The 72,089-nt window shown below is 45.9% G+C and overlaps 1 protein-coding gene across 1 annotated transcript; it reads left to right on the top strand.

Annotated features, from left to right (window-relative positions):
* The first annotated feature begins 50,078 nt into the window (after window positions 1-50,078).
* LOC100283709 (growth inhibition and differentiation-related protein 88) lies at window positions 50,079-52,909 on the top strand. The gene is made up of 6 exons (NM_001156608.2): window positions 50,079-50,539; window positions 51,041-51,147; window positions 51,247-51,519; window positions 51,601-51,768; window positions 52,186-52,275; window positions 52,425-52,909. Exons 1-6 carry the CDS (start codon window positions 50,274-50,276, stop codon window positions 52,610-52,612), a joined length of 1,092 nt encoding a protein of 363 aa, NP_001150080.1. The 5' UTR covers window positions 50,079-50,273; the 3' UTR covers window positions 52,613-52,909.
* Window positions 52,910-72,089: the final 19,180 nt, after the last annotated feature.

Raw genomic sequence — 72,089 nt, 5'->3', positions numbered from 1 at the left:
AAGTTTTGATTTTCAGGTTTCGCCTATCCACCCCCCTCTAGGCGACTTTCAATTGGTATCAGAGCTAGGCACTTCATATTGAGTCTAACAACTCGAAGTGATGGCTCGTAGAAGATCCCAAAAGAAAAAGAAAACAACTCCGAAGGAGAACAAGGAGGTAACTCTTGAGATATTGTTTTCCGATTGTTCTAATTATGATTCATGGTCCACTAGAGTGATAAATGCCTTTAGAATCGTAGATCCACAATTAGAACAAATTTTAGACAAGAGTATTATTCCTCCTAACTATGTTAGGGAAAATGCCTCCGAAGAAGATTTAAGATGTATTCGCTTAAACTATCTAGCTTATGACATCTTAAGTAAATCCCTTAGCAAAGAAGATTATCATGCCTTCATAATAAAATATGATAAACCTATTTGTGATGTGCATGATATTTGGACTAGAATTAAAACTAAATTTGATAAGTCCAAACATGATAGTTCATTTTGTCCTTCTACTTCCTTTAGTATTTGTGATACTAACCATTGCAAGGAAGAAGAAGAAAATGATCGATGGAGACCAAACGATGAATCCACCTCTCCAAAAGGTTTGTCTTCCCATTTCGATTCCCACATGTGTTGTGTGGCTAATGAAAATGATAGCGGAAGCACAAATAAGGATGAGGAGGAAGAAAGAAGCTTCATGCAACTCTACGCTCGCCTAAGCCAAGAGGATAAGGCGGTCATGCTCAAACTTCTAGAAAGAGTGAGAGAGCAAAGCGAAGCTCGTCAAAGGATAGAAGATGTTCTCTCCATGAAAATGCTACACTTTGACGAGTTGACTAAAGAACATGAGGAGCTAAAGTGCTCTCATGTTGATTTGGTCCAAAGGTATGAAACTATTTCAATTGAGCAAGATAACGCTTTACATTGTATTGCTCAAGTAGTAAATAGGAATACCTTGCTTAATGACCAAGTAGAAAAGCTAAAAGTTGAAAATCTAGCTTTTCAAGAAAAATATGATATGCTCCTATGCTCTCATGAAAATGTTATGGATGATCATATCATATTAGATATTGCTCATGAGGTTGTGATAGAAAACTTAAAATCCCAACAACCTCACTTTTGCACATGTATTCAAATTGAAACTATATTACCATGTGCTAATGCTTGTTGTCCGTCGACAAGCAAATCTTCCTTTGAGCTAGAATCTGCAGGAGCAAACGATGATACATATCAAAAGCTCAAAGAAGAAAATGAGAGGCTAAAAATGAGCTTGACACAACTAAAAGGGAAATGCATTGCTCAACCTTCTCAAGATAACCGTGATCACATGGTGAAGAAGCTTGAGACGGGAACAACCGTGGCATGCACTAAATCCCTTGAAGAACATGTCAAGGACTTGAGGATTGCCAAGAGGAGGATGCAAAAGAAGAAAATAAATACCTCCTCCAAAAGCCTCAACCATGCCTCCATAAAAGGTAACATCCAAGGTAATAATCAAGTCACACTTCTTACAAATAGAAATAAGAGGTGTAGTGAATTCTTTGAAAAGGGGCACTTGACTAGATCATGTCCCTATATTAAAAATGGCTTGATTATTAACAAGGATGATAAACTTTGTTTTAGATGTTCAAAGAAGGGACACTTTATTAAATCCTGTCCCCATTTGAAACAAAAAGGCATAGGGCTAGAAAAGAAAATATTTACTAACCATGTAGCAAGCAAGAAACAAGGAAGGAAGAAATCTTCAAGGCTTGAAGATCACCTTTGCTACATATGCCGAAAGAAGGGACATCAATGCAAGGATTGTCCCATTGGTAACAATCTCACTCCTAACTTGTCAATTAATTCTCATGTAACTAGGCAACCCATAATTGCAACTTGTGCTAGAAAGGTAAAGAGTTTACCTAGTGCTAACACAAAGGACTCTTGGGTTCCTAGGCCCTTGTTAACTAACCATGATGGACCCATCAAGCGATGGGTACCAAAATATGCTTGACAAGATTTGCAGGAGAAGGAGATGGTATGAAGCCTTGGGGTGCTTGAAAGAGTCAATTCAATTCTTATCAACTCAAGCTATCAATCTACATGATCCACATATCCAAGATTGACCCAAGGTTATTTCAAATTATTATATCTTAAACTCATATCATCTCGAGGGAAGATGTTGATGTTGTAGGAAATAAAGAATTATCCTATGCCGATAAGTCAAGACCTACGACATGGAGGAGAGCCAAGGGATGGTAACATTTATGCTTTTAAGTATCTTAAAATATCATTTCTTATGTGTCTTGTGTAGTCACATAGAAAAAGAAAGCACTTCAAATGTTTTAAATTATGTCACCATTCTTTGAAGAAATTCCTCCCATATGGTAGATTGTACATTCATCATTTCTATACTATGGCAATCTACATGTTTTAAATTATTAAGCAACTCATGGCATGTTTTACACTTATTATCTTATTATTGCCATGATTCTAGATATAGAGAGATATTCCAAGTTCCTAAAAAGAATAGGGTGTCATGTGAGGAATTCAAGTCCCTACGTCACCTACAAAAGGAAGATTCTCTCTATAACTAGAATAGTGAGACTAATGTGTTTATCTAAGTAACCCATGCAGTCTCACTAGTAGAGAATATGTTTCTCATTGGAGATGCGTAATTTAACATAAAAGGAAAAGTCAATCCAATGATTTATGTTGTTTTGCTTCTTGCCTATATTGGATATGATTCTTCTACATCTATCGCTCTCCATGTTATGAATTAGATTTATTCCCATAATCTTAAAAGATCTAACTATGCTTGTTCCATATTATAAAACTAAGCATACTTCTAGGAATAATCTAGTTTATATTATAAAGTTTCCATGCTTTAGTAATCCACTTTTCATTCCTTATCAAAAATGATTACAAAGGGGAAACTAGTGCTTGTGTTGCTATTAACATTTCTCTTAAGCTCACTTATGAAAATCTACAAAAGAGTGGGTGCAAGTTTAAAGCCACAAGCCAAAAAGGGTTGATCTTCACCCAAAGGAAGAAAGGTAAAAGCAAAGGTATGGGAACTCATCTTCTTAATCAAATATAGTTCCCATCAATGGTTGTTTACTCTAATTTATCATATTCTACCTATAAGAAGAATAGATTCTTTATTGGACCAAAGTCGGATAAATGTGCATTCAATCTCATTCTAATAAAATGCACTTGTCCATTAAAATCTATTTCATGCCTTTGCTATATTTGTTCTCATATTGATTTGCTTCTAAATAATAATAATTAAATTTTCTATGATTGATCAAAATGTTTAAAAAAATGCATATTCCTCCTTCCTAAAGAAGTGCGCTAACATTAAGGAATTTACTTCAAGTATATGTGAATTATGGATGATGAATTGTGTTTATTTCCTATCTAAGAAGTCATCCTTCATCATATACTCCCTTGTGCTATTAACATCTTTTCTTGAGTATTTTCAATAAGTTTGGAAGGAAAAAGAAACAACTACAAAGGGAGAACACTCACATGAAAGAGAAAGACATCAAGTGCAACAACACCTACTTGGACAATGAGATTTTCAAAACATCAATGGTGTGGTTGTGAGTATTCTAAATCTTTTTTATTGTGAGAATATCAGGCATAAATTGTGTATTGCAAATCTTTTAAGCCTTGATCAAGATAAATAGTGATTCTCCCTATTTGCCTTTAAAAATTAAGTGCACTCACCTATTTCTTTCATTCTTGATGCATATCTTTAAGGGGAGCCTATTTCTATATCTTGATTATATTGAGACTAGCACGTTATCTTAGTAATCTCATATAGTCTCATGTATGAGAACAAGTTTCTCATAAGGCATGCTACTACATTTCAATCCAACTTGGTAAAATAATGTCATCTTTATCAAGGATTGTAGGTTTCAATGTTAAAGTAGCATATTTATTGGATTCTCCTATTTTTGAGCTTGATTGAAAATCTAATGCCTATGTTGTTCTTTTGATCGCATCTGTTGTTTGATCATTGAATAACTTCAATTATCACTTATGCTTCTTAGTGCCTCATGTAATTTCAATTTGATTTCAATTAGAACTTTCAATTGATTTCAATTGGAACTTCCAATCGACATCTATCTTGATATGCACTAAGTTAAAAGGAGAATTCATGATATATTTATGCAATTTGTGATCTACTTGATATCTAAAACAATGACTTAGAAAAGGATCACTAGTTGTAGAACTCTCTCTTGTGCAAAATATTTTCATACATTGTCATTGAGCATAGGTCTTAAGCAAACAAGATTAAGGACAAAGCACAATGAAGAGAGCATCTACAAGTAAAGGTACAAAAAGGGTAAAACTAATCTCTATCATTTACATATGTACCTAAATCTTCCTCTTATATACATTCTTTCATATCTTGTATAAAAGGAAGAGAGAGCATGTTCTTGCATTATCCCTGCTTCATACCTAGTTTAACCTCTCAAAATTCCATTCTTGCATTAATGCATCTTTGGTAAAACTAGGTGAAGTAATTTTATTATCAAAGAGCTTCAAGCTTAACCTTGTAACGAGGATAAGCTGCCTTTGTTCCAAAGGTGGATGATCCTTAAGCCTCTTTCATAAAGTGCATAAACTGTCATGAGCATCACACTTATACTATGACACAATGCACTTCACATTTTGTATGCTATAGATATGTTCTCATTAACCTAATTATGTGCAAATGGCATTTAAGGCCAAAATATGTATTCCTCACCATGCACATATTTAGGGGGAACAATCTATATCATATAGAACTATGATTATGCTTAATTGATATATCTTTTGATCATATCTCTTTATGTCTACGACTAATGTGCTTTCAAGTGATATCTATGCTAAGTCGTAGATTGAAAGGGAAATGGAGTCTTCGGCGAAGACAAGGCTTCCACTCAACTCTATCGGTATTATCTACCCTTCGCCATCACTCCACACTATCTCTCCACATTGGTATAATCTTTCACTCATATATTATTTGCCAAAGGGGGAGACAACTTATAGTAAAAGGGCTTATATTTCACTCTAAGTATCCATTTTTGGCGATTCATGCCAAAGGGGGAGAAAGTATTAGCCCAAAGCAAAAGGACCGCACCACCACCTAATTTTAAAACTAATGATTTTCAAATTGGTATCTTATTGTGTTCAAAAGGGGGAGAAAGTAGTATTTTCAAAATTGATATCTTAAAACCCTCTTGAGCACTAAGAGGAGAATTTCATTAAGGGAGAGTTTTGTTTAAGTCAAAGGAAAAGCATTTGAAACAGGGGGAGAAAATTTCAAATCTTGAAAATGCTTCTCAAAATCTTATTCATTTACCTCTGACTATTTGCAAAAATACTTTCAAAAGAATTTCCAAAAGATTTTGCAAAAACAAAACTTGTGGTGCAAGCGTGGTCCAAAATGTAAATATAAAGAAAGCAATTCATGCATATCTTATGAAATGTAAATTGGTCTAATTCCAAGTAACCTTTGCACTTACATTATGCAAACTAGTTCAATTCTGCACTTATATATTTGCTTTGGTTTGTGTTGGCATCAATCACCAAAAAGGGGAAGATTGAAAGGGAAATAGGGTCAAACCTTTTCCTAAATGATTTTGGTGGTTGAATTGCCCAACACAAATTATTGGACTAACTAGTTCGCTCTAGATTATATGTTCTATAGGTGCCAAAGGTTCATCTACAACTATTCTAAATCGACTGTCCGGAATACCGTAGATTATTCCGGACAGGAGAAGCTTTTTGAAAAAACAGACTAAGCGCGGACCGTCCGGGCCCTTGCAGCGGACCGTCCGCGACACTGCTTTGACTTCGATCAGGAACTATAAATCAGGGACAGTCCGACTAAACCGCGGACCGTCCAGCTACAACGCGCGGACCGTCCGGCTATAATTCACGGACAGTCTGCATGTGAAGACCTGGTTCAGCCCGAAGGTGACAAGTTGAGCAAAAGGAATTATATAGCTAGCGCGGACAGTCCGGGACAAAGGGTGGACCGTCCGCATGGTGTCACCAAGGCAGATAGCCGTTGATCTAACTGTTGATCTGTCAGAAGTATCCGTTGAAGATGTCAGAATCGACCGTTGGAGGGTCGCGGACCGTCCGGGCCCTAGCCGCGGACCATCCGCCAGTGCAATTTCTGGCAGATGCGCCCCAACGGCTACATGGGTGGTTGAGGGCTATAAATACCACCCCAACCGGCCACTTAAAGGTGGGGGAGCCCAAGCAACATTCCAAGTCATCTAAGTTGACATACTCAAGCCCTCCCAACCACATATATTCATTGATCCATCCTATACACAAGATTTAGACCACTACAACCAACACAAGTGCCACAAAAGAGAAAGCAAGCAAGAGAGAGCTACTCATTTGAGTTTAGCACTAGTGCCTTGTGAGATTACTTGAGAGATAGTGTGTACTACATCTTTGTGTTCATTTGCGCGTGGAGTATTGACTCCCATTGAACTTCCTCCAAAGTTTTGGAGGCTTGTAAAAGCTAGCAAGAGACACCAAAGAGTGTGGTGGTCCTTGCGGGATCGAGAGTGATCCTTGAGAAGAAGAAGAGCTCGCCGATCCTTAGGTGATCGGTGGAGAGAGGGAAAGGGTTGAAAAAGACCCGTCCTTAGTGGACTCCTCAACGGGGACTAGGCCTTCGAGGGCCGAACCTCGGTAAAACAAATCACCCGTGTCTCGTGTGCTTATTGCTTGTGATTTGTTTGTCCTTTCCCTTTTCTAAGTTTCTCTTGCACTACTCTTTGCTAATTCTATTTGGTGTTGCTTTAAGTTAAATTCTCATTTAGTAAAGCAACACATTGCAAGAGAGAACTTGTGTTATTGCTCTTCTTGCCTAAGCCCTCTTGCTTTATTCTCATAGACTTATTAGTAGTATTGATTTATCAATTCCGCATTATTTGAAAGCAATACTCTTTACAAGCAAGGACTTAGTTTTTATACTCCGATAATTATATATCTTGTTCTAACCACTATTCAAGGGATCTAGTTGGGGGATAAAGTTTTGATTTTCAGGTTTCGCCTATCCACCCCCTCTAGGCGACTTTCAGTATGCAACAACTAGTCTCAATTGATGAACTGATTCTCCCTATATCTCTCTGGAAAAAGGAAAGTCAGATGTTATTGTGCACTTGCCTTGACGTGTGGATGTGATGGCGTTCCTTTTGTTGATAGGTCTGATTGTTTCCTTTGCAAGGCTGCCACAGATCAGCAGCACAATCTCCAATTAGCACTTTCCAAAAACCATAAATTTCTTTCTTTCTTCGATTCTAATTTTTTTCTCTTCTTTTTTCTTTTTTCTTCTCGTTTCTTTCTTTCTTCTTTTTGTGCTCACAAGGATTGTCACGATTGTGCAACAACACTTGTCTAATGCGAAACAAGAAGGAAAACACTGCCGCCCAAAACAAGGCACTAGATTTTGTATGAAGAACTATGGTGTGGGCGGGGGAGAGGTGACTGGAAGGAAATCAGCAACACGACACTAATGAAACACAAACTGAACAAAACAAAATACTGAAAGAGAATGAACAACACAAGTGGTTTGGGTAGGGAATTGTTTGGTGTGGTACTAGTGCATGTTGAACTAAAATTGTTATCTTCTCTAAATACTTTGGGTTATATTGAGTATAGATGTCCAATAAGCACGAGGCCCGTGAGCCCGGCACGAAGTCCGTTGTTTGGGCCCGATCCGAGCCCGGCACGGCCCGACACGAATAAGCGGGTCGGGCTCGGACAAGAAACTAGGCACGGTGGGCTAGCCCGGCATGGCCCGTTTACCTCTAAGTCTGTTAAGCCCGCTTTTTTACACTAAAACGTGCTTACCGGCCCGCATAGCCCGTTTTTCGGCCCGTTTTTTTGTGCTAAACGGGCCGGCCCGGCCCGTTTAGGCCCGCTGCGGGCCGGGCTCGGACAGGAAATTGAGCCCGCGTGCCTAGAAGGCCCGGCCCGGTTTTCTAACCGTGCCTGGCGGGCCGGGCTTCACCGGGCCCGGGCCGGGCCGGGCCGGGCGGCCCATTTGGACATCTCTAATATTGAGTTTGATGTTCTATGTAATCTTAATAATTTAGAGGAGAAACTTTCTTTTAGTGCTGATTTTCCATGGTTATTTATATGGTCAAGGCCCAATCAATGATAGAGTCCCAAGCTTAAGGGGAGTTGAAGTCCAATTTGTTCGCAAGTCCGGTTCGAACTGTAGGAGTGGGCCTCACAAAAACGGACGCCCAAGCCACATACGAACTCTATTTTGGACATTCTAGATATCATTGGAAAGCTAAGGATATCACGTCAAAATATTCTCTAAGTTGACATGAATCGTCGTAATAGGATGACGTCCAGAATCTGCCAGAAATCAATGACCTCTGTTTTTGGGCCCAAAGGCATTGTACACCCTAGGGTTGCTCGACCACCTTAGCCAACTTCCTTGTACATATATTCAGTAGTATCTATGAGATTAGATGGGTTTATCTTAGATTATTCTATTATATACAGTTTTGTCACCTCGCTGATTTGTGAAACCCTAACTTGAGTGCTTAATCAATTCTATTTGCAATTTCAGATTGCATCTACTGTGTTCTTGCTTGTGTTCTTCGATTCACATGTAGTGATTAGCCTTCTTTGTGAGGTCAACTGGATTGTGACACAGTTGATAACCAGAGGAGAAGTAGTGATAAGGTTGCAAGGTTTAGGTCTTTGTGATTTGAAACCAAATCAATGTGTCGAATCTCCAACAAATTGATAGTTATTGTGAACCTGACGAAAGATCAGGAACCACCGTCCCATCCCTAGATACCACTTCCCTTTGACCCAATCGTGAGACCTTTGCTACACGCACGGTGCTAGCACACCAGTGCACGTTGTTTCTCCCCATACGTGTGGACTACATGGACATGTGGCTATGACTGCTACACTAATGTCCTGGAGGAGGAGATGATCATGCTCAACTACTTCCTCTCCACCGACGTGTGCCTACGTTGCATCGCTACTCCAACTCTTCTTCCACTTCACTGCACATCTAGTGGTAACGATCTATGATCTCCTACTTTCATGTTTAGGGTTTAGGGTAGAAGTGTCTAGCTCATTCCCTTACAGTGGTATCAAATGGGAGGAACCAGACCTTGTTAGACATGGTTAGGTCAATGATGAGCCAAACTGATCTTCCACTATCTTTTTGGAGTTATTCTCTTGAAATAGCTATGCTTATACTAAATAGTGTTCCAACTAAGACTATTGAAAAGACTCCATATGAGATGTGGGCTATAAAACATCCCAGATTGTCTTTCCTCAAAGTTTGGGATGTGAGGCTTATGTCAAACGTTTGATGTCAGACAAACTTACTCCAAAATCAGACAATTTTTTATGGGGTATCCAAGGGAGACCAAAGGATATTATTTTTGCAATAAAACCAAGGAAAAGTGTATGTCGCTCACAATGGTATCTTCTTAAAGAAAGAGTTTCTCTCTAAAGGAGTTATTGGGAGCAAAGTGCAACTTCAAAAAATTCGATAAACACCTAAAATATTTCAGCGCCCACTGAACTTATACAAGATGTTGTGCACTCTATTGATGAAGCACCAGTCCAACATAAGTCTACAAGGGAACATCGAGCAACTCAATAGTTGATAATCCTAGCCATAGAGCATCATGACATATTATTGTTGGACAATGATGAGCCCTCAACCTACACAGAAGCAATGATGGAACCTGACTCAGATAAATGGCTTGGAACCATGAAACCAAAATACAATCCATGCATGACAATCAAGTTTGGAACTTGATTGATCCAATCGATGGTGTGAGAACTATCAATTGCAAGTAGATTTTTAAAGAATATATAGCAGATATACACAAGATACATCAATAGCTAAGACACTGGAAGAGGAATAGCAATTAACCACAACCCAGTTAAGAACTCGGACTAGGTAACTTAGACTCAATTAATAGATTCAGACTCGGTTTCAAGAGAGTTTGACCCACTTGTCAGAATTAGATAGACATGTATAAATAGATAAGGAAGGGTGTCGCTTCCCCCAACAATATAAGCTTTTAGTTGGCATCCTCACATTTTAAGAGAACCTGCATGTAACTTTGGATAGAGATCACATATTGAAAGGGAAATGTGCCCTTGGGCAATTTCTATTATGTTTTGGTGATTAAGTGCGCAACACATTTAAATAAGTTCTTATGTGCTAAATGAAGAGAGAAATGCAAATCAAAGAGAAGGTATGTTTCTAGACTTAGTACATAGTTTTTAAGTACTAATATGTTTTGTCTAAGTGCTAGAAACAGTGAGAAGAAAAGAAGAAAAGAATTGCAAATGACATGGCTTGGTGCAGCCGAAGTCCAGCTCGGTCTGGTACACCGGACTGTCCGGTGGTGCACCGGACAGTGTTCGGTGGTCCACCAGATAGTGTCCGGTGCGCCAGGCTGGCTTCCGGTGAACAGGCCACTCTCGGGAAAATCGGTGGTGTACGGTTATAATTCATCGGACTGTCCGGTGGTGCACCGGACTGTCCGGTGAGCCAATGGTCGCCAGCGCAACGGTCGGTCGCGCAATCCGCGGGCGACGCGTGGCCCACGCCAACGATCGGAAGGGGGCACCGGACAGTGTCCGGTGCGCCATCTAGCCCGGAGATGCAACAGTTGAGATCGGCACCGGACCATCTACAATGACTGTCCGATGCGCCACCCGACAGAAGGCAAGGATAGCCTTCCTTGTTGGCCTGCAACGGCTCCTAGCTGCCTTGGAGCTATAAAAGGGACCCCTAGGCGCATGGAGGAGTAACCCAAGCTTACAAGAAACATTCTAAGACTCCAACTTCGCGCATTTGATTCTTTGAGATAGTGACTTGAGATCCATTTGAGTTGTGAACTCTGTGGGTTGTGTTTTGAGCTCAAGTTGTGACTTGTGTGCGTGATTGTGCTGTGATTTGAGTCTTGTGTGTGTTGCTCTCCCCTCCCTTACTTCTGTGCTTCTTTTGTGATCATCATTGTAAGGGCGAGAGGCTCCAAGTTGTGGAGATTCCTTGCAAACGAGAGAAAGACTAAGAAAGGAAAAACCGTGGTATTCAAGTTGATCATTGGATCACTTGAAAGGGGTTGAGTGCAACCCTCGTCCATTGGGACGCCACAACGTGGAAGTAGGCAAGTGTTGCTTGGCCGAACCACGGGATAAAAATCACGTGTCTCTTGTGTGCTTTCTCTTTGATTGTCTGTGTTCACAAGAGCTCGTTTCAAGCTACTTAGCCGTTCTAACTTTAATAACTAAGTTTTGTGGCTATTAGTGTTGAATTTTACAGGATCACCTATTCACCCCCCTCTAGGTGCTCTCAATTGGTATTGGAGTCGTTCTCTTCACGTAAGGGAATAATCACCCGAAGAGATGGATCCTAAGGGAAAGGGGATGGTGGTCAACAACAAGAAGGAGTCCTTCATCAATGAGCCTAGAGACGACAAGCCTACCGACTCAGGCTCAAGTCACAAGAAGAGGGATGGGAAGAAGAAGAGGCGCATCAAGAAAATCGTCTACCACGACAGCGATGCCTCTTCATCTTCACCAAGAGACGACGATGACGACGACTCTTCATCGAAAAAGAAAACGGTTAATCAAAATTATTCATTTGATTATTCTCGTATTCCATTCAATTCTAATGCTCATTTACTATCAATTCCACTTGGGAAATCTCCACACTTTGATGGAGAAGACTACTCATTTTGGAGTCACAAAATGCGTAGTCACCTATTTTCTCTCCATCCTAGTATTTGGGAGATTGTTGAAAACGGAATGCATTTTGATAATACTGACAATCCCCTTTTCATAAATGAGCAAATTCATAAGAATGCACAAGCTACCACTGTTTTGCTAGCATCTTTGTGCAGGGATGAATACAACAAGGTGAGCGGCTTGGACAACGCCAAGCAAATTTGGGATACCCTCAAGATATCACATGAGGGAAACAACGCCACCGTGATCACCAAAATGGAGTTGGTGGAAGGCGAGCTGGGAAGGTTCGCGATGATCAGGGGAGAGGAGCCAACACAAACATACAACAGGCTCAAGACTCTGGTCAACAAAATTAGAAGCTATGGAAGCACAAGATGGACGACCACGACGTCGTTCGATTAATGCTAAGGTCATTTACGGTAATTGACCCCCATCTTGTCAACCTTATTCGTGAGAATCCCAGGTACACCAAGATGACGCCCGAGGAGATTCTTGGGAAGTTTGTAAGCGAGCGCATGATGGTGAAGGAGGCTCGATATGTGGATGATGCTCTAAACGGTCCACTACCCGTCCACGAGCCTCAAACCATTGCCCTCAAAGCAACCTGCAACAGGGAGACACTACCAAGCAAGGTGGCACAAGTGGATGCCGCAGGCCTCAACAAAGATGAGATGGCGCTTATCATCAAGCGCTTCAAGACCGCATTGAAAGGACGCAAGGAGTACCCCCAACAAGAACAAAGCAAGGGGAAAGCGCTCCTGCTTCAAATGCGGTAAGACTGGTCATTTCATAGCACAAAGCCCCGATAATGATGATGACCAGGAACAAGAAAAGCATGGGAAGAGGGAGAAGAAGAAGGTTTACAAGAAGGCGAAGGGCGAGGCGCACCTTGGCAAAGAATGGGATTCAGACTGCTCTTCATCCGACTCCGACGATGAAGGACTGGCAGCCTCGGCCTTCAACAAGTCTTCGCTCTTCCCCAACGAACGCCACACTTGCCTCATGGCCAAGGAGAAGAAGGTGAGCGTTCAAGATACCTCTAAGTATACTACTTCTAGTGATGATGAAGTAGATTACTCTAGCTTATTCAAAAGTTTAGATAGAGATAAGGTAGAAAAGATTAATGAACTAATTGATGCTTTAAATGAAAAGGATAGACTTTTAGAAAAGCAAGAGGATATTTTGTATGAAGAGCATGATAGATTTGTTAGTGTGCAAAAATCTCTTGCTTTAGAAACTAAGAGAAATGAGATGTTATCTTCTGAATTATCTAATTGCCATAAATCTATCTCTAGTTTAAAGATTTTGAATGATGGTTTAAATGCTAAGCTAGAGGTAGCTAATAAATCTAGTTCATGTGTAGAACATGTTGTAATTTGCAATAGATGCAAGGATTTTGATATTGATGCTTGTGATAAACATCTTGCATCCATTACTAAATTAAATGATGAGGTAGCAAGTCTTAATGCTCAACTTAAGACTTGCAAGGTTGATTTTGATAAGCTAAAATTTGCTAGGGATGCCTACACTATTGTTAGACACCCCTCTATTAAGGATGGACTTGGTTTTCAAAAGGAAACCAAGAACTTAACAAGCCAAAAGGCTCCCGTTCTCAACAAGGAGAAAGGGAAGGCTCCTATGGCTAGTAGTTCTCAAAAATGTCATGCTTACATTTATGATAGAAACTTTTCTAGAAATGCTCATTATAATAGGAGTTATGATGCGTTTAATTCACATGCTATGTTGCTTCTAGCTCTACTTTTGTGCATGGTAGAAGTAAGCCTAGGAGAAATCATGTTGTGCATCATGTGCGTAGGAGAGTATGTAATGAACCTTCCACTATTTACCATGCTTGCAATACTTCTTTTGCAATTTTTTGTAAGAATGAAAAAGTAGTTGCTAGGAAGTTGGGATCCAAATGCAAGGGAGATAAGACTTGTATTTGGGTTCCAAAGGCTATTGTGACTAACCTTGTAGGACCCAGCAAGAGTTGGGTACCTAAAACCCAAGTGTAAATTACCTTGCAGGTTTATGCATCCTGGGGCTCAAGCTGGATTATCGACAGCGGATGCACAAACCACATGACGGGGGAGAAGAAGATGTTCACGTCCTACGTCAAGAACAAGGATTCCCAGGACTCGATCATCTTTGGAGATGGGAACCAAGGCAAGGTTAAAGGATTGGGAAAGATAGCCATTACATCCGAGCATTCTATCTCCAATGTGTTCTTAGTTGAATCGCTCGGGTACAACTTATTGTCTGTAAGTCAATTATGTAATATGGGTTATAATTGTCTATTTACAAATATAGATGTTTCTGTCTTTAGAAGCAGTGATGGTTCAATAGTGTTTAAGGGTGTATTAGACATCAAACTCTACTTAGTTGATTTTTTGAAAGAGGAGGCCGATCTAGATGCATGCTTAATAGCTAAGACTAACCGTCTAGCACATGTTGGGATGAAGAACCTTCATAAACTTCTAAAGGGAGAACATGTGTTAGGACTAACCAATGTCTGCTTCGAGAAAGATAGACCTTGTGCAGCTTGTCAGGCAGGGAAACAGGTGGGAAGCACTCATCACAGCAAGAATGTGATGACAACATCAAGACCACTGGAGCTTCTTCACATGGATCTTTTTGGACCCGTCGCCTACCTCAGCATCGGGGGAAGTAAGTATGGTTTAGTAATTGTTTATGATTTTTCCCGCTTCACTTGGGTATTCTTTTTGCAGGATAAATCAGAAACCCAAGGGACCCTAAAGTGCTTTCTAAGGAGGGCTCAAAACGAATTTGAGCTCAAGGTGAAAAAGATAAGGAGCGACAACGGGTCTGAGTTCAAGAACTTACAAGTTGAGGAGTATCTTGAGGAGGAAGGTGTCAAGCATGAGTTCTCCGCTCCCTACACACCACAACAAAATGGTGTGGTAGAGAGGAAGAACAGGACGCTTATCGATATGCGAGGACGATGCTTGGAGAGTTTAAGACGCCCGAGCAGTTTTGGTCGGAAGATGTGAACACAGCTTGCCACGCCATAAACCGGCTCTATCTGCATCGTCTCCTCAAGAAGACCTCCTACAAACTCCTTACCGGTAACAAACCTAATGTCTCTTACTTTCGTGTATTTGGGAGCAAATGCTACATTTTGGTGAAGAAAGGTAGACATTCCAAATTTGCTCCCAAAGCTGTAGAAGGGTTTTTACTAGGGTATGACTCAAATACAAAGGCGTATAGAGTCTTCAACAAATCATCGGGTTTGGTTGAAGTCTCTAGCGATGTTGTATTTGATGAGACTAATGGCTCTCCAAGAGAGCAAGTTGATCTTGATGACATAGATGAAGATGATGTTCCAACGGCCGCAATACGCACTATGGTGATTGGAGATGTGCGACCACAAGAACAACAAGAGCAAGATCAACCTTCTTCATCAACGATGGTGCATCCCCCAACTCAAGATGATGAACAGGTCCCTCAAGAAGAGGCACGTGATCAATGGGGAGTTCAAGAAGAACAAGTTATGGAGGAAGAAGCACCACTGGCCCCTCCAACTCAAGTCCGAGCGACGATTCAAAGGAATCACCCCGTTGACCAGATTCTGGGTGACATAAGCAAGGGAGTAACTACTCGCTCAAGATTAGCTAACTTTTATGAGCATTACTCGTTTGTGTCTTCTATTGAGCCTTTCAGGGTAGAAGAGGCCTTGCAAGATCCGGACTAGGTGTTGGCCATACAGGAAGAGCTCAACAACTTCAAGAGAAATGAAGTTTGGAGCCTGGTGCCACGTCTAAAGAAAAATGTAGTGGGAACCAAGTGGGTGTTCCGCAACAAACAAGACGAGCACGGGGTGGTGACAAGAAACAAGGCTCGACTTATGGCAAAGGGTTATGCCCAAGTCGCAGGTTTGGATTTCGAGGAGACTTTTGCTCCTATGGCTAGGCTAGAGTCTATTAGAATATTATTAGCCTATGCCGCTCACCACTCTTTCAGGTTGTTTCAAATGGATGTGAAGAGCGCTTTCCTCAACGGGCCAATAAAGGAGGAGGTGTACGTGGAACAACCCCCTGGCTTTGAGGATGACAGGTACCCCGACCATGTGTTTAAGCTCTCTAAGGCGCTCTATGGACTTAAGCAAGCCCCAAGAGCATGGTATGAATGCCTTAGAGATTTCTTAATTGCTAATGCTTTCAAGGTTGGGAAAGCCGATCCTACTCTTTTCACTAAGACTTGTGATGGTGATCTTTTTGTGTGCCAAATTTATGTCGATGACATAATATTTGGTTCTACTAACCAAAAGTCTTGTGAGGAGTTTAGCAGGGTGATGACTCAAAAGTTTGAGATGTCAATGATGGGCAAACTACTTCCTTGGGTTCCAAGTGAAGCAACTCAAGGACGGCACCTTCATCTCCCAAACGAAGTACACTCAAGATCTTCTCAAGCGGTTTGGGATGAAGGAAGCCAAGCCCACGAAGACACCTATGGGAACCGACGGACATGTCGACCTCAACAAAGGAGGTAAGTCCATTGATCAAAAGGCATACCGGTCTATGATAGGGTCATTACTTTATTTATGTGCTAGTAGACCAGATATTATGCTTAGCGTATGCATGTGTGCTAGATTTCAATCCGACCCAAGGGAATGTCACCTTGTGGCCGTTAAGCGGATTCTTAGATATTTAGTTTCTACGCCTTGCTTCAGGATCTGGTATCCAAAGGGGTCTACCTTTTACTTGATTGGATACTCAGACTCCGATGATGCTGGATGCAAGGTTGATAGGAAGAGTACATCAGGGACGTGCCAATTCCTAGGAAGGTCCCTGGTGTCTTGGAGTTCAAAGAAACAAACCTCCGTTGCCCTATCCACCGCTGAGGCCGAGTACGTTGCCGCAGGACAGTGTTGTGCGCAACTACTTTGGATGAGGCAAACCCTTCGGGACTTTGGCTACATTCTGAGCAAAGTCCTACTCCTATGTGACAATGAGAGTGCAATCCGCATGGCATATAATCCTGTTGAACACAGCCGCACTAAGCACATAGACATCCGACATCACTTTCTGAGAGACCACCAGCAAAAGGGAGATATCGAGGTGTTCCATATTAGCACCGAGAACCAACTAGCCGATATCTTTACCAAGCCATTAGATGAGAAAACCTTTTGCAGGCTGCGTAGTGAGCTAAATGTCTTAGATTCGCGTAACTTGGATTGATCTATAGCATACATGTGTTTTATGCCTTTGATCATGTTACTTTATGCATTTATGAAATTTGTTGCTTATTTATGGTGCTCAAGTTGTGCAAGGGATCCCCAGAGCTCACAAGTCCATGTGTGAATGATGCACATATTTAGGGGGAGAAGTGCTACAACTTGACCCTTTGAGACTAACCCTTGTATTTGAGTTACTTGATGAAGTCTCAAATGTGCATTGAAAGGGAAAAGGTGAACTTGGACCATGCAAAGACTTCCACTGCACTCCGGTATTAGTGTACTCACCTTCAAGTTCATTCTTATGCTCTTATTGCCTTTTTGCTCTTAATTGACATTTTTGGTGAGGCAATGGGGTTAAAAGGGCAAAAAATGATCCTGTTTTGGTGCATTGATGCCAAAGGGGGAGAAATTAAGGCCAAAGCAAATGGATCAACTACCACTTGAGAATTTTGAAAATAGTAGAGTTAGAATTTTTGATTTGTCCAAAATACTCTTATTGCAAAATTTGGTCTCTTATGGGGGAGAATTTATGATTATGGGAAAAAGGGGGAGTGTCGGGGACCATAATTAGGGGTACCCCAAAGACTCCTAATCTCAGCTGGTAACCCCCATCAGCACAAAGCTGCAAAGGCCTGATGGGTGTGATTAAGTCAAGGCTCGGTCCACTCAAGGGACACGATCTCGCCTCGCCCGAGCCCAGCCTCGGGCAAGGGCAGCCGACCCCGGAGGATTCACGTCTCGCCCGAGGGCCCCCTCAAGCGACGGACACACCTTCGGCTCGCCCGAGGCCCAGTCTTCGCTGAGAAGCAACCTTGACCAGATCGCCACGCCAATCGACTGTATCGCAAGGGCATTGAATGCAAAGGTGGCCTGACACCTTATCCTAACGCACGCCCTTCAGTCGACTGAGCCGAAGTGACCGCAGTCACTTCGCCGCTCCACTGACCAGCTTGACAAGAAGACAGCGCCGCCTGTGTCACTCCGACTGCTGTGCCATTCGACAGAATGAGGCTAACAGCGGCCAAGTCTGGCCTCGGGCGCCATAGGAAGCTCCGCCTCGCCCGACCCTAGGGCTCGGACTCGGGCTCGACCCCGGAAGACGACGAACACCGCCTCGCCCGACCCCAGGGCTCGGGCTCGGCCCCGGAAGACGACGAACTTCGCCTCGCCCGACCCTAGGGCTCGAACTCGGGCTCGGCCTCGGAAGACGACGAACTTTGCCTCGCCCGACCCAGGGCTCGGACTCGGCCTCGGCCCCGGAAGACGACGAACTCCACCTCGCCCGACCCGGGGCTCGGACTCGACCTCGACCACGGAAGACAGACTCGACCTCGACCTCGGAGGAGCCTCCGCCTCGCCCGACCCAGGGCTCGGACCGACCACGTCACAGGGGGAGCCATCATTACCCTACCCCTAGCTAGCTCAGGCTACGGGGAACAAGACCGGCGTCCCATCTGGCTCGCCCCGGTAAACAAGTAATGATGGCGCCCCGCGTGCTCCGTGACGACGGCGGCTCTCAGCCCCTTACGGAAGCAAGGAGACGTCAGCAAGGACTCGACAGCCCCGACAGCTGTCCTTCCGCAAGGCTCCAGCACTCCTCCGACGGCCACGACATCACATGAATAGGGTGCCAAAACCTCTCCGGCTGCCACGACGGCATGTACTTAAGGCACTAGCTCCTCTCTGCTAGACACGTTAGCACACTGCTACACCTCCCATTGTACACCTAGGCCCTCTCCTTACGCCTATAAAAGGAAGGGCCAGGGCACTCGTACAGAAGGTTGGCCGCGCGGGGGAACGGGACGGCGCGCATAAGCCTCTTGCTCTCTCCCACGCGGACGCTTGTAACCCCCTACTGCAAGCGCACCCGACCTGGGCGCGGGACAAACACGAAGGCCGCAAGTTTCCCCTTTACGCCTGTCTCCCTCTGGTTTTCCCCCCTTCGCGCTCCGTCTCGCGCCGACCCATCTGGGCTGGGGCACGCGGCGACAATTCACTCGTCGGTCTAGGGACCCCCCGGGGTCGAAACGCCGATAGTTGGCGCGCCAGGTAGGGGCCTGCTGCGTGTTGACGAACAGCTTCCCGTCAAGCTCTAGATGGGTAGTCTCCAGCAACCTTTTCATCCCAGGACGGTGCTCCGTTTTGGGAGTCTTGAGTTCATGTCCCTCGACGGCGGCTACGACATGATACTCCTTCCCCCGCCGCACGACAGCGACAATGGCGGCCGACAACCCGCCCGCCGGCGGCAGAATCAACGATGTCTTCCCCACGTGGCGGAAGAACAACACTCAGGTTTGTCCCGTCACCTCCCCCGCCGACGGAGGAGGAGGCGGGGCAACCAAGGCCAAGCAGGAGGCGACACCTCGTCGGCTGTCGAGCGAGTCGACGGCACCGGCGCCCCAACGGGGGACACGTCGGGCATCGACCTCGCGTCTGAGATGAAGACGAGCGCCGTTTCCCCGCAACACGCCAACTTCAAGCAGACGGACGACGCCAGCACGCTCGCAAAGGACTTGCTGGACGTCACCCTCGTACCTGAGACGACGGTGCAGTCTGCCCCTGACGCGACTTCGTCACCGCCTGTCGACCAAGAGGTACCGATCGATTCCCATCTTGTGCCTTTTGGATTCAGCCTCGACCCACCAAGCGACTTCGCTTTGGTGGACGCTTTCATAGAGGCGTGTCCAAACCCTCCGGGGTACGGTATGCGGTCACCCTGGGACCGGCTGACAGCCGTCTCGACCTACGAGCCCTTGGGTTCCGAGGAAGACGACGAGCCCGACTTTTGTTGGGATTTCTCCGGACTTGGCAACCCCGGTGCCATGCGGGACTTCATGACCGCATGCGACTACTGCCTTTCCAACTGTTCCGACGGTAGCCGCAGCCTCGGCGACGAGGACTGCGGCCCAAGTCGTGAATGTTTCCACGTCGATCTAGGGGGTCCCGGCGAAGGTAACCATCTTGGTATACCGGAAAACGGTGATCCCCCTAGGCCTGCGCCTCACGTTGACATCCTTCGGGAGCTAGCTGTGGTCCCAGTCCCTGCGGGGGGTCAGGACTCACAGCTCGAGCAAATCCGCGAGATGCAGGCCAGGCTCGACGAGGGAGCAGGAACACTTGAGCCGTTCCGCCGGGACATCGGGCAGGAATGGGCAGGCCAAGCTCCGGCCGGAGAAGCGCGTCATCTACCCCAGGGCATCCAACACCGCATCACCGACGATGTCAGGGCAAGGCCGCCACCGGCTTCCAGTGGGGTCGGCCAGAACCTGGCTGCCACGGCAATACTTCTCCGCGCGATGCCGGAGCCATCAACCACCGAGGGGCGGCGTATCCAGGGAGAGCTCAAGAATCTCCTGGAGGATGCCGCGGTCCGACGGGCCGAAAGCTCTACCTCCCGAAGGCAGGGATACCCCTCGGAGCATCGCGCCGCGACTTCCCGATTCATGCGGGAAGCTTTGGTCCACACCGGGCGCACGCGCAACACAACGCCTGTGGCCCCGGGTTGCCTCGGCAACTAGCACCATCACCGCAACCGTCGAACCCACCTCGACGAGAGGGTGCGCCGAGGCTACCACCCCAGACGTGGGGGACGCTACGACAGCGGGGAGGATCGGAGTCCCTCGCCCGAACCACCCGGTTCGCAGGCTTTAAGCCGGGCCATACGACGGGCGCCGTTCCCGACCCGGTTCCGAACCCCGACTACTATCATAAAGTACTCGGGGGAGACAAGGCCGGAACTGTGGCTCGCGGACTACCGGCTGGCCTACCACCTGGGTGGAACGGACGATGACAACCTCATCATCCGCAACGTCCCCCTGTTCCTCTCCGACACCGCTCGAGCCTGGCTGGAGCACCTACCTCCGGGGCAGATCTCCAACTGGGACGACCTGGTCCAAGCCTTCGCCGACAACTTCCAGGGCACGTACATGCACCCTGGGAACTCCTGGGATCTCCGAAGCTGCCGCCAGCAGCCGGGAGAGTATCTCCGGGACTACATCCGGCGATTCTCGAAGCAGCGCACCGAGCTGCCAACGTCACCGACTCGGATGTCATTGGCGCGTTCCTCACCGGCACCACCTGCCACGACCTGGTGAGCAAGCTGGGTCGCAAGACCCCCACCAAGGCGAGCGAGCTGATGGACATCGCCACCAAGTTCGCCTCTGGCCAGGAGGCGGTTGAGGCCATCTTCCGGAAGGACAAGCAGCCCCAGGGCCGCCAGCCGGAAGATGTCCCCGAGGCGTCCACTCAGCGCGGCACCAAGAAGAAGGGCAAGAAGAAGTCGCAAGCGAAACGCGATGCCACCGACGCGGACCTTGTCGCCGCCGCTGAGTACAAGAACCCTCGGAAACCTCCCGGAGGCGCCAATCTCTTCGACAAGATGCTCAAGGAGCCATGCCCCTATCATCAGGGGCCCGTCAAGCACACCCTTGAGGAGTGCGCCATGCTTCGGCGCCACTTTCACAAGGCCGGGCCACCTGCAGAAGGTGGCAGGGCCCACAACAATGATAAGAAGGAAGATCACAAGGCAGGAGAGTTCCCCGAGGTCCACGACTGCTTCATGATCTACGGTGGGCAAGTGGCGAACGCCTCGGCTCAGCACCGCAAGCAAGAGCGTCGAGAGGTCTACTCGGTAAAGGTGGCGGCGCCAGTCTACCTAGACTGGTCCGACAAGCCCATCACCTTCGACCAGGGCGACCACCCCGACCACGTGTCGAGCCCGGGGAAATATCTGCTCGTTGTCGACCCCGTCATCGGCAACGTCAGGCTCACCAAGGTCCTCATGGACGGAGGCAGCAGCCTCAACATCATCTACGCCGAGACCCTCGGGCTCCTGCGGATCGATCTGTCCTCGGTCTGGGCGGGCGCGGCGCCTTTCCACGGGATCATCCCCGGGAAACGCGTCCAGCCCCTCGGACAACTCGATCTACCTGTCTGCTTTGGGACTCCCTCCAACTTCCGAAGGGAAATCCTCACGTTCGAGGTGGTCGGGTTCCGAGGAACCTACCACGCAGTGCAGGGGAGGCCATGCTACGCCAAGTTCATGGTCGTCCCCAACTACACCTACCTCAAGCTCAAGATGCCGGGCCCCAACGGGGTCATCACCGTCGAATCCATGTACCGACACGCGTACGAATGCGACGTGGAGTGCGTGGAGTACGCCGAGGCCCTCATCGCCGACCTGGAGAGCCTCTCCAAAGAGGCGCCAGACGTGAAGCGCCATGCCGGCAACTTCGAGCTAGCAGAGACGGTTAAGTCCATCCCTCTCGATCCCAGCAACGACGCCTCCAAGCAGATCCGGATCGGCTCCGAGCTCGACCCCAAATAGGAAGTAGTGCTCGTCGACTTTCTCCGCGCAAACGCCGACATTTTCGCGTGGAGTCCCTCAGACATGCCCGGCATACCGAGGGAGGTCGCCGAGCACTCACTGGATATCCGAGCTGGGGCCCGACCCGTGAAGCAGCCTCTGCGCCGATTCGACGAAGAAAAGCGCAGAGCCATAGGCGAGGAGATCCACAAGCTGATGGCTGCAGGGTTCATCAAAGAGGTATTCCATCCCGAATGGCTTGCCAACCCTGTGCTTGTGAGAAAGAAAGGAGGGAAATGGCGGATGTGTGTAGACTACACTGGTCTAAACAAAGCATGTCCAAAAGTTCCCTACCCTCTGCCTCGCATCGATCAAATTGTGGATTCCACTGCTGGGTGCGAAACCCTGTCTTTCCTCGATGCCTACTCAGGGTATCACCAAATCAGGATGAAAGAGTCCGACCAGCTCGCGACTTCTTTCATCACACCTTTCGGCATGTACTGCTATGTTACCATGCCGTTTGGTTTGAGGAATGCGGGTGCGACATACCAAAGATGCATGAACCACGTGTTCGGCGAACACATCGGTCGAACGGTCGAGGCTTACATCGATGACATCGTAGTCAAGACGAGGAAAGCCTCCGACCTCCTTTCCGACCTTGAAACGACATTCCGGTGTCTCAAGGCGAAAGGCGTAAAACTCAATCCCGAGAAGTGCGTCTTCGGAGTCCCCCGAGGCATGCTCTTGGGGTTCATTGTCTCCGAGCGGGGCATCAAGGCCAACCCGGAGAAAATCGCGGCCATCACCAACATGGGGCCCATCAAGGACTTGAAAGGCGTACAGAGGGTCATGGGATGCCTTGCGGCTCTGAGCCGCTTCATCTCGCGCCTCGGCGAAAGAGGCCTACCTCTGTACCACCTCTTGAGGAAGGCCGAGTGCTTCAATTGGACCCCCGAGGCCGAGGAAGCCCTCGGGAACCTGAAGGCGCTCCTCACGAACGCGCCCATCTTGGTGCCCCCCGCTGCCGGAGAAGCCCTCTTGATCTACGTCGCCGCTATCATTCAGGTGGTCAGCGCCGCGATCGTGGTTGAGAGGCGAGAAGAGGGGCATGCATTGCCCGTCCAGAGGCCAGTCTACTTCATCAGTGAGGTACTGTCCGAGACCAAGATCCGCTACCCACAAGTTCAGAAGCTGCTGTACGCGGTGATCCTGATGCGGCGGAAGTTGCGACACTACTTCGAGTCTCATCCGGTGACTGTGGTGTCGTCCTTCCCCCTGGGGGAGATCATCCAGTGCCGAGAGGCCTCGGGTAGGATCGCAAAGTGGGCGGTGGAAATCATGGACGAGACAATCTCGTTCGACCCTCGGAAGGCCATCAAGTCCCAAGTCTTGGCGGACTTGGTGGCTGAATGGGTCGACACCCAGCTCCCAACGGCTCCGATCCAACCAGAACCCTGGACCATGTTTTTCGACAGGTCGCTAATGAAGACAGGGGCAGGCGTAGGCCTGCTCTTCATCTCGCCCCTCGAGAAGCACCTACGCTATGTGCTACGCCTCCACTTCCCGGCGTCCAACAATGTGGCCGAGTACGAGGCTCTGGTCAACGGGTTGCACATCGCCATCGAGCTAGGGGTCCGACGCCTCGACGCTCGCGGTGACTCGCAACTCGTCATTGACCAAGTCATGAAGAACTCCCACTGCCGTGACCCGAAGAAGGAAGCCTACTGCGATGAGGTTCGGCGCCTAGAAGACAAGTTCTATGGGCTCAAGCTCAACCACGTCGCCCGACGATACAACGAGACTGCGGACGAGCTGGCTAAGATAGCCTCGGGGCAAACAACGGTTCCCCCGGACGTCTTCTCCCGAGACCTACATCAACCCTCAGTCAAGACCGACGACACACCCGAGCCCGAGAAGGCCTCGGCCCAGCCCGAGGCACCCTCAGCCCCTGAGGGTGACGCACTGCGCGTCGAGGGAGAGCGGAGCGGGGTCGTGCCTAATCGAAACTGGCAGACCCTGTACCTGCAATATCTCCACCGAGGGGAGCTACCCCTCGACCGAGCCGAAGCTCGGTGGTTGGCGCGGCGCGCCAAGTTGTTCGTCTTGCTGGGGGACGGGAAGGAGCTCTACCACCGCAGCCCCTCAGGCATCCTCCAGCGATGCATATCCATCGCCGAAGGCCAGGAGCTCTTACAAGAAATACACTCGGGGGCTTGCGGTCACCACGCAGCGCCCCGAGCCCTTGTTGGAAACGCCTTCCGACAAGGTTTCTACTGGCCGACCGCGGTGGCCGACGCCACTAGAATTGTCCGCACCTGCCAAGGGTGTCAATTCTATGCAAGGCAGACACACTTGCCCGCTCAGGCTCTGCAAACGATGCCCATCACCTGACCGTTTGCTATGTGGGGTCTGGACCTCGTCGGTCCCTTGCAGAAGGCACCCGGGGGCTACACGCACCTGCTGGTCGCCATCGACAAATTCTCCAAGTGGATCGAGGTCTGACCCCTAAACAGCATCAGGTCCGAATAGGCGGTGGCGTTCTTCACCAACATCATTCATCGCTTTGGGGTGCCGAACTCCATCATCACTGACAACGGCACCCAGTTCACCGGCAGAAAGTTCCTAGACTTCTGCGAGGATCATCACATCCGGGTGGACTGGGCCGCCGTGGCTCACCCCATGACGAATGGGCAAGTAGAACGTGCCAACGGCATGATTCTGCAAGGACTCAAGCCGCGGATCTACAATGACCTCAACAAGTTCGGCAAGCGATGGATGAAGGAGCTCCCCTCGGTGGTCTGGAGTCTGAGGACAATGCCAAGCCGAGCCACGGGCTTCACACCGTTCTTTCTAGTCTATGGGGCCGAGGCCATCTTGCCCACAGACTTAGAATACGGTTCCCCGAGGGCGAGGGCCTACGACGACCAAAGCAATCGAACAAACCGAGAAGACTCACTGGACCAGCTGTAAGAGGCTCGGGACGTGGCCTTACTACACTCGGCGCGGTATCAGCAGTCCCTGCGACGCTACCACGCCCGAGGGGTTCGGTCCCAAGACCTCCAGGCGGGCGACTTGGTGCTTCGGCTGCGACAAGACGTCCGAGGGCGGCACAAGCTCACGCCTCCCTGAGAAGGGCCGTTCGTCATCGCCAAGGTTCTGAAGCCCGGAACGTACAAGCTAGCCAACAGTCAAGGCGAGGTCTACAACAACGCTTGGAACATCCGACAGCTACGTCGCTTCTACCCTTAAGATGTTTTCAAGTTGTTCGTACATCTCGTCCACGCACAAAGTCTTACCATCAAGGAAGGGTCAGCCTTGCCTCGGCAAAGCCCGACCCTCCCTCGGGGGCTAGAAGGGGGGAACCCCCTCTGCATCAAAATTTTCCTCAGAAAAGATCTTTTCTGCCAGAACGTCTTTCGTGCTTCTCGACTACTTCGAAAGTGGGATCCTGAAAACGACGGAGTACACGTAAGCAGCCAAGGCTGACCGAGCCGAGGGACTCCTACGCCTCCGGGATACGGATACCTCACTCATCACCTTCTGCGATAAGTAACTCACGCTCGGATAAGCGATTCCGCGGATCGAACAAGTCTTCACGCTCAAAGACTCTTCTGCCGAAACGATTTTTCAGGCCTTCTCGACTATATCGATAGCAGAATCCTACGGATGAGTAAGAGTACACGTAAGCGGCAAGGCCGACCGAGCCGAGGGACTCCTACGCCTCCGGGATACGGATACCTCACTCATCACCTTCCGTGAAAAGTAACTCTCGCTCGGACAAACAATTCTGTTACCGACAAATGAGTCCAGATACTCGAAACAGGAGGAAAAGAAACGCAGCTTTACAATACGACGACAGTATGTTTGGGCCTCAGCGGCCGCAGAAAACATACACGCACTACAAGATAAACCGATCCTGCAGGCTCGGACCTTGACGGAGGGGGAGCAGCAGCACCCTCGGCATCAGCTACACCTTCGGCGAAGTCCGACCGAGCCTCGGACGGCGACGCGGTCGGAGGATCTCTGCTCCGAAGGACGACATCAGCACCGCGCCCGGGCCATCGCCGCCAGGGTCTTTTCCAGGAACCCGGCCCGAGCAGATGGCTCGGCCGGCCACCCCGAAGCCTCAGCCAGTTGTCCCCCGAGGACATCAGCCCGGCTCATGGCCTCGGCAACTCGACTCCGGCGCTGGTCCCGCCAGTGGGCGGCCCGGCTAGGCTCCGGCCAACGAAATCTTCTTTTCGAGCCAACTCTGCCTCTGTCCACACTGACACCGCTGCCTTCGGCTTCGGCTCATCGAAGAGCGGCCGAGGGTTCCTTTAACTAAGCAAGAGAAGCCTCGGGCGGCAAGGCCGACCGAGCCGAGGGACTCCTATGCCTCTAGGATATGGATACCTCACTCGTCACCTTCGCACGAGGCAACTCACACTTGGTTAAGCGGTTCAGTTGGCCGACAGGCGAGTCCTAGTGCTCGAAATGAGGAAAAACACGGCTCTGTGCCGAAAATACATACATGTTCAGGCCCCGACAGCCACAATGAACAAGACACCGACACTTAAGGTGCCATTACAAACGGAACTCCGGTTCCGTCCCCGCAGGTACGAACAACCCCCCACGATTGGAGGGCCTGCGGAGCAACAGAAGGCCGACGGATGGCTCGCCGCCGCCCGCTCCAGCAGCAGCGACAACGACTTCTGCTCCAAGCGGCCGGACAGCAGCAGCGATGACCTCAGGGCGGATGCTGCTGCCATAAGGCCCTCGCCCACGTCCCCACTCGAGGGACGAGGACGAGCAGAAGGCCGTAGAGTTGGAGGTCAGCCCGCGGGCGGCACCGACTATCTCGTCGGCGGAGAAACCTCTTCCGGCTGCCGTGGCGGAAGGTGGCACCGGAGGCAGCGCCGAAGCCACTCGGACCGGAGAGCCGGACACGCGGCAGCTGCCAGCGCCACGAACGGCGAACGCCCTTCCCCCCGATCGCTGAGGGAAGGAGCGGGCCGCTGCCCGCGCGGAGACCGACCCCAACTCGGCGCACTCCCCTCCCCAGCACTGATGATGAACATCCTTGAAGCTGAGGGAGGGGCGGAGATCGCAGCCTGGCTTGCTTCTCCCCACCCAGGAGCTGGTGGTCACCGTCTTGGGTGACCACCGGCAAGGGGATGCAGCCGGGCTGCCTGATGAAAATCCTTGAAGCCGAACGATGGCTGAAAGGTACCAACTTCCGCGAAGTTGTGTTCCTCCAACGACGACAAGGCGGAAGAACTGCGGACGCCCCCCACCCAGGGGCTCGGAAGGTGGGAAGACGCGATGCATAAGGGGAGCGCGAAGACATGGTTGCATTTCAAGGGGGTCACCCTCCTTCTAAAGGCAACTCTCCCCACTTGCGTCCTCATCCATCGCGGGCTGAGTCTTCTCCAACAAGCTCCAAGGTTCTCCCCCTACGACACGGGGGCTGGGTCCCACGCGTCATGCAAGCTGGCCCAGGGCAGAAGAAGCCAAACCGCCACGCGCGGTGCGGGCAACTGCCCAGCGGTTACGAGCATTCCTCCACTTTCACCCAGACCAGCAGGTGAAAGGGCGGACCACCATGCAGGCGGCATGCAACCGCACCAAGAGGCGCACCCTCTCGACTTCGACGCGTCCATCATGGAGGCCCAGGCCCACACATCATGTAACCGGCGCGCCGGTTGCTACGTGCAAGAAACTGCACCGCCACTCGCGCCACTACCGTGCCTCCTCGACTGCGGAACCAGTACCGCGACTCGAGGCAACCCTGCGCATGACCCAACAGTGCCAACCAGGCACAACGGTCACGGGCCAGTCAGCCGTGGGAGAAGGCGCGATGGTCGATACGGCCAGAAATGGACTGGCAGTAATGGCAGTGGCAGGCAGGCGGAAGCAGCGGTCAAGTTGTCAGCCAAGCTCACGTCCCCTCCTGGGACAGCGAGAGAACCCTCTCCCACGGCGTGAAGACAACGCGCCCGTGTTCCGTTCCTCGAACGGCTCGCGCACGCGCAATGGCTGCCCCGCGAACGACTCGTCCCGTCGCATTAACTCTGCAGCAGGACAGGCGGCACCTTTGGCAGGAGAAGCAGGCGACGCTTCGCCTCCGCCATAATGACCGCGTCAAAAAAGGTGCGCCACGTCGTTCGATTTCGTATCCTTTTCCTTTTTCCTCTTTCTCTCTCTTACAACAGGGACCGGGAATGGGGATACCCCGAAAGGGATCCTTCTCCGCAAAGGAAACGGGCCCCGAGCCCCCCTACTGATCAGAGGTTCGAGGGCTGGCCCCTCGGAAGGGTTCAACAGCCGCCTCAGAGCACTCGAGCTCCGCGCCCACTACTGGTCAGAGGTTCGAAGGCTGGCCCCTCGAAAGGGTTCAACGGCCGCCTCAGGCCACTCGGGCTCCGCGCCCATTACTGATCAGAGGTTCGTAGGCTGACCCCCGAAGGGTTCGACATCCGCCTCAGATGCAGAGTGAGGGATGACCCTGGGTACGTTCGATACATAACCAAGGCTCGGGCTTCGCTCCCGAGGTACCCTAGGACATTTCCGAGACCGACGGGAACGATTTTGTAACGGAATCCCATCAGAGGGAGGCATCGAGCCCTCGGACCCCGTCAAAAGGGGACCGGGTCCGGCAAATCACCCGCAGGTACTTTTGGAGCGCGCCTCCGGGCCACTAGCCGACCCCTAACAAATGGGGCACAGGCGTCCACTCGGATTACCCGTTAGCAACTCGCTGGAGACACCATGTTCGGCGCCCTCACTAGCCGACCCCTAACAAATGGGGCATAGACTGTGCACCCGGGCTACGGCCAGTTCGCATGAGGGAACAACCAGACCGGTCGAAGCATCACGAGACGCATTAAGACCTCGAAGGAGTCAAACCACTCCTCCGAGGCCTTGGGGGCTACACCCGGCGGGTGCGCTCGCGCGCACCCACCGAAACGAAACGCAACCGAGAAAGGCCGGTCCCCTTGCAAAAAAGTGCGACAAAAGCCTCCAAGCGAGTATTAACACTCCCTTTGAGGCTCGAGGGCTACTGTCGGGGACCATAATTAGGGGTACCCCCAAGACTCCTAATCTCAGCTGGTAACCCCCATCAGCACAAAGCTGCAAAGGCCTGATGGGTGCGATTAAGTCAAGGCTCGGTCCACTCAAGGGACACGATCTCGCCTCGCCCGAGCCCAGCCTCGGGCAAGGGCAGCCGACCCCGGAGGATTCACGTCTCACCCGAGGGCCCCCTCAAGCGACGGACACACCTTCGGCTCGTCCGAGGCCCAGTCTTCATCGAGAAGCAACCTTGACCAGATCGCCACACCAACCGACCGTATCACAGGAGCATTTAATGCAAAGGTGGCCTGACACCTTATCCTGACGCACGCCCTTCAATCGACTGAGCCGAAGTGACCGCAGTCACTTCGCCGCTCCACTGACCAGCCTAACAAGAAGACAGCGCCGCCCGCGTCGCTCCGACTGCTGTGCCATTCGACAAAATGAGGCTAACAGCGGCCAAGTCTGGCCTCGGGCGCCATAGGAAGCTCCGCCTCGCCCGACCCTAGGGCTCGGACTCGGGCTCGGCCCCGGAAGACGACGAACACCGCCTCGCCCGACCCCAGGGCTCGGACTCGGGCTCGGCCCCGGAAGACGACGAACTTCGCCTCGCCCGACCCCAGGGCTCGGACTCGGGCTCGGCCCCGGAAGACGACGAACTCCGCCTCACCCGACCCAGGGCTCGGACTCGGCCTCGGCTCCGGAAGACGACGAACTCCGCCTCGCCCGACCCAGGGCTCGGACTCGACCTCGACCACGGAAGACATACTCGACCTCGACCTCGGAGGAGCCTCCGCCTCGCTCGACCCAGGGCTCGGACCGACCACGTCACAAGGGGAGCCATCATTACCCTACCCCTAGCTAGCTCAGGCTACGGGGAACAAGACCGGCATCCCATCTGGCTCGCCCCGGTAAATAAGTAATGATGGCGCCCCGCGTGCTCCATGACGACGGCGGCTCTCAGCCCCTTACGGAAGCAAGGAGACGTCAGCAAGGACTCGACAGCCCCGACAGCTGTCCTTCCGCAAGGCTCCAGCACTCCTCCGACGGTCACGACATCACATGAACAGGGTGCCAAAACCTCTCCGGCTGCCACGACGGCATGTACTTAGGGCACTAGCTCCTCTCTGCTAGACACGTTAGCACACTGCTACACCTCCCATTGTACACCTGGGCCCTCTCCTTACGCCTATAAAAGGAAGGGCCAGGGCACTCGTACGGAAGGTTGGCCGCGCGGGGGAACGGGACGGCGCGCATAAGCCTCTCGCTCTCTCCCACGCGGACGCTTGTAACCCCCTACTGCAAGCGCACCCGACCTGGGCGCGGGACAAACACGAAGGCCGTGGGTTTCCCCTTTACGCCTGTCTCCCTCTGGTTTTCCCCCCCTTCGTGCTCCGTCTCGCGCCGACCCATCTGGGCTGGGGCACGCGGCGACAATTCACTCGTCGGTCCAGGGACCCCCCGGGATCGAAACGCCGACAGATAGTGACTTGAGCTCCATTTAAGTTGTGAACTCCGTGGGTTGTGTTTTGAGCTCAAGTTGTGACTTGTGTGCGTGATTGTGCTGTGATTTGAGTCATGTGTGTGTTGCTCTCCCCTCCCTTACTTATGTGCTTCTTTTGTGATCATCATTGTAAGGGCGAGAGGCTCCAAGTTGTGGAGATTCCTCGCAAACGGGAGAAAGACTAAGAAAGGAAAAACCGTGGTATTCAAGTTGATCATTGGATCACTTGAAAGGGGTTGAGTGCAACCCTCGTCCATTGGGACGCCACAACGTGGAAGTAGGGAAGTGTTACTTGGCCGAACCACGGGATAAAAATCACGTGTCTCTTGTGTGCTTTCTCTTTGGTTGTCTGTGTTCACAAGAGCTTGTTTCAAGCTACTTAGCCATTCTAACTTTAATAACTAAGTTTTGTGGCTATTAGTGTTGAATTTTACAGGATCACCTATTCACCCCCCCTCTAGGTGCTCTCACATAGATGGCACACTAAGCTGTTTAGAGTAGATACTTAGTTCATGTCATCTTCCCCAAATTCAATATGGCTTAGTTTGTTAGGACAAAGCACACTTCCATCCTCCTCATCACTGTCGTCTTCGGCATCATAAGCACTTTCTACAAGGGTGTCTTCCTCCTCTATCATCTTCGGCTCAGTTGATTCCTTCATCACTTCAGAAATCGGTGCCACAACAATAGTATCATGTGCTTCCCCCTCCAATTGTGTTGCTTTAGACGAAGTTGGAGTTACCAACCTAGCAGTCGATCTGATCTTAACCATGTAAAAATTGTTGAAGCATAGATTCCTGAGGCTTGCAAGGGAGAAAGAATCACTAAAAAGATTTGACGGTAGAGAATATGATGGCAACAAGTTGGTACGAGTAGTAAATACCATGGTATACTCTAGGACCGACTAGCTTATATAGCTAGGTGAGCGGTAGAGCCGAGAAGGCGCACCATTTTTATCCTCTGTCCACTAGACCGTTGTAAATAATTTTCATTCATTTTTAATAACATGCTTAGTGAAGGTGTTTTTCGGTCCTTCAGCATGAGGCATGTATCATTTTCGCGATCTGAGCTTGTCATAAAAAACAAACTAATGTCGCGTGGGGTACTGTTGGGGTCCTCACTACCCAAAGGTCATCAAAGTGTTATCTTGTCAACTGTTTACAAGTTCGTTTCAGTTTTAATAGGGTGAAAAATCCCAAAGGGCACCTTCATCTAGGGCGGCACACAACTATGGGAAACGAAGCTGAAAGCTTCGGTTCGACGACGTGTGCGTATGGCTCAGAGACAGGCCAGTGCAAGGCGAAGCCCTCGTGACTTGTTCAACAAGACTTTGACAAAGAGATGAAAATGCCCTCGGCCAACAAAATAGCTCATATGTATAAGTTGGAGGGCATGACTGTAATTTTGACGAAATAGTTCCTTGCCACTATAAATAGAGGAATAATGCCATGCATTAGGGGACTTCTGAATCAGATTGTAACATGGTAATCCATCTACAGGGATGTACTTTTCGTCATCTTCACTTTACAAATTGTAAAGCCGAAGGTACTCTTGTAATCATTTGTTGCATTGTAAAGAAATGATGGAAAATAATAATTTGTGGGGAAGAGTAGTTCATTTTACCTCATGTAAACTAAAATTTATTGTTGGGGACTTGTCCTTAAATGCTATGAATTGAGAACAAGGCAACACAGAAATTGTTAAACGTTAAAGTCCTTCGTCCTTCGAAGCATTATTTCCCTTGGGATATAATGAGTTTCAGACGAAGATTATGAAGGACATACCTTCATCAGTACAACAAATAATGAAGAAGGATTCACATAAAGTATGAGAAATAACATAAACACTTAAATATTATTATTAGCTCATTTCTATTTTATTATTATGGAAAAATAGAAATGATAACAAATTACAAATGTACCTTTGGCTTGAAAGAAAGCAAAAGTACAAGCGTGACACAAAAGCTAATGCCAAGTCAGCCTGAACAGTACGGGAGTACTGTTCACCTATTTATAGGCACGGGTCGCAGCCCATGTAAAATTACATCCAGGCCCTTTGCATTTGATAATAACTCTATAGTAATTTATCGGGGTCTAGACAGTCTTTTCCTCTTTAAGTCGGTTTTCTCTTTTCTGCCAACATGCCGAAGCTTCCTTGCGTACAACTTCGGCTCTGTTCCATCCTTCGTTCTCCTTGTGTTTCTTCATACAGCGATTTTGACATGTCTGAAGGGTCCATGTCCGAAGGTACCTGTTCATGTATTATACTCCAGAAACATTGTCAAATCATGTTTTTGAGGACCTTCGGAAGCCAAAGGCCTCCAATAGTAGCCCCTCGCAATATTAATTTGTTAGGATAATAAATTCAGATTGCGATATGGACGAAGGCCCTAAGCCGAAGGTCCGAAAAAACACCTTCCTCTTGCTAGAATAGCAACAGTCAATGGCAAGCGGGACCCTCCCACTTGCAATGCCCTGGGTGTATAAATATGTTACTACCGCGAGCTCATTTGGCACTCCTTCTTGCCATTTGCTTTGCCTGCTCAAACAGCTCTTTTCCCACAAACACTTGACCAGTTTTTTAGATTTTTAGCTTCGGCCCTAAGAGCACATTTTCTGCATTTTCAAAGGGATGTCTCAGGAAAAGAAAGTTGTTGCCGAAATAAAACTGAGCTTTTCTGAGGAGAAGAATCTGAGCTTTATTGAATCGATAGCAAAGACAAATACAGAGAAGATTACTAGGGAGATATTAGAAGGTTTATCTGAAGACACTGGTGATAGTGACAGTTATGATGTGGAAAGTGGTGGAGAAGACTCCGAAGATCGACCCTGGCGACCAAGTCATGTAGTTTTTGGAAAATCAACTATTAAACAGAGTCATCTCGATAATATGAGGGGAAGATATTTTCGGGACATGTCTACTGTAAGGGCTGATGAAGGAGAGAGGACTGTGCCTACTCCCGAAGAGAATGAAGTTGTGATCTTCCGAAGCTTTTTTAAAGCTGGGCTTTGGTTTCCATTAAGCAAATTTGTGGTTGAGGTTTTAAAGATCTATCAAGTCTACCTTCATCAAATTACGCCCGAAGCAATCATAAGAATGGGAATCTTCGTCTGGGCCGTGAGGAGCCAGGGCTTGGAGCCAAATGCTAAAAGCTTTTGCAATATACATGAGCTAGTATATGAGACGAAACCCTGGGGTAAAGAGCAATATCATAACAATTTTGGCTGTTATAGCTTCGGTGCTCGCTCTGGGTCAAGCTGCCCCGTGCTGACTTTTCGGAAGAGATGGTTCGGGGACTGGATGAAGGAATGGTTCTATGTGAAAAATGATTTGAAGGCACGAGAAGATATTAAAGATATCATCATGCGCCCTATCTGGCAGCGCTTCGGACTTCGGAAACCGAAGGTGAATGTTGACGAGGCAGTCGAAGAATGCCAGAGGGCCTTCGGCGTAGTCTGCTCTTTCATCAAAACGAGGGATTTAGTCCAAGAGCACATAGCCTTCAGAGTTTGGCCACTTGTAGAAAAGTGGGAAATGCCAAAAGAAACTATCACCAAGCCTGACGAAGGTGGGCTGACTAGAATGAAGTTCACCTTCAGATACGAGGGTAAATTTGTCGAGCCAGATGATGATTGGCTGAAATGTATTGAAGCTACAAATGATGAATTGCTTGGGCCATACTCAAAGGCAGAAGATACTGCGTTATCTGCGGCCTTCGGAGGCCGAAAGAAGAAAAGATTCAACCGAGTTTTTGATGCTATTGGGTTTGTGTACCCTGACTACCGCTACCCTCTACTGGGGCGAAAGAGAAAAGAAGCAACTTCCGGGAAAGACGATGCTTCAGCTGCTCCAAGCGAGCCTGTGCCGAAGAGGAAAAGGGTAAAAGTCCTTACTCATCGGTCGCGCTTTATTGAACCGGCCATAGTGCCCGAGTTTGTCAGCGAGGCTTCTTTGGCTACTGAAGCCAAAAAACCTATACCTGCACAGAAAACTAAAGAGCTTACTGCAACACCGAAGGCTGAAAGAATTGAAGAGCCGAAAGCTGAAGGGACAAAAATATCAGAAATTTTAAGCCCTTCGGCAGAAGTTGGAGTGCCACAAACTCAGAAAGGTCCAGCGGTGACACCCAAAAGAAAAAGAATGGTTAACGTTCTGGATGTACTGGAGACAATAAAGTCTTCAAGCACTACTCCGAAGAAAATTGTCGAAACCCCTGAAGTGCAAATTGAAGCCTTTGGTGCCGAAGCTACAAAGCACCAAGCTGAGACTGAAGCTGGGCCTTCAGAGCCCGCCAAGGTGAAATCCTTGGAAACCAAAGAAACAGAAGTAGCAGAACAAATTTTGGCTGAAGAAACTGGCACTGCCACTCTCGAAGCATTTTCCGAAGCTTTCAATTATATTTTACGACATGCTTCGGGAAAAAAGTTGACTGAAAAAGAAAAGCAAGGGGCTCAGTTCTATGCCCAAAAATTGAAATATCCAAAGGGGGCGTTGATTTTCAACGGCAGCGAAGAAGAAGACTTCTTGTATTGTCTCTCAGACAGCAAGGAGATCTCTGTCTGCCGGGAGATGGCAAGAAGCTTCGGATTCCCAACACTAGAAGACGGGCTCTCAGTGTTGTCAAAAGATGAATTGGCCGACAGCTTGGCGTACAACAGCTTAAAGGTGAGAAAATAAACTTTTTGTATGCTTAAAAATTCGTGTGCTTATTTTTAATACCACATTCCTTTTACAGGGCCTTATTCTTAGCAATACCCTCAGAGCGCAGAAAAGCGCTGAAGACGAGGGATGTACCATGGCGTTGAATAACCTTCGTTCCGAAGTGATTGAGCTAAGGAACGAAGGTCTTGAGAAAGATAAAATATTAAACTCATTGCTTAATAAAATAAAAGAAGACGAAGCTACTTCCAAGGCCCAAGCTGAAGCCCAGAAGTGCGAAATTGAAGATCTTCAGAAACAGCTGGCTGAAGCGAAACTTAAGTGTGCAATTGCCGAAGCTGACCGAGACGCCAGCGATTATTGGAAAAATCATTGGAAGAAAACAACTGCAGAACTTCGGTCTTCAAAAGAAAGATGTTATGAAAAATCCATGAAATGTGTGGAAACAATTAAGACTAGTTTCGCCAGCGTTGGCGCATATTCGAATGAAGGCAACTTCGTACTGGGAGATCCCGAAGGTCCAATTGACTGGATCAACGGCGAGGCCGAAGCTTTTGAAGAAATTTTGAGTGGCCGTGGGGACATATGCGCCTTCTCGGGTGCTAGGGGGATAACCGCTATCTTGGAGAGGAGAGGCTGCGAACATGTGAAATCCTTGGCGCAGACCGAGGCTGCCTTATGCATTGAAGGTATAAAAGACCCCTCAGCCGAAGCAAGCTTGGTTGGTGGAAAATTTTTCACCGACATCTGGGAAAATGGCGGTCGGGAGATGGCTCAAGAAATTATAAGGAAAACTAAAAAGGTATTCACGATGCTAGAAAAGTAGCAGAGGCCGCTGAGAAAAGTGCGGATCTTGAGAGGCGAATAGGTATTAATTAATAGCTTTTGACTTTATGTTCTAATTTTATGACTTCGAACTTATTTACGGTTTGCATCACAGCCGCACTATCTCCTCCCCCAGAACCCGCCAAGCCATTGGCGGACCCCAAAGAAAAGGAGGATGATGAAATTATAAAAATGGCCGAAGCTATTATGGATAAAGTTGTTGATCAACTATTAAACGAAGCTGCTGAAGTAGTTTTAAAAGAAGATTAGCTGTTATTGTGAAGACATTTGAAATGTAATATTTTGCTGGACAATGTGTGTAATATTTTATAATTTTGAATGTAATATATAAGCTGTTTATAATTCAACTCTTTACGATGCATGAAACTTTACGTACATACCGTTTTTTAGCCTTCGGCGAAAAAACACCTTCCCTTCTTTTCATGCTTCGTGAAGAATATCCATATTCCGTAAAAATATACAGTTTCCGAAAAAACATTATCCTTTGTGAACAATGGATTTCCTCTTCATATCAAAGTGACGAAGTTGTATTTCTTGAAAACTTATTTTGTGCCTTGGCACTTCTTCGAAACGATCTCCGAAGCTCAATATTGTAGGTCAACATTGTCTACCTTTCCGAAGGTCAACATTGCATCCCCTTCTTGTGCCATTGATGCAATATGATGTATGATGCTATGCTATGCACATGATGCAATGATGTAATGACATGCAAAATGATATTTGCGCCGAAGGCCCACACACATTCCCCAGTGGAGCACACAATCTTTTTGCCGTTTATTTTTCGGTGGTATCAGCGTTGACTTTTCGCTGTAAGCCTCCCTTAGGAGCTTCTTCGCCTTTATTTCGGCGGTATCAGCGTTTATTTTTCGTTGTAAGCCTCCCTTAGGAGCTTCTTCGCCTTTTATTTCGGTGGTATCAGCGTTTATTTTTAGTTGTAAGCCTCCCTTAGGAGCTTCTTCGCCTTTTATTTCGGCGGTATCAACGTTTATTTTTCGTTGTAAGCTCTGCATTCCCTTTGGAACGACTTTTGAGCAGAAAACTTACGCTACGTCCCCTTAAGAACGACTTTTGTTGCTTCGACAAAAACTTGCAGTGCATTCCTTCGTCAAGACCTTTAGAGCTTCGTCGATGTTTGAAGAAGGTATATTCATTATGATAATGACGAAGCAATTACAAGAAATTAAAAACAACAAAAGAACTAAGTTTTCAATGATTGCTCTTTATTGAAAAGGTAAATGATAACAAATGTAAAAGTTGTTTCAGAGGTAGGATACATCTTAGTAGATGTGCTTTGATTCTGGCACAGTACTGTTGACTGTGCGAGCTTCGGACTGCTCCCTAAAGTCTCTCTGCTGGTGATTGTGCTGGCTCCCTTCTGGCTGCTGGCCTTGGGGATAAGCGGGTTGCATTGGTGGTGGAGGTGGGGGTTGTTGCCAAGATGCCCGAGGTTGGCTTGCCGAAGCAACAGAAACTGCAGGATGGTTACCCACATACTCTGGGATGTATGGTGAGTGGTACGAAGCAGTATGCATAACCTGCTTCGGCTGGCTCTGTTGGGCTGCAGCTTCTGCTATCTCTTTCTGTTTTTGAATGGTGACATGGCACATCCTGGTAGTATGTCCCTTGTCCTCACCGCAGAATAGGCAGTAAATTTTTCTGGGCTGTTCCCCAAACCTTCCTCCGAAGCCCCTCGCGCCTCTGCCCCTTGGAGCTGGGGGCCGAGGATAGTTCTGTTGCTGCCCCGAAGCTTGAGAGGAATACTGCGGCCTTTGTTGTTGACTTCCCCTATCGTCAGTCTGAGTAGAATGGATAGATCTGACATGCCTAGGGTGGATTCTCCCTCCGAAGCCCCTGGTCATTTCGGAGAACCTGTAAGCTTCCTCCCTCCTTTGCCGAAAGTCATTATCTGCTCGGATATATTCATCCATCTTCTGAAGCAGTTTCTCCAGGGTCTGAGGGGGTTTCCTGGCGAAATATTGGGCTGTAGGTCCTGGCCGAAGCCCCTTAATCATGGCCTCGATAACAATTTCATTAGGCACTGTTGGTGCATGCGCCCTCAGTCGTAAGAACCTTCGGACATACGCCTGAAGGTATTCTTCATGATCCTGAGTGCACTGGAACAAAGCTTGAGCAGTGACCGGCTTCGTCTGAAACCCTTGAAAGCTGGTGATGAGCATGTCCTTCAGCTTTTGCCACGATGTGATTGTTCCTGGCCGAAGAGAAGAGTATCAGGTCTGTGCAACATTTTTGACTGCCATGACGAAGGACTTCGCCATGAATGCAGTATTGCCACCATATGAAGATATGGTTGCTTCGTAGCTCATTAGAAATTGCTTCGGATCTGAGTGTCCGTCATACATTGGGAGCTGAGGTGGTTTGTAAGACGGGGGCCAAGGTGTATCCTGCAGTTCTGCTGACAGAGGAGAAGCATCATCAAAAGCAAAATTTTCATGATGGAAATCTTCATACCAGTCATCCTCGTTGATGAAGCCCTCTTGGTGAAGCTCTCTGTACTGGGGCCTCCGGTTCTGCTCATCTTGCGTAAGATGACGAACTTCTTCAGAGGCTTCGTCTATCTGCCTTTGTAGGTCGGCTAGCCGGGCCATCTTTTTTTTTCTTCCTTTGCACTTGTTGATGCAGCATTTCCATGTTCCTAATTTCTTGGTCCAAATCGTCCTCTTGAGGCATTGGACTGGTGGCCTTCCTCTTCTGGCTTCGGGCTTCCCGAAGAGAAAGGGTCTCCTGGTTCGGGTCCAGCGGCTGCAGAGCAGCAACCCCTGTTGCTGAAGCTTTCTTTGGCGGCATGACGAAGGTCGATGCTTGCCGAAGGTGGTCAAAAAGGGTTCACCGGAGGTGGGCGCCAATGTTGGGGACTTGTCCTTAAATGCTATAAATTGAGAACAAGGCAACACAGAAATTGTTAAACGTTAAAGTCCTTTGTCCTTCGAAGCATTATTTCTCTTGGGATATAATGAGTTTCGGACGAAGGTTATGAAGGACATACCTTCATCAGTACAACAAATAATGAAGAAGGATTCACATAAAGTATGAGAAATAACATAAACACTTAAATATTATTATTAGCTCATTTCTATTTTATTATTATGGAAAAATAAAAATGATAACAAATTATAAATGTACCTTCGGCTTGAAAGAAAGCAAAAATACTAGCGTGACGCAAAAGCAAATGCCAAGTCAGCCTGAACAGTACGGGAGTACTGTTCACCTATTTATAGGCACGGGTCGCAGCCCATGTAAAATTACATCCATGCCCTTTGCATTTGATAATAACTCTATAGTAATTTATCGGGGTCTAGACAGTCTTTTCCTCTTTAAGTCAGTTTCCTCTTTTCTACCAACATGCCGAAGCTTCCTTGCGCACAGCTTCGGCTCTGTTCCATCCTTCGTTCTCCTTGTGTTTCTTCATACAGCGATTTTGACATGTCCGAAGGGTCCATGTCCGAGGTACCTGTTCATGTATTACACTCCAGAAACATTGTCAAATCATGTTTTTGAGGACCTTCGGAAGCCGAAGGCCCCCAACATTTATCTTCATCTTTACTCTCCTACTTTTCCTTCCTTACCTTCTCACTTTATTTAAACCTCTAGAGAAGGGTTAAATAAAGGGAGAATCTTATAATTTATTCTATTATGTTGCCTTGTTTTTTACACCCTTTAGGAACCAAAAACAAGTGACCGACATTTTGGTCGCCTTTGATTAGGAGAGGCGCTCCAAGTGTATATCTCGTCTACAACTCATGTAGTTATCATGACCCTGGTGGTGGAACGACAGAGTCGTGGTAGTACTGAGCTGGTGCAGTTCCTGGTCCACTTCATCTCAGAGGTACTTAAGAATCCAAATTGAGATACTTTCATTTCATAAAATGGCATATGCATCGCTCATTACTTCCTGCAAGTTGGTACACTATTTTTAAGCACATCAAAAATAAGTACACACATCTTCGACTCTAGGAGAAATACTACACAACAAAACATGAAGAATTTCTAAATAGGGCATTGAACTTGGAGTATGTGACATTTCTTCATGTTACAAACAAATATTAAGGATTAGGCTCTCACTGAATTTGTTGCTAAATAGACAGAGATACAGATACCGTCGAGTCAAAACCCTTAGACTATTGAAAATTGTCAATGTTTCGTATCTCACTCCGACAAGTAAACTTATTGTGCATGTTCTGAGCTCCAAAGAGTGTGCGCGGAGGGCACACAATTTATATTGGTTTAGGTAGAACGTCCAATCATCCAGTCATCGGTGGCTTGCGCTACCGGCACCATTAATGATCAAACTTGTAGTAGAGGTTACAAGAACTTGAGAGAGGGAGGATAGGCTCCTAGATCTCTTATCGGGGTGGAAGTGGAGCTTAGAGGCTGAGAGGTGGAGTCTTAGCTAAGTCTTGGCTTGGTAGGGCTCTGCCCCCCCCCCCCCCCCGGTCCTAATCGGTGCTCGTCTCCGATTTGTCCTTGTAGGTTCGTCTCCGTATGAAGGCGTCCGGTCGTCTCCAAGTGTCCTTCTGTTCCTTTTTCCCCATCCCCTTTCCTAGAGTCCAGTCTCTCCCTTTTTTAGGCCGGGACAAGGGTCGACCATCGGTGGCTTCCTTGGGAAGGAGCTTAAGGCAAGGGTAAAACCAGCGTTTTACCACGGGTGAGTCCACGCGTACTCACAGGGCCCATGGCTTCCTGGTATCACGTATTTACTGCAGGGGTGGCGATGGTCCCTGAAAGGGAAATAGGCTTTAAACCTTTTCCTAAATGATTTTGGTGGTTGAATGTCCAACACAAACAATTGGACTAATTAGTTTGCTCTAGATTACATGTTCTACAGGTGCCAAAGATTCAACTCAAAACCAATAAAAAGAACAAGACAGGGTTCAAAAGAAAGGAGCAAAGAGAAACCGAAGTGCTCCCTGGTATGGCGCACCGGACTGTCCGGTGTGCCACCGGACAGTGTCCGGTGCACCAGAGAGGATTGCCTTCAAACTCTTCACCTTCGGGTTTCTCAGGCGCAGCCCACTATAATTCACCGGACTGTCCGGTGCACCACCGGACAGTGTCCGGTGCTCCAGAGTGAAGCGGCTCTGAACTGGCCAGCTTCGGGAAAATGGGAGGTCGCTCCGCTAAAATTCACCGGACTGTCCGGTGTGCCAGCGGAGCAACGGTCATCTGCGCGCAACGGTCGACTCTGCAAAGTGTACAGTTGAATTCAGAGTGTCAGAGCAGAAGTCAGAGGGGCACCGGACTGTCCGGTGCTGCACCGGACTGTCCGGTGCCACATGAGGACAAAGCCTCTAACGGTCGACCAGCTCCAATCTCAACGGATAGGATGACGTGGCTGGCGCACCGGACATGTCCGGTGTGCACCGGACTGTCCGGTACGCCCATCGCCAGCAGCTTCTCCAACGGCTACAAAATTGGATGGTGGCTATAAATACCACCCCAACCGGCCACTTCAAGGTGGGGGAGCCCAAGCAATATTCCAAGTCATCTAGTTGACATACTCAAGCCCTCCCAACCACATATATTCATTGATCCATCTTATACACAAGATTTAGACCACTACAACCAACACAAGTGCCACAAAAGAGAGAGCAAGCAAAAGAGAGCTACTCATTTGAGTTTAGCACTAGTGCCTTGTGAGATTCATCGAGAGATAGTGTGTGCTTCATCTTTGTGTTCATTTGCGCGTGGAGTATTGACTCCCATCGAACTTCCTCCAAAGTTTTGGAGGTTTGTAAAAGCTAGCAAGAGACACCAAAGAGTGTGGTGGTCCTTGTGGGATCGAGAGTGATCCTTGAGAAGAAGAAGAGCTCGCCGATCCTTGTGTGATCGGGGGAGAGAGGGAAAGGGTTGAAAAAGACCTGTCCTTAAGTGGACTCCTCAACGGGGACTAGGCCTTCGAGGGCCGAACCTCGGTAAAACAAATCACCCGTGTCCATTGTGTTTATTGCTTGTGATTTGCTTGTTTTCCTTTGCTCTAAGTTTTCTTGCACCATTATTTGCTAATATCATTAGGTGTTGCTTCAAGTTCAATTCCCATTTAGTGAAGCAACACGTTGCAAGAAAGAACTTGTCCTAGTGCTCTTCTTATCTAAGGTTTCTTGCTTTGTTATTCTATAACTTATTAGTTGTATTGATTTATCACTCCCGCATTATTTAGCAATACTCTTTTCAAGCAAGAACTTAGTTTGTATACTCCTATATTTGTATATCTTGTTCTAACCACTAATCAAGGGATCTAGTTGGGGGATAAAGTTTTAATTTTCAGGTTTTGCCTATTCACCCCCCTCTAGGCGACTTTCAGTCCCAGGTGCCATCATTCCGGTTATGCCGACCCCGAGGTCTGCACACTCAGGACTAGTCCGATAGGCCATGAGTGTGTCGCAATCCAGGGGATCGTATGTAATGAGTGCTATGCGGCCCGAGGGGTCCGTAGGTCATGAGTGGGAAGCGGACCGACACCCACGTTGCAGCTTGGTGCCAGGCGTGGTTAATGCGACCAGTCATTTATGGTGGGTCAGTCCGGGGCCGGGCGCGGGACCCACTCGAGTGGTTCCCTCCTGACACGCCTGTCCTTCCTTGTTAGGCTCAGCCACGCCTGGCCCTAGGCTCGATGCAATGGGGTTCGACCATGGGTGGGTCCTTCCAGGGTTGGCGCACCTACCACTTCCGACTAATTAACGGACCCCAGCGACCAGGGGCTCTTTCCTTAGCGCGCTCACTAACCGGTGGGTCTCAAGGACCAAGGATCATTTCCCCGACAAATATCAACTTCGATGGACCCCGCAACTCACCAGAGGAGGCGCATGAGTTGTAGTTACTTCGCCAAAAGGCGAGAAATGCAAATATTTCCATTATATGTTTTTTGGTATCGAACAATGTTACTAAATATGAGGTTATGTTACTCAACCTAAGATTGTCACCAGGTCAGCATCTTGGGTGATTCCTTACTTTTGTAAACCAAGTCTACAAGGCGGAATGGACCTGCAGCGCTGACAAAATGATGAATTATGGCCAAAAAATTGGAAACTTGAGGATAAATTTGATGGAATCCAATTCACACATATCCTACTAGCAAAGAACAAAGAGGCAGACATATTGGGAAAGTTAGGGTCAGCAAGATCCCCTATGGAAAGGTTATCTTCCCCAACCATCCACAAAGGGGCAAAGTTGCCCTGGTCGAGTTGGTTAAAGAGTTAGGCTTAGAGTTCCTTGATGAGGTAGAAGCCAAGGTAATGGTTGTAGAATCGAATTATTGGGCCCCGTTCATTAGGTATGTACTAGATAGACTTCTTCTCGAAGACAAAACACAAGCTATCTAGCTACAAATAAAGTATAAGGCTTATGTGCTAACCAACGACGAGTTATACCAAAAAATGCTTTAGGAATCTTGATGAGGTGTGTCCCCATCGATAAGGAAGGACATTGCTTGGCGACATCCACTTAGGCATGTGTGGAAATCATGTAGGAGCCAAGACACTAGTTGGAAAAGCCTACCGATAAGGCATCTTTTGGCTGACTGTTGTAACCGATGCTTAGCGACTCGTACAAACGTGTGAGGGCTGTCAGTTTTTTACACATCAAGGCCATATTCATGCTGCATAGCTCCAGACCATCCTAGTCACCTGGTCGTTCTCCACTTGGTGTTTGGATATCATAGGACCTTTTAACTGGCCAAAGGTGGGGTAGCTTTTCTTTTTGTGGCCATCAACAAATTCACCAACTGAATTGAAGAAAAACCTATGGCGAAGACTACGACGTGCAGAGCTATGGAATTCATGTAGGACATCTTTAATCGATTCGGCGTCTTGAGATCCATTATTACCGACAATGGGAGTCAGTTTACCTCTCAAGCATTCATGGAATTCTGATTAGAGAGCGGGGCTATAGTGAACTTTTCTTTATACGCTCATTCCTAAAGCAATGGCCAAGAAGAGAGGGCTTATGGCTTACTCGGGAAGATGGGTATTAGGCGCTAGCCATAATGCTAGAAGTACCTGGATGATTCGACTCAGGTAGAGTTGGGGTTTCTCAAGGGAAGGGCGGTAGTACCACCTACACGAATCTAGTACCGCATGGTGAACTTTCCCCTACTCCCATCACATTTTGATAGCCATTCTAAGGATATTGAGGGGACTCAATGAGCCCCACTACAACGATACCTAGACATTGATCTAGATGGAGTAGGGATCCCTCTAGGGAAGCCAACAAGTATCACCTACACGGCTCTACTTGTCTCCTATGAACCATCCGTGGGATAGCGAAAGCCCCTATCGGTTTGGTTCACCAACAGGGAAACAAAAATACCCTTCTAAAGGCAAAAGGAAGGATTCGTCCACAAACGAACAAAATGAACTTCTTCCAAAGGTACAAAATTATAGTCTTCAGGCTTGAATACCAACATATGGACTCTTTCGGGAGTATAAGAATTACCGAGTCTTGAGATATAGCCTTTAAAAGTGACCCTTCCGAGGGTCTATTTTCATTCTCTTGAAAGGGATAAAAATGTTCAGTCTTAGGATTCAATTTTCTGCACATTAAGACTCCATTCAAAACAACATACTGGTAAATCTCTTAATTTATTTAAACATTGTCTAGATCCCTAATGCAAATCAATTTTAAAGCATCTCAACGACAAATAGATAATCCATTACCGAGTCCTTTGGCTTGGGGACTGGATACCGCATCACATGACTCGACTAAATAAAGCAATAGGCAGAGGTAATGAGTTCGACTTACCTGAGTAGATAACTCCTTCAAAGCTAGACTCAGGGGCTATTGTAATGAATATACACCAGGGATACTCGAGATACATCAATAGCCAAGACATTGGAAGAGGAAGAGCAATAAACTTGGGCCTAGTTGAGAACTTGGACTCGGTAGATAAACTTGGATTCAGATTCAAGGGATTCAACTCACTCGTCGGAATCAGATAGATGTGTATAAAACGAAAAGGAGGGCCGATGCTTCCCCAACAAAAAAGCTTGTAGTTATGGCACCCTCACATTTTAAGGGAACCTGCATGTAAATTTGGATAGAGATCTCCTAGATGGTAGGCTAGCATGTTTAGAGTAGATACTCAGTTCATATTCGATATTTTACCAAAGATCATTCTTGTAATTGCCCCGCCTTGAATTATAAAAGGAGGGACAAGGCACCCTAAGAGGGCAAGAACAATCATAAGTAATAGCAACTAACAAACTGGATGTAGGATGTTATCTCACATGAGAGTTCAAACCAAGTATATTAACACAAAGATTCTTTGTGAGGTGCATTATGTCGATTGAGTGGAAGACATCTAAAACTATCCAATAAGGTAGGTGCTAAAGTATTGACTTCTTCTTCCACATTAGTACATTTCCATCTTCACTAGGAGTAGGCTGGCGACCAGATCCCTTCCCAAACACTATGTTTAAGTTATGTACCATCTAGAATACAAGATTGCCAATTTGGTGAATTAGCCTGGCACGATGGTCTGCTTCTCCATTCCATTGCTTACCTTTTCTTCTTAATGGGTGTTTCACCAAAAGAAATTGATGATGGCCCATGTAAACAACTTTTCTACAGTGATGTAGATACAAGCTATTAGTCTTATCTAAACAATGGGTGCGTGCCCAAAATTACTTATTGGATTGTCCTGATAGATTTAAAAGTGCACGCTAGTCATTAATGGTTACGAATAACAAAGAACGTAGGTAAAAATCCTCCTGTTGCACTCATCCCACAGACATACACCTTCGAACCAAAACTGTAGAAGTTCATCCACCAATGGTTTTAAGTACACATTGATGTCGTTACCAGGTTGCTTTGAGCCTTGAATAAGCGACATCATCATAATGGACTTTTGCTTTAAACATAGTCAGGGAGGCAGGTTGTACATACATAGAGTCACATGCCAAGTGCTATGACTGTTGCTTTGCTCACTGAAAGGTTCTTGCCATCAGTGCTTAAACCAAATCTTCTCGCATTCTCTACAAACTTTGGGAACGCTCTATCAACTTTACGTCATTGTGAACCATCAGCTGGGTGTCTCTACATTGGATCCACCTTACGCTCTTATTTGTGCCACATCATCATTTTGGTGTGCTCTTTGTTACGAGAAAAACACTTCAAACATGGTATTATAGGGAAGTACCACATGACTTTAGCAGATATTTTTCTCCTAGAAGGTTCACCTTGAACATCAAAAGGGTTGTCACACCGTATCTTATATCACGATGCCTTGCAAATCAGCCAAACTTCCAATTTCTTGTTCTCGTCACCACGATACAATATACAGTCATTAGGGCATGCATGTATCTTTTGTACTTCCAAACCAACATGGCAAACAATCTCTTTGGCTTCGTATGTTGATGTTGGTTATTTGTTTCCCTCTGGATGAAACTCCGTTATTAGTCTTAATATCTAATTAAAACCCTTGTTAGTGATACTATTTGTTGCCTTTCACTGCAATAATTCCAATGTGCTATGTAACTTTTTGTGGCCTTATTTACAATTTGGGTAAAACAAAGTGTTATGGTGCTCTAACATACACACCAACTTTTTCTAACCTTTTCATTTTCATGGTCTCTCTTCATCATGCAACATTTGTGCTAGAGATTGTTGTCTTCAGGATCTTCGGACTCACTCATTACAACATCTACGAAGGAACTATATTGAGCATTGTTCAAAATTGTGTCCTTGTACTCATTAACCGGCACTTAAAACTTTGTGCAGTCAAAATAGATACTGAAATTGCCGACAAGATAAAGCTGAAATAATATTTTAGAGAAGTTTAAAGTACAAACCTGCTTGAGCCGACGTATGTGCTTCGAGAAGCCCTCATGTCAGTGTTTGACTCATCCACTGGGGTCACGTTGTACGATGTACTGAAGTTGCTTATGCACATCAGCACATGAACATGAACATGCAGAGTAGGTCCTCTAGCTTGAAGTATCGAACTGCGTCCACCCCTCTTCCAAGCTAGCTTGCCAACATGTCACACCACGTCAGCCAGCGATGACAGCATTTACGAATTCTTTTCTTTCCCAGTGGGGAAAATGTTAGAATCTTTGGAAGTTTTTTCCACGAGTAAAGTGCATTTCTGGTCCTTTAACTTGTCTGGGTGTGTCAACCCGAACCATAAACTTTTAAAGTGTATCTATTAAGGTCCTAATCACTGTTTGGTTCTCTCTTAGGTCCAAAACACTTGGAAACAGACTCGATAGAAGATATTTTACTCGAATTTATCTGGAGCCACTAGGCACGTTTGCTGCGGTATCTGGTGGCGAGGGTTATAAGTGGACAATAAGCACGAGGCCCGCGAGCCTGACACGAAGCCTGCTGTTTGGGCCCGGACCGAGCCCGGCACGACCCGGTTCTATACGGGCCCGGGCCGACCCGACACGAATAAGCGGGACGGGCTCGGACAGGAAACTAGGTACGGTGGGTTAGTCCGACACGGCCCGTTTACCCCTAAGCCCGTTAAGCCCGCTTTTTTACACTAAAATGTGCTTACCGGCCCGCTTAGCCCGCTTTTTCGTGCTAAACGGGCCGATCCGACCCGTTTAGGCTCGCTGCGGGCCGGGCTCGGACAGAAAATCAAGTCCGCGGACTTAGACGGCCCGAACCCGGTTTTCTAACCGTATCTGACAGGCCGGGCCCAAAACGGACCGAACTTCACTGAGACCGGGCCGGACTGGGCCGAGTGGCCCGTTTGGCCATATCTAGCGAGGGTGACGGCGTTGAAGTGGAGTGCGCGGCCGTCAACGAGCTCAACCTGGCCACGCTTGCTGGGACGATAGGGACGATGGTGATGTTGCCGGCGTGAATGCGCGCGAGCGCGCTGGGGTCCGTCCGTGTGTCTCCTTGAGCTCGAGTAACCAGAGACGGGGCGATGGAGGCTGAGGACGAGCCAGGCGAGTAGCACCATGGGTCCATGAGTGATGAGTCTGTCGACAAGCCAGATTGGTAGCCAGCGCATGAGCACGGCGAGCTGGAAGGTAGACTAGCCCAGCAATCACCAGATATGAAGAGTCTTTGTACAACGAGCATCTAGAATGGTTCTTCCAAAATGGTGTCAGCCGCTAATCACCACATATGAACAAAAGCCTGACGCTGTAATGGCGTCCAGGGGTGAGGAAATCTCTGGTCTATTCTAGAATCTAGAGTCTAGACTACAACCTGCTACCAAAATAACCACGTCCAAGCTGGGTCAGTACAACCACCGTGCCTTCTATCTTCCCAGTCATCAATGAAACGATCAATCACCTACACGATTGCCAGAGCCTTTCTGGAGATTACATGGTTCAGAGCATGAAGAGCAATCTTCTTAATCTGAAGACAAGAGACCAGGTCAGCCGTCATGTCAGATAGCGCATCATAAACAGAAACCATATAACTGAAAATATAACATGCCAACCTCCAGCTTATCCTCTCTAGGTTACTAACCGTAATCTTCCTTGAGCTTTCTCCTATGCTCCTCAATTAAGTAGAAAGTCTGATCGTGAATTGGGTGAATAACCCGAATCATTTGCATGACCATTGGTCAACATAATAAAAACAGAGCAAATAGCAATAGAAAAAACAGCAAATAGCAATAGAAAAAACAGAGCAAATAAGTGCAAGGAAAATAATGTCTGCTTTCACATGATTGCAGAAGATGGTCGTGCACCACCATGGCCGGGCGCGTGCCATGCTCGGCGAGGTCCAGCGACACCACCATGGCTGAGCAGCAACGGAGGAAGACTAGGCTCGGATGTGAGCTATCCTCTTGCTACCTAGCGAGACATCACATAGATGCATGGCATGTCCGGAACCTGACGCGTGTATGGGCATGACGCACTCACATGCAGGTGCTGCTGAGTGGACCTAGCCCAAAATCCAAGTGGAGGATCAACTATTGAGTGGGAATCTAAATAGAGGCTTACTAACAAATAACCTTTTAAAGCTACAGTAATTAAAATATGAAGTCCACTGTAATCAGAAATTTGAGTAGGGGCATGTGCCCTCACTCGCCATAACGTCAGTCCGCCGCTGACAGGAGCCCCAAGGAGGAGAACAAGCTGGAGTCAGGGTGTCTAGGAGCTTCGAGGAGGAGAATAAGCTGGAGCTAGAGCGCAAGACTGACAGAGATGAAAACAGATAGAAACGGACCGAGGCATTTTATCATCAGAAACAGAATCAGATCTAAAATAGTCACGAACAAAAACAGAAGCGAGATAAACTGAATTGCGCAAACAAACGGAAACAAAAATACTAACGGAAACTCGTAATTTAATACAAACAGAAATGGTATTGATTGGTTGACTAGTGGCTGATGGTATGATAATAACACAAAACAAATAAATATACAGAGGCAACATTCTATTGTTGTTTGTTTGCTAATAGTATATATTTAGCTACACTGATGTTGTTTAAGACTTTAGACCACTTTTTATTGAAAAGAGTCAATAGTTACAATGTTCGGTCACTTGTGCTATAATTTGTCACCTAAAAGTATAAATGCATATTAGGCTCGTCATATATTTATTAAATACGGAATAAATACGAGTTTAATCTGAATAAAAGCCGGGATACCATAACGGATGGAATAAACCCTCTTTCATTTTTATAATGTTTATATATTTTTCTTTAAACATAAAAATGGTAAGATCAAATATAGAAAACGGTACAAATTAGGACAGAATTTTACCAATCCGTTTTCATCTTTAGAGACGGTGGCGGCGGGGACGTGAGATAACGGAGAAAAGAGATATATAGGATGACATGCGAGTCGATGTGCCAGTTCTAGTCAATAGAGTCGAACTATAAATCGTTTGTTTGAACTAAGAGAGACCCAGATAGCAATTAAAACTTTTACAGACATACTTTAAAATTTTATAGACTTGCAACCGAAATACACTTTATTCTTTCTTCAGCCTAGTCCGACTACCGACTAAGACCGACTCAGCTCCGGCGACCCTCAAACCGCACCAGCCATGGACGGGCCGCGTTGGACGGAAGAGGTGGACGACCTGGTCGACGCCGGCGACGTCGACGGCGCCATCGCCCTCCTTGAGTCCGTCGTCTCCGATTTGTCAACCTCCGCTGCTCCCCCTGCCACTGACCTTCGCCTCGCCACGGCGCTCGGCGACCTCGCGGGCCTGCACGCCTCCCGGGGAGACACCCTCCGAGCCGACGAGCTCCGCGCCCGCGCCATCGCCCTTCGGTCCCGCGCCACGGTCCCTGGGACTGGGACCCTAGGGTTTGTTTCCCCCCCTCGTCGTCCTTGTTGCTCTTGTAGTTCGTTGTTGGAAGCCCTTCGCTCAGGCCTCATGTTTCAACTGCTTAGTTATTGCTCTATTGGGCTATTATTAGAGTTACCTTCGTTGGGTTGTTCATACATAGAAATAGGAATATATAGATTATAATGTGAAATTCGATGCATGATTGGTCACCTAAGTCCTGGATTACTCCTAATTTTTAGCAATTGCCACTTGACTCTGTACTCTGTAGTTACACAGTTTCCCTGCGTTGCTCAGATTGTAGCTTGCCTTCATGGCTGCTACTTCTAACAACAGATTCAGTGGCAAAATTGATATATCTAAAACAGTAATACCAGGGGCACTAGCTAGTTATGTACTACTTCGACTTCCTCATTAACCATTGTAATTGGCTTCATGTACAATCTCCTGCTTGGGTGCCTTTTCCTTAGTTCTTAATTAGTTACTTATATGTTTGTTTTGTGCCAAATGACGCTCTCAAGGGATCAGGAGCTGTCAGAGAAATGTCCATCACAAGAGTGTGCAACGGGTTCAAAAGACTCAGAAGTCTCAGCTAATACTAATAAAAGCAATGAAGATGAGGAGGATGGTATTGTTTTTAACTTTTTATAGCTTGCTTGTGCTATTGAACTTGTGGACACAGCTCACAGGAAATTGAGATCGTGCATTCCTCCTCTGATACTTGCAGATTGGGAGGCTATTGCAGATAGTGGTGCCCTTGATGACACACTAGTGCGCTCTCTTGAGCAAGGAGCTAGAGTATCTTCTTGCAGCTCCCCCGAAAAAAGTAGCACCCCATCTTCAGGGCCCAAAAGGAGGGGGAGGGGCTCATTTCTTTACAATAAGAGTGTTTTGTACAGTGACCAGTGTGGTTCGGAAAGAGAGTTGGATAACAAACAGTCTAAACCTCAGGTTGGATCAAAGGATCATGTGAATGAGCCAGAGAATAATGCTGTTACAGGTATCCAATATTCCATTTTTATATGCGTGATTGTACTGTTCATGCTGAATTTTAAATGCAGGACTTCACTCGGTTTTGTAGCTGCTACACAGTTTGGGACAAGGCATGTCCTTGTTTTTTATGACTTTCCGCCAAGTACACGCACAACAGATCTGGAAAGGATTTTTGAGAAGTTTGGGGATCACGGGGTTGCCATTCGCTGGATTAATGATACTTCTGCACTTGCTGTTTTTCGGACTCCATCAGCTGGTAATTTGGTTCTTGCAGCCATTTGGAACTATGCTTGTGTATGGTACCATTGTAGGACATGATCTTCTGACATCAGTTATCTGATATGACGGATTAGACAAGTATAATTATCTGAGAAAATAAACTTGTCGGTTAAAATGATAGGTGGCCTCGCCATAACTCCGCCCCTAAAACCTGAATAAGTTCTGTCAGTTTGTTTACATGTCGCTTTGTCTACTCATATTCTGTGAGCTTGTGGAATATTGTATTTTGCTGTGTTCCATGGTACGTTCAACTATATTATTTTGCTGGTATTCCATTCTGTTAGGCTAGAACTTGATGGAGATGATATTAACTGTGAAGCCATCCACTGTTGTTGTTGTTGTAGCTTTGGTTCCATGTATTATGATCCCCTTATTCTTTCAAATTGACTTGCAGCTAATGAGGCTCAAGCTTGCATACCTCCAAGATACAAAGTACGGTCACTGAAGCCGGATGATGATCTATTGACAAAAATAGATGGTAGAGGTAACACCTTGTGTCTTGTGATGATTCCTTTCTCTTGCTCATTCTGTTTGTCTTTTGGCATGCTTCGTGGATCATAACATTATAATTGTTTGATCTTGTTCGAATTTGCTGCACATTATGTTCTAAGTTGTTCTTGTGTCTCGCTGCAGACCTAGATCCGCCCAAGCCAAGACCAAAGACATCTGCAAGAACGGCTCAAAGGCTAATTGCTCATGGGATGGGATTGAAACAGTTCACAAACTTTGGGTCTGATGAGTTGAAGAAACAGGAGGGAGAGAGGAAGGACAGAATTGCCGCTAGACAAGCAATGCGTGATGAGGCTTGGGGTTCAGATTGATGGAGAACATACTATGATTGCTGGTCGCCCACATCATGTCTGCGAGTTTGTTACATTGGTGTTTTAGATGCTTGTACTCTTTGCATGGTCAAATGTTGATTTTGATACAGAGAAATCTGACGCGATGTGTATCGTAGTGGCGACGTGTACGCCAAGCATGTTGTACGGGCAGCAAGGGATTAGGATGAGATTTTTCTGAACTGAAAAGCAAAGCACGCGCAGCACTATATTTTGCGACCTTACCACCTAGCACCTTGTCTGCGCAATCTGTGATTAGTCCTAGGTAGGGTTGGTGATGAGTTCTAAATTTTACACCATAAAATTAAAGAATTGGATCATATTTAGATCGGTCTTTACTTCAATTTTTTTGAATTAAAATTTAAAAGTAGTTAAGGGCTCAAACAAAATGGGGAAGAAACATTTGGATCCATTACCACCCCTAGTCCTAGGCATAATAGGTTGTGTTTTTTAGTGCTACAATTGAATACTGTCAAATGGTACATAAGAACAGAGAAACTCAGCATGGAAGATATTAAGTTATGTTTGATCAAATGAGTATGATGATTTTTTTAGTGCATTAGTTGAGTTGGGTCTTGGGAGGCTTGAACTAAACCACAGCGCTCTGAGTGGTTTCGGTACAGATCCAGATACGTGTGCTGTGTTAGTGCACACTAGCGATAAATGGAAATGGTAATTTTTGGCTATCAAAAATTGTTTTTCAAATTTTATCAAAATTTAGGGCTAAATAGAAACGGTTACCGAAAATATGAAAACAAAATCGGTAGAAAAAAATAAAAAAAAACGAGAATAGAAATGGTTTGTGTCTCTTTTTGACCATTTTCGAAATTTACCCTACTTATTCATTATTTTACCGTCGGATTCGGCATTTTTAGAAAAAATTAAATCTAAACCGGTCTTTGTAAATTTATAATAAATTAATCTTAACTTAGAAAAATATGAAACTAATTTTACTATTTTTCTAAAATCATGATCTATGTAATGGTATATAGTTTAGAGTTGCTTGAAACTTTTATGATTCTTATTTATAGTTTCTTACCGATTATTACTCTTAGTATATATATTCATAATTGATATGAGAACTTGATAAGGATCAGGAGGACAACAATTGAGTTGACTATGTCGAGTAGGAGTATGATAAGAATACAGGTGTTATGTCACCATATACATAATGATTCTATAGCCATATGATACTATACTTGCTAGTGTTTTATTTAAATATACGACGATTTTATTACTCTATTATATTATCTTATATTAATTGTGACCTCCTGCCTTATATCATTATTACATTGCCTTATAACTTATTACTTATATTATGATAGGTCAAGTTTTAGTTCTATGCTCAATAGTTTAATGCTTGAATTGTTTTATGGTTTTTTATGGTTATTAAAATATTTTAGATTGGATAGTTCTGTTTTGTAAGGTACTGAGTTGTGACCTTTTTATTTTATGTATGTGTGCACAGTACTTGTCGCTTGTATTTGTGAGGTATTGCTTTGATGTTTTCTGACATATGCTTTAATCCTTCATGAATTTGTGAATATTTATATACTATTACTGATTTCTATGTGGATGTGTGACTTGTGTGAATTTTTATGTCAATTGAGGCAACATGTTGCAATTTCTAACGGTCGTATTTTCGATTTCGATCGTGATCGGTGTATTTTCTATACCAAACTCACTCTTTAGATGTTTCTTAATTTTTGTTTTTGGAGTTGCTGTTTTCAATTTTGTTTCCAAGAAAAATATGAAAATAGAAATGGTTTTAGTGTTTACCGACCGTTTTAATCCCTAGTGCACACCACACCTTGTGTGTGGGAGAGAATATTGGGGACCTACAAGAGAATGAGGAAGATAATAGAGGTAATTGTATCAAATTTAACAATTAACTTACTAGAGGACACGAAAAATATCTATCTATTTGAAATGTGTCTTGTTAGAAGTAGCTCTATCTACAACATTCTAATAAATACAAAGCACATAGACAACTATCTACTCTCACAAAGAGTGGATCAGAACCCCTCCCTAGAACAAAAATAATATGAATGAAAAATTGCATTTTCGGATTAGGACCAGTTACAATCCTATTGGCTCCATAACTCAACCAGGGTGTTACTTCACTATCAGTTTCTTGCACCTATCAAATTGTCATTAGAATCTTTCCAGAAAGTCAGATTAAATTTGTCATTTGTACCAATAGACATTATATTAAGCTATTAGATGGTGTCAAGTTTGAAAATATTACCAACAAGCCCAACTTCACCCTATCTCCTTGCTACCAGGCATATCAAAAGTTATGGGGTTAGGTTAGAAAATATGGTGAATGTGATATGTGTGCCTATATTAATTGTAATTGTAATCATAACATAGCTTTTCACTAAAGATTATGTGAGGGATGATAGATTCAATAAACTCAGGATCTTTCCTAAAACCCTAGAATGCCAATCCATCTGCTACCTCGATGAAGATAGATTCCTAATCTAAATTGACGGTAATTTGAGTTATACCTTCTTGACTGGAGTTGGTGGCGGCATTAGTCAGTGTTGCGAAATTGGTTGCCGGCGCCCTACCTCCTTTCAGAGCTCCTCCTCCTTATGCTCCCACTGCACATGGTTCTCCTAATCATTGATAGTCACATCAACATGGAGCACCTCGGTTCTTGCTCCTGCGTGGGATTCAGGTACCGGGGAAGCCATTAGTGATGGTGGTTCCAGTCACTGGTAGGGCAAGGTGATCGAGACCTTTGTAGTGGCTAGGGTTTTGGTAGCATGGGTGTGTTGCTGCTCCTATCGGTCGTGGCCTCGTTTATATAGCGCCCACCATGATCGGGAGCCACAACCATGGCTACAATCATGCCCCCAATCAAGGCGCGTGGTGACTGCGGGATAAGGGAGGGTCTGTATGGTTTTCGTCTAGTTCTGTTACCGGAGGAAATATCCAACATTCTCCCCTTTGTTCCTGAAAGTCGCCTAGAAGGGGGGTGGATAGGCGGAAACTAAAATTTACAAACTTTAAGCACACTTCAAGCCGGGGTTAGTGTTAGAAAAAAATCCGAGTCCAAAAGAGAGGGGAAAACAAATCAACCAAAGAAATATAGCGGATGACACAGTGATTTGTTTTACCGAGGTTCGGTTCCAAAGAACCTAATCCCCGTTGAGGTGGTCATAAAGACCGGGTCTCTTTCAACCATTTCCCTCTCTCAAACAGTCACCTAGACCGAGTGAGCTTTCTCCTTAATCAAACGGATCACTTAGACCCTACAAGGACCACCACATAATTGGTGTCTCTTGCTTTGATTACAAGTGTCTTAAGAACAAGAATGAGGAAGAAGAAAGCGATCCAAGAACAAGAGCTCAAAGAACACAAGCAAAACACTCTCTCTAGTCACTAAGTGTTTGGAGTGTATTTGGGACTTGGAGAGGCTTTGATTCTTTTGAATTGTGTCTTGTATTGATTGCACTAGATCTTGTATTGAATGGGATGTCTGAAAAACTTGGATGCTTGGAGTGGTGGTGGTTGGAAGGTATTTATAGCCCCAACCACCAATTCAACCGTTGGGGAGTTTGTCTGTCGATGGGCGCACCGGACAGTCCGGTGCACCACTGGACACTGTCCGGTGCGCCAGCCACGTCACCCAACCATTAGGGTTATGACGGTTTTGACCGTTGGAGCTCTGACATCTTGGGGCACCGGATAGTCCGGTGCCGCACCGGACAGGCACTGTTCAATGTCCGGTGCGCCTTCTGGCGCTGCTCTGACTCTGCGCGAACTATCCGCACACTATTCACGTTTGCAGGCGATCGTTGGAGTTGACCGTTGCGCTCAATAGTCGTTGCTCCACTGGCACACCGGACAGTCCGGTGAATTATAGCGAAGCGGCTCTCTAGAAACCCGAAGGTGAAGAGTTTGAGTCGATCGCCCCTGGTGCACCGGACACTGTCCGGTGGTGCGCCAGACCAGGGTTCTCTTCGGTTTCTTTTGCTCCTTTCTTTTGAACCCTAACTTGGATCTTTTATTGGTTTGTGTTGAACCTTTAGCACCTGTAGAATATATAATCTAGAGCAAACTAGTTAGTCCAATTATTTATGTTCGACATTTCAACCACCAAAATCATTTAGGAAAAGGTTTGACCCTATTTCCCTTTCAATCTCCCCCTTTTTGGTGATTGATGCCAACACAAACCAAAGCAAATATATAAGAGCAGAATTGAACTAGTTTGCATAAAGTAAGTGCAAAGGTTGCTTGGAATTAAACCAATTTATACTTTCACTAGATATGCATGGATTGCTTTCTTTTTTTTAACATTTTGGACCACATTTGCACCACTTGTTTTGTTTTTGCAAATTCTTTTGGAAAATCTTTTCAATTTTTTTGCAAATAGTCAAAGGTACATGAATAAGATTTCGAGAAGCATTTTCAAGATTTGGAAATTTTCTCCCCCTGTTTCAAATGCTTTTCCTTTGACATAAACAAAACTCCCCCTGGATGAAATTCTCCTCTTAGTGTTCAAGAGGGTTTTACCAATATGAAAAATATTTGGATACCAATTGAAAAATCCTCCTTTAAATATATCAATTTGAAATATACTACTTTAAGAAAATTTGAAATTTGGTGGTGATGCGGTCCTTTTGCTTTGGGCTATATTCTCTCCCCCTTTGGCATTATTCGCCAAAAACGGAGTCGCTTGAGAGCCCTTTTAAATTTCTCTCCTATTGGTACAAGTAAATATGAGTGAAAGATTATACCAAAGTGAGAGTGATGTGGAGTGATGGCGAAGGGTAAATGATACCGATAGAGTGGAGTGGAAGCCTTGTCTTCACCGAAGACTCCATTTCGCTTTCAATCTAGGACTAAGTATAGAAATACTCTTGAAGGCACATTAGTCGTAGACATAAAAGAGATATGATCAAAGGTAAATACATGAGCTATGTGTGCAATGTTTTAATCAAAATTCCAGGAATCAAGAATGTTTAGCTCATTCCTAAGTTTGGTAAAGGTTTTCTCATCTAATGGTTTGGTAAATATATCGACTAATTGTTCTTTGGTGCTAACATAAGCAATCTCGATATCCCCCCTTTGTTGGTGATCCCTCAAAAAGTGATACCGAATGGCTATGTGCTTAGTGCGGCTGTGTTCAACGGGATTATCCACCATGCGGATTGCACTCTCATTGTCACATAGGAGAGGGACTTTGCTCAATTTGTAGCCATAGTCCCTAAGGGTTTGCCTCATCCAAAGTAATTACGCACAACAATGACTCGCGGCAATATACTTGGCTTCGGTGGTAGAAAGAGTTACTGAGTTTTGTTTCTTTAAAGCCCAAGACACCAGGGATCTTCCCAGAAACTGACAAGTCCCTGATGTGCTCTTCCTATCAATTTTACACCCTGCCCAATCGGCATCAGAATATCCTATTAAATCAAAAGTGGATCCCTTGGGGTACCAAAGACCAAACTTGGGAGTGTAAACTAAATATCTCATGATTCTTTTTAAGGCCCTAAGGTGAACTTCCTTAGGATCGGCTTGGAACCTTGCACACATGCATACAGAAAGCATAATATCCGGTCGAGATGCACATAAATAGAGTAAGGATCCTATCATCGACCAGTATACCTTTTGATCTACGAATTTACCTCCCGTGTCGAGGTCGAGATGCCCATTGGTTCCCATGGGTGTCTTGATGGGCTTGGCATCCTTCATTCCAAACTTGGTAAGTATGTCTTGTATGTACTTTGTTTGGCTGATGAAGGTGCCCTCTTGGAGTTGCTTGACTTTAAATCCTAGAAAATACTTCAACTCCCCCATCATAGACATCTCGAATTTTTGAATCATAATCCTACTATACTATTCACAAGTAGATTTGTTAGTAGACCCAAATATGATATCACCAACATAAATTTGGCATACAAATAAATCATTTGCAATAGTTTTAGTAAAGAGGGTAGGATCGGCTTTGCCGACTTTGAAGCCATTAGTGATAAGAAAATCTCTTAGGCATTCATACCATGCTCTTGGGGCTTGCTTGAGCCCGTAAAGCGCCTTAGAGTGTTTATAAACGTGATTAGGGTACTCACTATCTTCAAAGTCGGGAGGTTGCTCAACATAGACCTCTTCCTTGATTGGTCCATTGAGGAAGGCACTTTTCACGTCCATTTGATAGAGCTTAAAGCCATGGTAAGTAGCATAGGCAAGTAATATACGAATTGACTCAAGCCTAGCTACGAGTGCATAGGTTTCACCAAAATCCAAACCTTCGACTTGTGAATAGCCCTTGGCCACAAGTCGGGCTTTGTTCCTTGTCACCACACCATGCTCATCTTGCTTGTTGCGGAAAACCCACTTGGTTCCTACAACATTTTGGTTAGGACGTGGAACTAAGTGCCATACCTTATTCCTCGTGAAGTTATTGAGCTCCTATTGCATTGCCAACACCTAATCCGAGTCTCTTAGTGCATCCTCTACCCTGTATGGCTCGATAGAGGAAACAAAAGAGTAATGTTCACAAAAATATGCGACTCGAGATCGAGTTGTTACCACCTTATGAATATCACCGAGGATGGAGTTCATGGGGTGATCTCTTTGTATCGCTTGATGGACTCTTGGGTGTGGCGGTCTTTGACCCTGTACTTCTTGCTCATCTTCCTTGTCTTGATCATTATCATCTCCCCCTTGATCATTGTCCTCCTCTTGAGGTGGCTCATCCTCTTGATCTTCATTTTCATCATCTTGAGCTTGATCCTCATCTTGGGTTGGTGGAGATGCTTGCATGGAAGATGACAGTTGATCTTGTGCTTGTGGAGGCTCTTTGGATTCCTTAGGACACACATCACCAATGGACATGTTCCTTAGCGCGACGCATGGAGCCTCTTCATCATCTAGCTCATCAAGATCAACTTGCTCCACTTGGGAGCCATTAGTCTCATCAAACACAATGTCACAAGAAACCTCAACTAATCCAGTGGATTTGTTGAAGACTCTATATGCCCTTGTGTTTGAGTCATAACCAAGTAAAAAGCCTTCTACAGCCTTAGGAGCAAATTTACCTCTTTTAACAAGAATAAATCATTTGCTACCAAAGACTCTAAAATATGAAACATTGGGCTTTTTACCAATGAGGAGTTCATATGATGTTTTCTTAAGGATTCGATGAAGGTAGAGCCAGTTGATGGAGTAGCAGGCAGTGTTAATCGCCTCAGCCCAAAACCGGTCCGGAGTCTTGTACTCATCAAGCATGGTCCTCGCCATGTCCAATAGAGTTCCTATTCTTCCTCTCCAATACACCATTTTGTTGAGGTGTGTAGGGAGAAGAGAACTCATGCTTGATGCCCTCCTCCTCAAGAAAGCCTTCAATTTGAGAGTTCTTGAACTCCGTCCCGTTGTCGCTTTTTATTTTCTTGATCCTTAATCCAAACTCATTTTGAGCCCGTCTCAAGAATCCTTTTAAGGTTTCTTGGGTTTGTGATTTTCCTACAAAAAGAACACCCAAGTGAAGCGAGAATAATCATCCACAATAACTAGACAGTACTTACTCCCACCGATGCTTATGTAAGCTATCGGGCCGAATAGATCCATGTGGAGTAGCTCAAGCGAACTGTCGGTCGTCATGATGTTCTTGTGTGGATGATGGGCACCAACTTGCTTCCCTGCTTGACATGCGCTATAGATCCTGTCTTTCTCAAAATGAACATTTGTTAGTCCCAAAATGTGTTCTCCCTTTAGAAGTTTGTGAAGATTCTTCATCCCAACATAGGCTAGTCGGCGATGCCAGAGCCAACCCATATTAGTCTTAGCAATTAAGCAAGTATCGAGTTCAGCTCTATCAAAATCAACTAAGTACAGCTGACCCTCTAATACTCCCTTAAATGCCACTGAATAATCACTTATTCTAAAGACAGTAACACCTATATCCATAAAAAGACATTTGTAGCCTATTTTACATAATTGAGAAACAGAAAGCAAGTTGTAATCTAAAGAATCTACAAGAAAAACATTGGAAATAGAGTGGTCAGGAGATATTGCAATTTTACCAAGTCCTTTGACCAAACCTTGATTTCCATCCCCGAATGTGATAGCTCTTTTGGGATCTTCATTTTTCTCGTAGGAGGAGAACATTCTTTTCTCCCCTGTCGTGTGATTTGTGCACCCGCTATCAATTATCCAACTTGAGCCTCCGGATGCATAAACCTACAAAACAAGTTTAGGCCTTGTTCTTAGGTACCCAAACGGTCTTGGGTCCTTTCACATTAGAAACAAGCACCTTGGGTACCCAAACACAAGTCTTGGAGCCCTTGTGTTTGCCCCCAACATATTTGGCAACTACTTTGCCTGATTTGTTAGTTAAAACATAGGATGCATCAAAAGTTTTAAATGAAACATTAGGTTCATTTGATGTAGTAGGAGATTTCTTTTTAGACATTTTAACCTGGGTAGAATGCCTAGAGCTAGATGCCTCATTCTTGTACATAAAAGCATAATGGGAAACAGAATGAGACTTTCTAGCATGAATTCTCTGAATCTTATGCTCAGGATAACCAGCAGGATATAAAATGTAACCCTCGTTATCCAGAGACATGGGAGCTTTGCCATTAACAAAATTAGACAATCTTTTCGGGGCATTAAGGTTGACATTGCTTCCCTGTTGGAAACCAATGCCATCCTTGATGCTAGGGCGTCTCCCATTATAGAGCATGCTTCTAGAAAATTTAAACTTTTCATTATCTATCTCATGCTCATTAATTTTAGCAGTTAGTTGAGCTATGTGATCATTTTGTTCTTTAATTAAAGCTAGGTGATCATGAATAGCATCAACATCAATGTCTCTACATCTAGTACAAATGATGACATGATTAACACTAGATGTAGAGGGTTTGCAAGCATTTATTCATTAATCTTAGCATGTAAAATAACATTCTTATCTCTAAGATTGGAAATAGAAGCATTGCAAACATTTAAATCTTTAGCCTTTGAAATTAAACTAACATTTTCAATTTTAAGGCTAGAAATTGATTCATTCAATTTATCAATCTTAGCAATCAAACTAGCATTATCACTTTTAAGATTGATAATCGAATCATGACACACATTTGATTTTTCAACCTTAGCAAGTAAATTACCATTCTCATTTCTAAGGTTGGAGATGGTGTCATGGCAAGTGCTAAGCTCCTTAGTCATTTTCATTTTTCTCTATCTCCTGAGCATAAGCATTCTTTACCTTAACATGCCTTTTGTTTTCCTTAATAAGGAATTCCTCTTGGCTATCCAAGAGTTCATCCTTCTCATGAATAGCACCTATCAATTCATTTAGTTTTTCCTTTTGTTGCATGTTAAGGTTGGCAAAAAGACTAAGCACTAGAGCTACCCTCATCACTAGATGTTGTATATTTAGTGGAGGCTTTAGATTTTACCTTCTTCTTTTTGCCGTCCTTTGCCATGAGGCACTTGTGGCCGACGTTGGGGAAGAGGAGGCCCTTGTTGACGGTGATGTTGGCAGCATCCTCGTCGGAGGATGAGTCGGTGGAGCTCTCGTCGGAGTCCCATTCCCGACACACGTGGGCATCGCCGCCCTTCTTCTTGTAGTACTTCTTATTTTCCTTCCTCTTTCCCTTCTTGTCGTCGCCCCTGTCACTATCACTAGACATAGGACATTTAGCAATGAAATAACCGGGCTTACCACACTTGTAGCACACTTTCTTGGAGCGGGGTTTGTAATCCTTCCCCCTCCTTTGTTTGAGGATTTGCTGGAAGCTCTTGATGATGAGCGTCATTTCCTCGTTGTCGAGCTTGGAGGAGTCCATGGGAAGCCTACTTAATGTAGACTCTTCTTTCTTTTCTTCCATCGCTTTGAATGCGACGGGTTGCATCTCGGGTGTGGCGGTGTCGCCTTGCTCGACGATTTGTTTGGAGCCTTTGATCATCAACTCAAAGCTCACAAACTTTCTTATCACTTACTCGGGAGACATTAGCTTATATCTAGGATCACCACGTATTAATTGAACTTGAGTGGGATTACGAAATACGAGTGATCTAAGAATAACCTTGACCATTTCATGGTCATCCCATTTGGTGCTCCCGAGGTTGCGCACTTGGTTGACCAAGGTCTTGAGCCGGTTGTACATGGCTTGTGGCTCCTCTCCTTGGTTGAGGATGAATCGACCGAGCTCCCCCTCGATCGTTTCCCACTTGGTGATCTTGGTCACCTCATCTCCTTCGTGCGCGGTCTTTAGCATGTCCCAAATCTCTTTGGCATTCTTCAACCCTTGCACCTTATTATACTCCTCTCGACATAGAGAGGTGAGGAGTATAGTAGTGGCTTGGGAGTTGAAGTGCCGGATTTAAGCGACCTCGTCCGAGTCATAGCCTTCATCCCCCACGGATGGTACCTGCGCTCCAAACTCAACAATGTCCCAAATGCTAGCGTGGAGTGAGGTTAGATGATGCCTCATTTTATCACTCCACATACAATAATATTCACTGTCAAAACCGGTGGTTTGCCTAATGGGACGGAAAGTAAAGGAGTGTGTTTGGAAATGCGGGGATAGCGTAAGGGGATCTTACTAAACTTTTTGTGCTCATGGCGCTTAGAAGTGACAAACGGTGTGTCGGAGCCGAAGGTGGAGGGCGACGAAGAATCGGTCTCATAGTAGACCACTTTCTTCATTTTATTCTTCTTGTCGCCACTCCGGTGTGACTTGACGCGGGGAGGTGAGTCCTCCCTTCCTTTGGTGCCGAACTCCTTTGATGGAGCCTTCCCGTGGCTTGTGTCCGTTTCCATCTCCCTCTTGGCGGATCCTCCCGACATCACTTCGAGTGGTTAGACTCTAATGAAGTACCGAGCTCTGATACCAATTGAAAGTCGCCTAGAGGGGGGTGGATAGGCGAAAACTGAAATTTACAAACTTTAAGCACACTTTAAGCCGGGGTTAGTGTTAGAATAAAATCCGAGTCCAAAAGAGAGGGAAAAACAAATAAACCAAAGAAATATAGCAGATGACACAGTGATTTGTTTTACCGAGGTTCGGTTCCAAAGAACCTAATCCCCGTTGAGGTGGTCACAAAGACCGGGTCTCTTTCAACCCTTTCCCTCTCTCAAACAGTCACCTAGACCGAGTGAGCTTTCTCCTTAATCAAACGGGTCACTTAGACCCTACAAGGACCACCACACAATTGGTGTCTCTGGCTTTGATTACAAGTGTCTTGATAACAAGAATGAGGAAGAAGAAAGCGATCCAAGAACAAGAGCTCAAAGAACACGAGCAAAACACTCTCTCTAGTCACTAAGTGTTTGTAGTGTATTTGGGACTTGGAGAGGCTTTGATTCTTTTGAATTGTGTTTTGTATTGATTGCACTAGATCTTGTATTGAATGGGATGTCTGAAAAATTTGGATGCTTGGAGTGGTGGTGGTTGGGGGGTATTTATAGCCCCAACCACCAATTCAACCATTGGGGAGGCTGTCTGTCGATGGGCGCACCGGACAGTCCGGTGTGCCAGCCACGTCACCCAACCGTTAAGGTTTTGACGGTTTCGACCATTGGAGCTCTGACATCTTGGGGCATCGGACAGTCCGGTGCCGCACCGGACAGGCACTGTTCACTGTCCGGTGCGCCTTCTGGCGCTGCTCTGACTCTGCGCGAACTGTCTGCGCACTGTTCACGTTTGCAGGCAACCGTTGGAGTTGACCGTTGCGCTCAATAGCCATTGCTCTGCTAGCACACCGGACAGTCCAGTGGCCCACTGGACAGTCCGGTGAATTATAGCAGAGCGGCTCTCCAGAAACCCGAAGGTGAAGAGTTTGAGTCGATTGCCCCTAGCGCACCGGACACTCCGGTGTGCCAGACCAGGGTTCTCTTCGGTTTCTTTTGCTCCTTTCTTTTGAACCCTAACTTAGATATTTTATTGGTTTGTGTTGAACCTTTAGCACCTAAAGAATATATAATATAGATCAAACTAGTTAGTCCAATTATTTGTGTTGGGCATTTCGACCACCAAAATCATTTAGGAAAAGGTTTGGCCCTATTTCCCTTTCAGTTCCCTAGGTTTCTTGTTCTTTATCTTTTTAGATTCCACATCTTGATAATTTTACACAGCAAGATCAATGTGTAACGGTGACCAATTAAGTGTCATCGTACTCATTTGACTATAATATGCTCCCCTGCCTCAGAGTGGAATGGTTGTACAAAAGGTTATCTTAGCCCCATGATCTAGAATCATAGGCTCTCCCTTAAGCCCATGCCGACTACATGTTATCTAAACACATTGGGTGAAAGCCATTTTATGAGTGGATACGCAAGCATCTACTGGATTCTAAAGTGCTCAACTTTACTAGTTTGATCCTAGATCTTCTCCTTAACAACATAACACTCCACTTGACTTGTTGTTGTAGGAGTAAAATATTGCTAGCTCATTGTCGCAGTAAATTCTCGGTGGGTTTTCCATGCTACCAACCACTCTTAATCAGGGTACAAATTTCTTTACCCCCTGTAACACCAAAAATCGCATTTTGGTGATTTAGTGAGTTCTCCAAAGAATTTGATATAAAAATGACTTCTAATAATGATTTCATTCCGTTGTAAAATATTTCTCTCTAAAATAAATAATAATAATAATAAGTGAGAATTGGTATTACAAAACTTAGATCCAAAACTTAAAAGCAAAAGTTGGAGCAGCAAATAAACGTAAAACTTTCAATCCTTTCATTATTTCCCTTTATAAACTATATAAATAAAAAACTCTTTAAAAGCATTTGGAATTGAATAATTCTTGGTAAAGATTATATATATCTGAAACTAAATAAGTAGTAAAATGTTGAGTTTGTGGATAAACTTTTTACTTTAACTACCCTTCCAAAGCGATCTTTTCTTAAAAGTGTGTTTTGCATAGTTGAGACATTTGCATAAATAAATGAATAGAGTAATTAATATAATTATATATATTGCTTCATGTTGGAGATTGATTGTTGCATTTCAAATCAAATTGGAATTTTGAAACGTAAAACTCAGCTTTGAATTTGAGTATTAAACTAGAAATCAGAAAATTGAAATACAAATAAGGAATAGAAAAAAGAAAAGGGAAATACTTACCTCATGGGCCGAAACCTCACAAATGGGCCCAGAAATCACCTTGTGTCGACCCAAATATCCCCTCCTAGCCCAGCCGTTGGCGCTGACAAGTGGAGCAGGATGACTTGCTGCCTCATGGAGTCACTCTGTGAGGGGCCCGACCGATAGATGTTTCCTCGGCATCACGTGCACGGGTGCGGACTCGTCCCACTGTCGCTGTCGCATGGGACCGCACCCCAACACGCGCCATGCATGACTTGAACCGCGGACACCTCCTGGACCACTCGTCAGCCGAGCGCCACACCACACACGTTGGTCCTCTAGTTGTCCGGTGGGGCCACGAGGTCAGTGATATCCCCTTCCCTTGCAACCGATTCCCCATGGGCCAGGATCACCTTGGGATCCCTTGCAACCTGAAAATTCAATACTTAAAACAAAACTTGATCCTGGTTAATGGTTAGAACGAGAGAAAATATAAAACGAGTGAGAGAAAAGTGTTCTCTTGCACTTGTTGCTCTTATAGATGTAGAATTAATTTGGAGAGCAACTCAAGTGACCTAGAATGAGAACTAAAGACAAGAGAACTTAGAGGGGAAGAGAGAAGAACAAATTGCAACAAAAAGTAAAGAAAACAAGAAGACACACGATTTGATTTCTGAGGTTTGGTTTCAAAGAACCTACGTCCCCGTTGAGGTATTCCAAAGGTTAGGATCTCCTTCAACCCTCTCAAGCAACCCTAATGATTAGGCTTGAGCCCTTAGATACTATAGAATGAGAGAAAGAGTCTTCGCAAGGCACTCAACAAACTTGGATCCTCTTGCTAACTTTTACAATAGAGTATCACCCACACAAGAGCACGAAACATGTAACACCCCAAAATGATAATTTTGGGTCAAGTAAAATTTCCTAAGAAGGAAAAAAATCAAAGTGTCATCTAATGAAGAACTAACACATTGGCAGTGACCCTTTCTAAAAAAATAATGTTAATAAATAAGTAGGTGATACTAAAAAGTTGGTAGTTAAAAGTTTAGATTTAAACTTTGAAAACTTGAATTCAATTAAACCTAAATATATAAATATAAATGTTCTCAACTAATTAATGGATGATAATATTCATATATGAATTAATTGTTTATAAACCTTCTATAAAAAATTCATAGATGGTATCTATCGTTACTATTCAACGATGGTATCTATCGTTACTATTTCACCGTCACTATTCATCGTCACTATTCATCGTTACTATTCATCATTACTATTCATCGCTCATCTGATCACCCCAGATTTCAACTACTCATCCGTCATGCTGTCTAGTTCACCTAAAACCTGCTAGACCAATATTCTAGTCATACGAACTCTGGTGACTGTGATTTTCCTTCCAGTAAGAACTTTCTATCTGGTCACCCATCCTCAGATTTCTCCAAGTTGAGCACGCTTAACTTTGGGATTCTTTCGAGCCAGACTTCCAAACTCAGATTCCAATAATTCTTGTTTCTGAATTCTTATCAAATTATTCCCTATCCCACCATGTCATCCCTTAAGCATGGTTCATAATCCAGAAAACTCCCAAAATACTCTTGTCTCATATTCTGCCTATAATTTTCCCGTTCAGACTAAGACAGACGATTCATTCGTCACTATTCTCGCCAATAGTGAACTCTATTATACTACACCACATACACCCAGCTACCCTCTCCCTCTCCACACACTCAACACTCTCAGCCAAGGCAAACACCCCCACCCACTCAGTTACTCTGCTCTGCCGGCTACGCGCATAGTGTCGCTTCGCCTCCAATCCACCCTCCTGGTAAGCACCTCCGCTCCACCACCAATAATATCACAACACCACATGACACAGATTCTGCTCAAGACTCTACCCATCCATATATAGCCATTCTGACCACTATACTAAATATTTGATGATATACTTGCTGGTTTGTATGTTTGCTTGTTCATGTTGCATAGTTATCGGAGCGTTCGTGCCGTCTCGTGAAGGTCAGATCTGCAAGTCTACGCCAGGCGGTGGAGCTAGAAGCCAGTTCCGCGAGCTCTCACCCTTTCGTCGGTTAAAGCAACGGCAAGCTCACTGGATCCCTTTGATGCATAAATTACCTATGTTTTTGAACCACAACACTCAGCCTGTTATTTTATGCATGATATGATTTTGAGACAAGTTATTATGTCCACCCAGCCATTTGCCGCAATCAATATTTATACTCCTTGACATATCTGTTACAAATGATTTGAGAAAAGGTGTGAGTTTTCAAAAGAAAATGTTTTTCAAAATGGGTATGATAAAGGCTTGTCACCCTTATCGCCTTTTGAGCGGGATAATCAGGGACTTCCTGGTTTAGGGGAGGGCCTAAGGTGATGGCTCACCTAGTTTAGGTGTGAGCATGAAGGATTGTCCCTCTCGCCTAAGGACCAGTTTGTCATCACTCCTTACCTATACTCTTATCAAGTACAACCACTCGAGACTGTATGGGCGGTCGCTCAATCTGAACTTGTACGGTCCGAACCCCGGGGTTATGATGGCTGGGGAGCACCGGGAGGATAAGGAGGGGGAATGTTTTGTCCGGTTTGGACATGGTGGTGGCCTGACTCCTTCCGGTATAATCGTTAAGGTAAGGACGTGCAAGGAAAGAGAGATTCGGCATTCGGATCTCACGACGGTGAGATTGCAGAAACCGGACTAGTGGGTAAAGTGTACACCTCTGCGCAGAGTTTCAAAACCTATTCGAATAGTCCGCGTCCACGGATATGGATGAGTCATGGCATGGATTTGACAATTAGTGTTTTGTTTTCCAAAAATGCTTTTGAAAAGTGGTTTTTAAAAGGTCGGGCGGTTGAGCCGTGAGCTATGGTGGACGGGAAGTCCAGTAGCTATTTTTGAAAATGAAAACAAGTGGGAAACTGCTGAGATATCTGCATGGTTTAGTCCAGGGGATTTTGTTCTATATTGAAAATCTTCCTGCTCCTTTGGGAGAGGATACGCTTTGAAACATACAAATTTTTTTTACAAAATAACCCTGCATCAAATATTGCTCTTTCTGCAAAATATCCTAAGCTCCACATATTCCATGCATTATATCTGATTTCCCCATTCCGCGGGTGAAGGTGGGCTGCTGAGTACGTAAGTACTCACCCTTGCTTATTTGTTGTTTTTCAGAGAAGGAGATCGCTGATCGGGTAAGAGTTACGCCTGTTTCCAACCTTGCCTGTGGCTGTTGGACCGTTGATTTGCTTCACTGCGTATATCGGGCTGCTTCAGCCCCACTCTGATGATATGTCCCGAGTTGTGGACCAACTCTTAAAGTTGATCGCCACCTTTATAGGTTTGTCTCGTTTAAGCGGATCTGGAATCATCTGATGTATAAATGTGTTTACTAGCCTCCTGGGACTAGTAATTGTATCACATTTGAGTCCCAGAGGATTGGGGCGCTTCAACCACGGGCTCATGCACGTGCCCCCATGGTAACCTATGAACGTTAGACAAAATTCTCGATGGTTCGTGTTGTAGGATCTAGAACACCGGCTAGAGGGGGGTTGAATAGACAGTTTTGACTAAATTAAAAGCACTAGAGAAATTTAATCAATACAACAAGACATATAAATTCTCTAGATACTAGAAGTATGAAACTAATGGGAAACCAACAATATCATAGCTAGAAATGAATGACACTTCAAGAATCAATAGCTACATGCAATTTAAACAAGTAAGAGGGGAAATGAGACACCAGAATTTTTCCAGTGGTATCAGTGATTTGCCGATCACTCCACATTGAAGTGGAATCCAAGTTCTCACTTGCTCCTCTATCAAAACACAGCTTGAACTTTGAGCCAAGGAAACAAGGAATCACTCAATACCTCGGTTCCACTTGCGTCGCCTTTGCCGCCCCGATGAGGTAGGCGCGAACCCCTCACAATCACCACCACGGTTCCTCCACAATCTTCATGAAGAGCTCGATGGAGACACCACCAAGCCATCTTAGAGGCAGCAACCTCCAAGAGTAACAAGTCAATGACGCTTGCTCGGTGTACCACCTAGTGCATCAAGGATCACCAATTGATGTAAATGCACTAGGAACACTCAATCTCCCACTAGAATGTAATCTCAAGCAAAGAGTGTGAGAGAGTGAGTTGGAGGATCACAAATGTGCTCAATGTGTGCGCTAGTAATGGCCAAGAGATCTATCACACACAAGCACCCCCATCTATTTATAGCCCTCCAAGCATTTCCAATCGATACATGGAAGATGTCCACTTTCTATGCACATGCGGACGGTCTGTCGTACCTGTAACGACTATAAATGAGGATTGAATCTTGTTAGAGCTATTAGAAAAAGGGAAATCTGGATAGTCTGTAGCCTACAGCTGGACGGTCCGAGACCTAGCAACAAGAACCACCCAACCTCCATTCAAACAACATCTAAATACCCGGACTGTCTGACCTCCAAGGCTGGATGGTCTGCCACCTAAGAGTTAGTAGTATCCGGGTTGAAACCCCGGACAGTCCGTAGTACAATTGTCTAAAAACACACAGTTCCACACAATTCCATTTTGGCACCTATGGACGGTTTGCTGACCCTAACCGGATGGTCCGCACAAGCACATAGGGACTTGTGCAAACTTGCAACCCCTCATGTTAGGACTATGGACGGTCTAGCCCTAATGCCCGGACGGTCCATAGTACAAAAGTTAAAACATCCTGAGAGAGACCACTTCTACTGGTCCACTGAGTGAGTTGCGGACGGTCTGGCCTCCTGGCTCGGACGATCCACCGACCACTTAACATACCAACTTTCGAAACACACTTTTGAAAAGATTTTAACTTTCGAAATTCAAAGCGTTGTTAGTCCTCATGCAAATGCAAACACTAGATGCTCTATGAGGCACTAAGTTTTACACAGACAAGTGTCATTGACCCCTTTTGATAGTACTACTATCTAGCCTACTAATTTGGTCAATTTATTCTCTAAACACCTCGTGACCGACAAAAACACAAAACCTATGTTATACCTTTGCCTTCACCCAATCCACAACCAATGCTTTAAGCCTCCTAGACTTTCGATAAAGCTCTTTTCCCTATGGTCCAACCTGCATTCTTATTTCTCGAAGAATTGTTAGTACACATATGGTTGCCATTAATAACCAAAACATCAATAAGGGGTCTAGATGATTCACACATGTCCCTACCACAAGGAGATGTGTCATACCCTGTGTAAATGCAGGGACTTCAAGAACTCAGTCGGCCATGGCCGACCGTTCTAGCTGCTCCCTCCACCATCGCCCTGATAGGTCCAAGGTCAACCGCCCCGACAATAGGGGGCAAATGAGGGTATGTTTCGTCGGGTTGATAGGGAGGTCAACTTCATCTTCGGAGGCCATGGCTCTCAGGATAACAAGAGATAACATAAGATGATAGATCGACATGTGTTGGTGGCTACAACCGGTCAGCCAATGCCATATAGGTGGTCGGAGGCGCCAATCACTTTCAGTCAGGCTGACTAGTGGCTTAGTTTTGATCACTCGGGCAAATACCCTCTACTTGTTAACCCAATAATAAAAGTCAGTCAAGTCAAGAAGGTGCTGATGGACGGGGGAAGCAGCATCAATATCACCTTCCCCCGAACTCTCAAGGCATATGGGATCTCCATCGCTGAGCTACAAGAATCAGACACTCATTTCTTTGGCATCGTCCTAATCGAGGAGGAGTGCCCTATAGGCCACATCTCCTTACCTATGACCTTCGGCACTCTGGACAACTACCACACCGAGTTCGTACACTTCGAGGTGTCTCGGTTCAACTACACCTAAAGCGCCATCATTGGGAGCCCGGGTGCGGCGACTCGACCAGATTTATAAGAGGCCAAGTATGAAAACCAACTGCCCAACAATGATTTAATACACTTGAACCCATATAAACCTAGGGGTCTAATGAAATCGCGAAGAATCTCAATCTTTTTCCTTCACAACCAAGATCGTAACAAATTAACATTCACGACATCACGTGATACAACATTCCACAGAAAATAAAGTAGATCAGAGTAGATAGAGTTATTACAACTTACTCGGCACGATGGCTCAAATGTGACATAATAGGTAGCATCACTGTGGTGATCAGTTTTAGCGGAAGCATTTGTTCAAGTAGCGCCCACAACACATGCGTTGTTTTTAAAATACAGTGCCAACATTAGGGTTGTCAACCCACCAAAACATGAGGGAAGAATGGAGAAACCAAGCCCATGGCTTAGTCATCTCCCGTAACCGGGTATAAGTAGTGCTCACAGTATCCATAAAACACCTGGCCATCTGCAACAAGATTGGGAATATAATCCTGAGTACTGGAATGTACTCAGCTAGATTGGCCCATCTAAAACCAGGAAATAAGAAAGTAAA

The sequence above is a fragment of the Zea mays genome, chromosome 6, assembly GCF_902167145.1.
Source record: "Zea mays cultivar B73 chromosome 6, Zm-B73-REFERENCE-NAM-5.0, whole genome shotgun sequence".
Taxonomy (NCBI): Eukaryota; Viridiplantae; Streptophyta; class Magnoliopsida; order Poales; family Poaceae; genus Zea; species Zea mays.
Note: the sequence above shows the minus strand (reverse complement) of the source record. Positions and strands in the feature narration are given on the sequence as shown.

Coding starts and splice junctions, on each gene's coding strand:
- LOC100283709 (NM_001156608.2), top strand. CDS start 50,274: ATGGACGGGCCGCGTTGGACGGAAGAGGTGGACGACCTGGTCGACGCC. Junction 50,540..51,040: donor CCTGGGACTGGGACCCTAGG/GTTTGTTTCCCC, acceptor GACGCTCTCAAG/GGATCAGGAGCTGTCAGAGA. Junction 52,276..52,424: donor GACAAAAATAGATGGTAGAG/GTAACACCTTGT, acceptor GTCTCGCTGCAG/ACCTAGATCCGCCCAAGCCA.